At 39.4% G+C, this 71,829-nt stretch overlaps 2 protein-coding genes across 2 annotated transcripts in view; both read right to left on the bottom strand.

Moving 5' to 3' along the window:
- Window positions 1-13,220: 13,220 nt before the first annotated feature.
- On the bottom strand, window positions 13,221-42,240 carry MYH8 (myosin heavy chain 8). Its single transcript, XM_057714004.1, has 38 exons — window positions 42,031-42,240; window positions 41,170-41,313; window positions 40,928-41,084; window positions 38,381-38,408; window positions 38,172-38,280; window positions 37,997-38,089; window positions 37,799-37,862; window positions 37,032-37,130; window positions 36,837-36,940; window positions 36,542-36,680; window positions 35,319-35,437; window positions 35,092-35,241; window positions 33,821-33,991; window positions 32,517-32,826; window positions 32,341-32,408; window positions 30,863-30,950; window positions 30,660-30,777; window positions 30,177-30,300; window positions 29,942-30,078; window positions 28,180-28,435; window positions 22,922-23,164; window positions 22,653-22,829; window positions 22,432-22,577; window positions 22,257-22,347; window positions 21,783-22,172; window positions 21,237-21,363; window positions 20,798-20,916; window positions 20,475-20,671; window positions 19,182-19,365; window positions 18,932-19,097; window positions 18,712-18,836; window positions 17,495-17,803; window positions 16,619-16,822; window positions 15,518-15,643; window positions 15,268-15,438; window positions 14,992-15,096; window positions 14,337-14,432; window positions 13,221-13,442 (listed from the first exon to the last, which is right to left on the bottom strand). The coding sequence occupies exons 1-38, from the start codon at window positions 42,238-42,240 to the stop codon at window positions 13,293-13,295; spliced, it is 5,814 nt and encodes a 1,937-aa protein (XP_057569987.1). The 3' UTR covers window positions 13,221-13,292.
- A 25,964-nt stretch (window positions 42,241-68,204) lies between these two features.
- The window catches only part of LOC130839710 (myosin-4), a 20,085-nt gene continuing 16,460 nt past the window's right edge, over window positions 68,205-71,829 (bottom strand). Inside the window, exons 33-38 of the mRNA XM_057714005.1 lie at window positions 71,498-71,701; window positions 69,818-69,943; window positions 69,557-69,727; window positions 69,368-69,472; window positions 69,169-69,264; window positions 68,205-68,372 (exon numbers count right to left, since the gene is read on the bottom strand). Coding sequence (XP_057569988.1) covers window positions 68,220-68,372; window positions 69,169-69,264; window positions 69,368-69,472; window positions 69,557-69,727; window positions 69,818-69,943; window positions 71,498-71,701 — 855 coding nt within the window. The 3' untranslated portion in view covers window positions 68,205-68,219. The remainder of the gene's footprint in view (window positions 68,373-69,168; window positions 69,265-69,367; window positions 69,473-69,556; window positions 69,728-69,817; window positions 69,944-71,497; window positions 71,702-71,829) is intronic.

Genomic DNA, 71,829 nt, shown 5'->3' with positions numbered 1-71,829 from the left:
GCAGAAAAAAAAAATGGAATCAGACTCAGTCTCACTTGATGATAATAGTTTATATTTATTAAGAACTCACCACGCGCCAGGCTTTATCCTTTTTGGCTCACTTAAGCGTCATAATACTTTTGTGGGGTAGGTGCTCACGTCATTCCCATTTTATGGCTGAAGAAATTGGGTCACTGAGAGTTTAGGTATCCTGCCCAAGGCCACACAACTAGCAAGTGGCAGAAATGGGAGTCAAATCCTCTCTGGCTCTAGAGCCAATGCCTATAACCTTTCACTTTTGTGAGCACATCACTTTTCAGTGCTGGCAATGGGGAAAGGAGATATGAAACAGGGACACTGCTCCCAAGGAGGTGATAATGAACATGGGAAGAGAAAACATAGACATGAAAAGCATAAATTACTTTTCCAAGGTTAATATAAGTACACCATGAATAGGATGCACAGTGGACTAGATGTATGCGTGAGGTATTTAAAATCCATAAGGCGTGTTGTGTATGTAAAATATCCTCAGAATTGTTATTAATGATAATGACACTGCTTTGAAGGAGAGAAGGGGAGGGTGACTGTGGAGATGATATAATAAAAATAATAATACTTTTTGTAGTTCTTTCCAGTCTACATAGCATTTTTGTATATTTTCTTACGCTTATTTTTCTCTGAAAGCCTTAGGGGGTTATACTACTTATATTCTTATTATTTCTACTGTCCACATGGGGAATTGAGGCCTAAGGGGGTTAAGTGATTGACCAAAAGGCCCCGCAGCTGGTGGGCAATGAAGCCAGAATAGGCATCCCAGTTTGCTGATTCCAAAGCCTCACCTTTTCCTCTATCTTCTAGTCTCTCTTAAAAGGAGGAAGATTTGAAAAGCACAGGGAGGAGTTTCCAGGCTTAGGGCACTTAGGGATTGTGGTTAGAAACAAGACTTCCCAGGTGTGTTTCCAGAAGGTGGACTGGGCAAGCCTGGACAGAAGGGTTGGGGGTAACATGGAGATGAGGCTGGAGAAGTGGGCTGGACTTGTCTGTGACGGGCTCCCAGTGCCCATGGAAGCAGTCAGGACATTATTCTGAGATCACTGGGGAACCTTTCAAGGTTTTTAAGCAGAAAAGTGAACGTGTGTGTGTGTGTGTGTATGTGTAGACACACACACATATATCTGAAGCTTAATACAGAACTGATGTAGGATATAAAGGGAAAGGGAGAACCTGGGGTCCTAGGACCACTTAGCAACTATTTAGAAAATCTTGGTGTACAACCAGCCAAGATGATTATACAGGCTCTGATAGAGTTTATGGGAGTAGGTGGGCAGTTAGTTAGAATTAACCCCTGGATGACCCCATGAATTCAGATACGTGTTAAAACTCTCCAAGCACCAGAGGGCGGGCTTTCACAGTGGTTGTACCCTGGTGTCTCTGTGTCCATCCCGCAGATTCAAGAAGTATATCATGTGGACTTGAAGTCATCTGCCTCACTGTCCTATTTAGGCCTGGCAAAAGAAGGGAACCCTAGGAAGTGAAAGGAATACTTTGAGCTCATTTAAGACCTCTCTGAGCTCTAGATTTTTTTTTTAAATATTCATTTATTTATTTTGGCTGTTCTGGGTCTTAGTTGCGGCAGGCGGGATCTTTGCTATGGCATGCAGGCTCCTAGTTGCGACCCACGGGCTTCTTAGTTGAGGCATGCATGCAGGATCTAGTTCCCTGACCAGGAACTGAACCTGGGCCGCCTGCATTGCAGTGTGGAATCTTACCCGCTGGACCACTGGGATGTCCTCTAGACTTATTTTTTGAGGCCCTACCCCACATTATATTAATATCTTAAAATCCACTCAGTATATATGAAACATGCAAGTGATATCTATTTGTATTGAATATAAAGAAATCATGGTATAAAATGAAGAGGGCCTTGATTAAGCAGTACAAAAATAAGGTGTAAAAGGAAAGAGAAAACCCTAGGGATACCCTGAAGGCAGGATGCACAGGATCTTGATGATGCTGAGTTTGAGGAGGGAAGAGGAATCAGAGAATCCTGCCTTTTGTCCAGCCCTCACTTCAGCCTAGAAATCTAGGGGCATGACACCAGCCCAGGAGAAATACTGAAGGGAGAAAAATGAATTTAGATTTTGGGCAGATTGAGATGAGGGTGATGTCCAGCTAGGTAGGTAGAAATAAGGGTTCAGAGTTTGCAGGAGGCGTCAAGACTGAAGATATAGGTCTGTGAGTGTGGGGGTGTCACCTGTATGAAGTTGATAGTTGAAAATTTCTTTTTTTTGGCTGCGCCATGCAGCTTGTGGGATCTCAGTTCCCCAACCAGGGATTGAATCTGGGTCCTCATCAGTGAAAGCACTGAATCCTAACCACTGGACTGCCAGGGAATTCCTGATAATTGAACTTACTAAGGAGGTTGAGTTCTCACAGAAAGGCTACGTGTTGAGCAGGTGAGAGGAGGAAATGAAGACAAAAAGAGTGAAAATAAAGGTCATTCTTCAGGTAAACAAATACCTGAGTGAGATCTTGTTGGAGTCAAAAGAGCCACATGGATGCATATTTTACTTCTGTCACTTACTGACTGTGCAAGTCCCATCATCTCTCTTTGTGACTGTGATGTTTTCACCTTCTGTTGCAAAATCAGAAACATAATTCTGTTTCAGTGCAAGTCATGAGGATAGTGCAGGGATCAAATGAGATACTGTATGGATGTGGCTGTCTCCGCATGCAGTCTGTTTCCAGCCCATGCCAAACAGTGTGTTTTGACCTGTGTCAACTTTGACAGAGACCTTGGCAAATAATCCACTAGCACAAAGTGAGGAATGTGGACTTTACTGAAGATTTTGTAGAGGAGACTAGAAGAGGATTATATGACATACCCTAGAGTAAAGCATTCAAAGTTTCCATCAGAAATAACTTCCACGAAGTCCATGTTCCTTCACACTGACGCAGGTGGCCGATTTCCTTTCTTCCCCTGAGGCGTCTCCCCCGCCCCTATAGGTACTCGGTTGTTCCCACGCTATGTGGGGCCATCTAGCTCGGCCACTGACCTGCATTCCCACTCATCTGCTTACTCAACAAAAGTCCTCAAGTAAAGAAGACCACTTTCATCCTTAGAAAGATTGGTGATCACCTATTTTTTTTTTAAAGCTCTTTATTGGAATATAATTGCTTTACACTCTTGTGCCAGTTTTTGAGGTACACCAAAGTGAATCAGCTGTGTTTATACATATATCCCCATTTCCCCTCCCTCCCGCCACTCCCTCCCACCCTCCCTATCCTGGCCCTCTAGGTCATCACCCATCATCAAGTTGATCTCCCTATGCTATGCAGCAACTTCCCACTAGCTATCTATTTTACATTTGGTAGTGTATATATGTCAATGCTACTCTCTCACTTCATTCCAGCTTCCCCTTCACAGCCCCTCAACCCCGTATCCTCAAGTCCATTCTCTACATCTGCATCTTTGATCACCTATTTTTACTCACATATTCTCTCTTGGGAACCTCATCGTCATCCCACCACTATGCCCTGTAGTCCATAGCTCACACCCCACACCATCATTCCATCTCTCCCAGTTCGCAGAGGAGGTCTGTCAATGAGGGTTTTCTCCAGTCTTGTTACAGAATCATTTTGTCAACTCAAAAGTGATGGGAGCTTTATTATTAGTGTCAGAAGAAGTCAAGGGAGGTGGTATTTTCAAGAGAGAGGATATAATACAAAGCTCTACAGAGAAGATGGAAAAAGGAGGACCACAAAAAGGGCACTGGGTTGGTTAGAGAGATGATCCTGACATTAATGTCAGCAGGATGGTGGGGGTGGAAGCTTTGAAGGCAAGGATTAAGGAGTGACAGGTGTCAAGGAGGAGGAAGAAGTTTTCCTGATTTCCCTGGGAGCAAATGTCTCCACCAATCGCAATATGAGGTACATTCAGAGGAAACACAGATTTGGATGAAGAAAGCAGTGGCAGGCCAAATAGAGAGGCCCAGGAGACAAGTGTCATGAAGGTCATTCCGCAGAGGGCTACTTGAGAAGAAAGGGCAATTAATTGTGCTGATAGGAGGATCATCCCTTACCCCACACGACTATCTGAGAGCTTATGTAACAGATGAAATTTCGAAAAACAGCAAGAAGTTCCCTAGCCAGGAACAAAAATTTCTGGGCAAAAGTCATAGGACTGGTACATTAGTAAATGATACAAATTTATATTTAATCGCCTAATTAAAAACAATGAGTGAGAATATCAGATTCCAGAACTAGAGGGGGCCTTGAATATTACCTAATCTAACCCTGACATTACAGAATCAGAATTTGAGGTTCTGGATAGGTTACTTAATTAATGCTAATTAATTAGACAGACCCCTTCCCATTCTGCTCTCAGACCCAAGAGCACTCGTTCAAAACTCTTTCAAGTGCAATATATAACCTTCTGCCCTGTTAGCATTTATACACTAAAATTTTGCAAAGCGAAAAGTTGATAGGAGATTATCCAGAGAATTATTTAAACTGATTTTCCTTCAATCAATGAGGACATAGATTTATCAGTTTTACGGGGCAGGGGTGGGGGGTGGGGAACTGAGGCTTGGCAAGATTAAGTGACTAGTCATACAGCTAGTAAGCGGCAGAATGGGAGCTAGAACAAGTCCGGTTTGACTCCAAGTCCAGTTTGTGTTGTCACTACAAGACAGCTGCTTCTGGCTTTGCAAGATCCTGTAAGACACTAACTCTCTCAGAATTACACACAAACTAGGCATCCTTCTCTGAAAACATCATTCAGAGAGTGTGTGCATGGCCTGGGAACATTGTGTTTGGAGAAGAAATTCTACCAGTTAGGTCTGTTCAGTAAACTGGAGACTTTCTTATCTGGCCTCATAACCTTGACTGATGCCTGTGAAAGTTAGGGTCTCTGTCATTTGCTCTTTTTTGTCTAGTAGTTGTGTTTTGGTTTCTTCAGTTGCTTAAAGCCTCATTACAATTAAGAAAAGCATCATCAATTACTTTTAATTTCAACTGTTGGGGTCTGAAACTACATACCCTTAAAAAAGAGAGAGAGATTTTATGCCCTTGGCTAGACATAGCCCAAATGTATAGTTACATTGTTAAAATCTTCATGATAATGTAGTGACTAAGAGGGAACTTTGAGAGTCAGAATACTGGGGTTCAAATCCAGACTTCATCATTTGAACTCTGTGAATTTCGGCTTATTCCACTTTTTTGACCCTCAGTTTCTTCATCTGTAAAATGGGGATAATAACTATACCTAACTCATGGGATTCTTGTGACAACTGAGTTAATAAGCACATGATAGGCTACTTTTTGAAAGTGACATGGAGTGGGTGAGGCCATGTCAACAGGAGAGCCTGAGACTTAGAAGCCAGGAGCTTTCTCTAGAGAATGTACCAACCACTGCCAGTGCCAGAGGGCTCTGGAAGCCAGGACAATGTCTTCTATATTGTTCTTTCTTGTCCTTTTTGTTGCTGTTTGGTAAGGCCCACCACCTCTGTGCAGCATGCAGGATCTCAGTTCCCTGATCAGGGATCGAACCAGTGCTCCCTTCAGTGGAAGTGCGGAATCCTAACCACTGGACTGCCAGGGAAGTCCCCCAGAACACTCTTAAGTCATTCCCCCCCCCCCCCGCCCCCATCAACAACACACACTCACAACAATAAATCAAAAGAAGGAAGATGGAGCCTGGATACCTCCAAGCAGGGTGACGCAGCTCCCTAATTTGCTTGGAATTGAAGAGATTCCTGAGACTTTCAGTTTTAAAATCAGTACAGTGCTGAGCAAACCCGGATAAATTTATCACCCTACCCAAAAGATTTTTCGGGGTATGATGGCAAAGATGAGGCTAGATGGAACCCGCTTGAGATCTCTTACCAAGTCAAGATGATGATGAAATTCACATGTGAAATTGATCATTTTGAAGCTGTAGTGCGCAGAGCCGGTAACAGTGAGCAGGCACTCATTCTGTCGTTTATTCACCAAACGTTCACTGAGGGCTTACTACATTCTGGGAAGATTTTCAGTGCTAGGGAGAAGAATAGACAAAGTCTCTGCCCTCGTGGAAATTCTAGTGTGTATGTGGGGACAGACAACAAACATACAGATATCAAATGTCAATCAGTGATCAATCCTCTGAAGGAAAGGAAAATTGGATAAGGAAACAGTGGCTGTGTGCTGTCTAAATAGATCGATCAGGGAAAGTTTGTTCAGAGAGGGGATCTTTGAGCACCTAATGAGGGAGCAAGCCAGAAGAATATCAACGGGGAACAGTATCGCAGGCAGAGGGAAAAACATGCAAAGGCTCTGGGAGGGGAACGTGCCCACACAGAGCAGAATAAAGGCCAGGAGGGCAGGGATGAAAGGAGCCAGGGATACAGTGGTAAGGGATGCAGTGGCGGAAGCGGCCAGGGGCCAAATGCTTAGGTAAAAGGTAAAGATTTAGGGTTTTAAATCCCAGCTCTTATTATAAAGGTAACTTTATTCTTCCTTAGTGTCTGCTGAGGGTTGGCTCTATTATCTGCTCTTTCTCTCCTCGGCTTTGCTTCCTCCCTTCAAACAAAAAAAATTTAGCATCTACTCTTCGCTTAACAAATGGCTCATAAAGACATTGGTCCAGGCATTGGGGATTAGTAGTTGGTTCTCTCAAACTGGATGGAGCACAGGATTGAAAACACGTGAGAAAAATCAGCAGCCACCCCCACCCCAACCCCCGGCTTCGAGGGAAACACCCAGCAATTACCCAGAAGACACCGGGTTTCAATTTCCCCGCGAGGTGAGACGTCACTTCCGGTGCGCTCCAGGGCATCCTGGGAAGGGGCGGGGGAGGAAAGGCCGGGAGAGCCAGCCAAGGTTGGGACCAGCCTAGGTTGGGACCAGCCTGGAGCCGCTGAGGGGATATGGGCCGTGAGTGTACGTTTGCGAATTTGTGAGAGAGGGAGGCCTCGGTCGTTCCGGAACATGGCTGCGAGTGGTGGGAGGGTGTGAAGCCGGAAGTGGTGAGGATAGGCCGACGCCCGGCTCCTGACTTGACTGGGCCGCGAGGGAATTTTTGGAAAATTCTTAGGCCACCAAGTCGCGTTTGCAGTTTTGCAGTGCAAGTGTAGGCGTGGTGTCACGTTGAGTATGTAGTATATTGGGGCTAGGTCCATTCTGGGGTACTAAAACCTGTGGGTATTGGTCAAATCGTTTTTCAGAATATTCTGGAAAAAATGATGAACCTGTTGTTCAGAAGGTACCGCTTTTCCCATCCACGCTCTTAACAGCACTGCTCATAACTTGAGGGCTGGCACTGTGTGGTGCCTCGGTTTCCCCGAGGGCGAGCCGGAAGCCGTAGTGTCTGTGAGGAGCTGAGGAAACTGCCCGCCCCCTTGGGGAGGGCAGGCTACCGAAATGTAAGAAAAAGCCGCGTTTTGGATGTGTTCGCCAAGAGGAGTGTTCTTCTCCTCCATCAGCGAAGAGGCTTTCTTTTTCTCTCGTGGGCCCCGGAAGCAGCCTCTTGGTGGCACGTGGAGCCGGGACGGAGGAGTCAGGCCGGTAAATTCCATCCTTAAGTAAGGTTCTTTCCATCCGCGCACGGCTGATCCTGATGCTTCCCGCTTAGGAGAATGTGAGCCACTGAGTCTGCAGTGAAGGTGCCTGGGGACATCGGTGTGTGTAACATGTGCCCAGACCTCTGTGGCAGCCAGGAGGCAGGATTTACGTTTGTTCAGTGACAGCTGCCCTGTCAGCCCTGGAATGTTAATCCTCACCGAAAGCTGGGCTGAAAGGCAGCAGCTTTTAGCGGTTGTGCTAACTAACGGTCTCATGCATCACATGACCCTCTCTCCTCTTCACCTGTCGCTTGTCAGTGATACCCAGGTCTTTGATGAGAAGTGGATATGAATTCCTCTTAAGAAGCAGGTTCCTTTTATTTATTGTATTTGAAACATATGAGCCTTTAAAAAAAATTACAAAAGTAAGGTGCATGTTGTAGAAAGGTTGAAAAATATAATCAGACATTCTGAAGGAAAAATTTAAATCACTCCTAAGATTTTAGTGTAGAGGTAATCTCTACCTAAATTTGGATTAAGTCCTTTTACACCTTTTTTTTTTTCATGTTTATAAACACTTCCACAGTTTTTTGTTTTCTGTTTGTTTTTAATATGTGTTTTAAAGAAATACACAATTAGGGTATCAGCCTGTGAGCATAGTTTTGTGTTCTGTCTTTACAGCTTAACAGATTATGGACATTTTTATCATGACATTAACTCTTCTACATCATGATTTTTAATAGTTTACGTATCGTTCCATCCTGTGAATGTACCATAATTTATTTCATGAGTTTTCTATTTTGGGGCATTTAGGGTGCTCTATTTTTTTTCTTTTAAATATTCTAGTAAACGTGTGCATGTGTTTATGCATGTCGTTATGAAATTTATAGAATAGACTTTCTGGACAAGTTGGCTGTGGATGTTTTAAGGTTTGCAGTAGTAGAATGCCAGTTACTAGAGTCTCCACAGTAATGATACGGCATAGGGGAACAAAAAGTATTCTCTAATGATTATTACCAAGCCCAAGTACATATTGCTTGCCACACAACAGGTCAGTAAATCGAGAGACGAGTTGTTGGGGCAAGGAATAGTGATTTTATTTGGAGAGCCAGCAGACCAAGAAAATGGTGGACTAGTGTCTGAAAGAACCATCTTACCCAAAGGTAGAATTCAGGCTTTTGTTTTTAATACTAAGAGGGGAGGGAATGTAGTTGGTTGTTGCAAATTTGGTGTTGGAATCCTTTGTTCTTGCAGCTGTCCATGTAGGTCAGGTTATGATGTTCTTGTAAACCTCCAACAAGACAAATGTTGTTCTCTGTTGTGCAACTTTTTATCTCTCTATGAATGGAAAAGTGTTATACCTTAAAGGCCAGAGCCTTGAGAATGGGCTATCCTGTACATTTCAGGCTATAGGCAATATTCTTAACTTGTAGCAGAATCAATAGAATGCAAAGCTTAAAGTAAAAGAAACAGATCTAATATGGAGTCAGTTTCATTATTCCCTAGTATATGAGCATGCTGAGCATCCGGTGTTGTAAATATGCAATAGTCAGTGCAATGTGACAGCAAAATAAAATGACAAATACTGCAAAGCTTGCAGAATTTAATGAAGTTGAGGAAAGTGGTATTAGAAATCTGCTTGAATTTTGCAAAGCCATTGGCCAGTGTATTGCAGCAGCATTGAGCTAGTTAATCATTACAGATATGAACGTGGTCAGTGATGATGACCATGTGAGTAAGTGTTTCAAGAGAGTGAGTTCAGAATCAAAGGATTAGGAAGACCCTTAAAATATCAATGAAGGCATCATACAGTTTTTGCAAAAAATGGCATTCTTTATGATTGCATTGCAAAAGTTAAACATGAAAGGTGCCACATCATACAAGACTGTGAGAACTATGTCCCTTTCCTCCCAACTCCAACGGTGATTCATTCCTTGTTCTCAGAATTAGCAGAGATGCAGTTATAATGTAAATCTTGTGATGTATAAGAGAAAAATAAATTTATTTCAATACTTCTGGCTTGATTTTTAAGATAAAATCCCAATCAGACCTTTCCCCCATAATTTACTAGGTAATTTTGGACTTCATTTTAATTAATTTAGATTCACTTTAAGTGGTTGTTTTTGGAGGTACATGATTGTCTATGTAAAAAATCCCTCAGAATTTCCCCCCAAGCTCAGAACTATGAAGTGAGTTCAGTAGGGTTTCAGGGTATAAGATAAACATACAAAAATCAGTTGTATTTCTTTATGTTATATGCTAGAAGTGAACATGTGGACACCAAAATTAGAAATACAATGCCATTTGCAATTGCTTAAAAACAAAAAGAAAGAAAACAGGACTTGTATGCTGGAAGCTGTAAAAGAAGGAAGAAAGAAATCAAAGAAGATCTGAATAAATGGAAAAACATACCTTATTCATGAATTGGAAGAATCAACATAGTAAATAAGCTAATTTTCCCCAAACTGGTAAATAGATTTGATGTAATTCCTATCAAAAATTATAACTCTGGCTTTAAAGTTTGACATACAGTATCCTAATTATTATTTTCCCAAAGCACTATAGTTGTAATATTCCCCCCAATGAAAAATTTTAAACAGCTTTATGGGGGTATAATTGATGTATAACAGACTGTACATATTTAAAGAGTTTCGACATATGTATATACTGTGACACCATCGTCTGAATCAAGGTAATGAACACGTCCATCACCCCCCAAATTTCCTCCTGGTCCTTTGTAATATGTCCTACTGTCCTGTGCCTTCCACAGATCCTATCTCCCTATCCCTAGGCAACCACTGATCAGCTTTCAGTCACTATAGATTCATTTTTATTTTCTAGAATTTTATATAAATGGAATAATAGAGTCTACACTTTTTTAGTCTGACTGCCTTCACTCAGCATTATTATTTTGAGATCCATCCATGTTTTTGTGTGTGTTAATAATTCATTTTTATCATTTTGTACTATTACATTATATGGATTTACCACAATGTGTTTATCCATTCACCTGTTGGTGGCCATTTGGGTTGTTTTCAGTTTGGGGCTGTTACAAATAAATATGCTGTGAATATTTGTGTTCAAATGTTTGCATGGACATATGTTTTCATTTATGTTGAGTAAATACCCAGAAGTGTAATGACTGGAACAAATGGATAGTTTCTTAACTTTTTAAGAGGCTGCAAAACTGTTTTCCAAATGGTTGTGCTGTTTTACATGATCATTAGCAGGTGTGAGAGGTCCAGTTCCTCCACCACTTGGCCAACACTTGGACTTTTAGCCATTGTAATGGGTGTGTTGTGATATCTCATTATGTTTTAATTATTCTCCTAATGACTTATGATGTTGAGCATTTTTCATATGCCTGTTTGCTCTCTGTATCTCTTCTTTGGTGAAATATCTGTTTAAATCTTTTGGCTGTTAAAAATTGAGTGATTTGTTTTCTTTTTAGTGAAGATATAGATTTCTTTATGTATTCTGGACACAAGTCCTTTATCGGGTATAATTTGCAGATACTTTTTCTCACTTGGTGGCTTGTCTTTTCATTCTCTTTAACAGTGTTTTTCAAAGTGCAGAAACTGAATTTTGATGAAATCCAGTTTATCAGTTTTTTCTTTCATGGCTTGTGCTTTTGGTGTTGGCATCTAAGAAATCTTTGCGTAAACCAAGGTCACAAAGATTGACTCACATTTACTTCTAGAAGTTTTTACGATTATACTTTTGGTTTCCTCTTTGAGCCAAAATTTTATTTAGGAGAGTATTTTGAATTTTGTTTTAAACTGTTATTAATTTTAGACATTTTTGAGATTGAGGCCTTGCAGTTTATACTGTAAAGGAGTGAGGCTGATAGGGGTTGGGAGGCAGGGGAGTGTGGATGGTAGAAGGTGGAAGAGGTACAGGAGTGCATAAAGTACAGTTCTTGTCTGGATTGCATTTTTGTTCTACTGCCACCTCTCTTTCTAGAGACCAAACTCCTCATGTTTGTACTGCAGTAAATCTTTCTTGTCTTATTCTTCCTCTTTTCATAAGTTATTTCTCTCTCTCTCTGATCCACTTATCCATCCAACCTATCAGAAAACCCTATGTGTGCTACCTTCATGATACATCCAGAATCGATCCACTTCACATCATCTCCCAGTGCTATCTCTGTGGTCTAAGCCCCTATCATTTTATTTTTTTAAAACTTTTATTTACTTATTTTTATTTTTGGCTGCGTTTGGTCTTCATTGCTGTGTGCAAGCTTTCTTTAGTTGTGGTGAGCTGGGGCTACTCTTCGTTGCGGTGCGTGGGCTTCTCATTGTGGTGGGTTCTCTTGTGGAACACGGGCTCTTAGACATGTGGGCTTCAGTAGTTGTGGCTCTCAGACTCTAGAGCGCAGGCTCAGTGGTTGTGGTGCATGGGCTTAGTTGCTCTGTGGCACGTGGGATCTTCCTGGACGAGGGATCAAACCCACGTCCCCTGCATTGGCCGGCAGATTCTTAACCACTATGCCACCAGGGATATCCTGCCACTGTCAATTTTTTGTCTTTTATTTTTCAGTAGGCTTCTAACTGGTCTCCCAGTTTCTACCTCTGCCCTCTTCAGTCTATTCTCAACATAGCAGTCAGAGTGATTCTTTTAAAATGTGTGTTAATATCACTTCTCTGCTCAAAACACTCCAAAGATTTCTCATCTCAGTTTGTGTGAAAACAAAAGTCCTCAGGTGGCCCTGAGGCCCTCCATGATCTCTGGGCTCCCAGGTTCCTTTCTTTATCTTCCTCATTCTCCTCTAGCCCTGCTGGCCTCCTTCCTGTCCCTGGGACAAGGCAAGCTGCCCCTGCCTCAGGGCCTTTGCATTTTCTTTTGTTCCCTCTGCCTGGAATACTCTTGCTTCCTTCAGGTCTCAGTTCAAGTGTCTTCTTATTAGAAAGGGCTTTCTTGACTCCTCTCTACAAAGTACTAACTGCCTCCCTCTTTATTTCTCATGAGCACTTATCTGACACATTACACAGCCTCTTATTTTTTTTTTTTGTAGGTCTTTTTTTTCCTTAATTTTTATTTTAAATTGGAGTATAGTTGATTAACAATGATGTGTTAGTTACAGGTGTACCACAAAGTGATTCAGTTATACCTATACAAGTATCCATTCTTTTTCAAATTCTTTTCCCATTTAGGTTATTGCAGAATATAGAGCCTAGTTGCCTGTGCTATACAGTAGGTCCTGGTTGATTATTTTAAATATAGTAGTCACAGCTTCTTATTTGTTGACTGCCTTTCTCTCCTTGTAGAATGTAAGCTCCTGGAGGGCGGGAACTATGCTTTATTCACTGCTATTCCCGTAGAACTGAGAGCAGTGCCCGGCACATAATATAGATGCTCAGTAACCATTTGCAGAGTGGGTGCATGAGTGGGTCCTGTCTGAAGGGGTAGCCTCAGGAAGTGTTTTCCTTAGTAATTTGTAACAATCTAGAGAGATTTAATAAAATCAAGTCCATCAAAAAGCAGTTGTGTGTCTTTGGGTGTCGTGGTGGTGGAGATGGGAAAGGGGATGCTGGGTGGTAAAGGAGGTACAAATATTGAATGTTCTGCAAAGCCATGTATAATATTAAAAAAAATATAGCTAGGTGAGAACTATGAGAATTAATAATTTTGGAAATAAAAAATAAGTCTGGTATAAGTTCATTGTAATTTTTATTTATTCAACATTAAGAGAAAAACATCACAAAGCAAGTGGCCTAAGATAGCACATTATGTGCATTTCTTCAGCCCCTTGGCAGCATCAGGCAGATGTATTTACTCTGCACTGACTTTTGTGTGAATCTCCCGGCTCTTCACCCGCAGCTTGTTGACCTGGGACTCGGCAATGTCAGCCCGTTCCTCGGCTTCCTCCAGCTCGTGCTGGAGCTTGCGGAATTTGGCAAGGTTAGCATTGGATTGTTCCTCCTAAGAATAAAGTTGTGAGAATTAGACTTTGTGGTTCTTACTGCACTTGTCACCAAACAGGATTATTTCCTCAACTCAGATATTTCCTTCTTATGGTCTGTTTGCCATATCTGACTTCAAATCCAGACAGAACTTGTAACTTCAGTTAGATTTTTTTCCTCTAAAGAATGAAAGAAGAAACAGTTTTGAAATGGAAGAGAGAAGGTCATTATGTCAAACTCTTATATATGTGAAATCTGTTTACGATGTACGGACTGGGTGGAAAGGAGGAGGAGACCCGTGTACATTCACAGAGGTTAGAAACTAAACGTAAGGTCAAATTATAACTTTGGGAAGATCCCATTAAATTTTTTTTTTTTTTTTGGGCCATGTATTTTGCCTCTGGTATACCAGCGGTGGGAAAAATATGGGGTTAGGAAGAAAGTATGCTTTTGTTGGTTGGACTTATTACCATTTGTGCCTCTGTCTTTCATATTCCCTTTCCTTACCTCCTACCTAGTATGCTGTGTCTGAAAGAAAGGCAAACAGCTAAGAAAAGTGAAGCTGTAGAATCTTCCAACACGTCCTAATTTGCTACAGCAAATGTGCAGGGATAAGCCCCTGCTGATGGCACTGGTGGTGTATGAAGGAGTCAGCTGGGGTAAAAGATTTTTGTTTGGCTTTTGGGAACGCTTGATTGTGTGCATTTCTAGAGGGAGAGGAATATTTATCATGGTGTTAGATTTTCTACTAGATAATAGGATTTGGGGGTAAATTCATATTTATATCATCTCTCTTAAAATAAGAATGGTATATTCTTACTTTGTCTTTCTTTCTCATTAACGCATTCTCTTAATACACTTTTTTACCCCCAGAGAAGTTTTCTTCTTCCCTCAAGGACTTAAAGATACTTACAGCCTCCTCAGCTTGTCTCTTATATGATTTCACCTTCGCCTGTAATTTATCTACCAAGTCCTGCAGCCTGAGAACATTCTTGCGGTCTTCCTCAGTCTGGAGATTTGAAAAAATGGTCTGCATTCAATCCAGTGAAATAAACACACTATAGGTGGTGAAGTAAACCACTTTGGTATGATGGTAGATGGGTCTGGGGTAAATGTGGTCAACTCTGAGGCTTCCTTCATAGTATTAACAGTAGCCACTCTTGTTAAATGTCCACTGTGTGCAGGCGCTATATTGGAGAGTTATACATGTCTCTAATCCTTACCTTCCTACTCTGGTGAGTAAATGTTTTTATTCTATTTTACACATGATGAATTAAGGTTTAGAGTGTTAGGTAACCTATTCAAGTTCAAAAGTAAGAGAGGCCAAACCAGGACTAATACCAGTTTATCTGGCTTTGAAACCTGTATTCTTTCCTCAGTTATGTTATTTTCTAAAGGCCTTCCTGATTTTCCTAGCTTAGGAAAGGTCTGTGATAGGTGATTGTGTCATTTGCTCCTTATATATATGAAGTCAATGTGTAGCTATTTGTGAGTACCAGGTAGTCACTAGGTTTTCAATTTCCCTTAGCACAGGAAGTCTGGATATTCTAGAAAGCTATTCCCCTTACCTGGTAGGTGAGTTCCTTTACTCTTCTCTCCTGTTTCCGCAAACCTTTAACAGCCTCAGCATTACGTTTCTGCTCACTTTCAACCTCTCCTTCAAGCTCACGTACCTACAATCAAGACAGATATATAGTCAGCCTTGGGGGATATTAATTAACTCAGGACCTACTGAAGATATTGGGTGGATGTCCCCAGCCCCAGGATAAGGATGGGAGTCAATATATAAGAAGAGAGAAGGATGGGGGGAGTGCCCTTTTCCCTTCCTGGATTGAGAGACCCACCCTGGCCTCCAGCTTCTGGATCTGTTTCTTCCCACCCTTCAGGGCCAGCTGCTCAGCCTCGTCCAGGCGGTGCTGCAGGTCCTTCACTGTCTGCTCCAGGTTCTTCTTCATCCGCTCCAGGTGGGCACTGGTGTCCTGCTCCTTCTTCAGCTCCTCAGCCATCATGGCTGCCTAATTAGTAAATAAATCCATGTAATAAACCTGGTAATGGCAGGTAACAGTATCATTAAACAAATGCTCATCTGCTCACATCTGTGATGGCCTTCTTGGCCTTCTCTTCTGCATTGCGCGATTCTTGAATTACTTCTTCCACTTCACTCTGGAGTTGTGAAACATCATTTTCCAATTTCTTCTTGGTGTTGATCAGGCTGGTGTTCTATTAAAAGTAGTGGAAATTTACAAGACTTGCAGTTTGCACACTTGGGATTTTACAAATGTCTTACTTGTTGGCTCCTGCAGGGGACCTAATGGCAACATTTCACTAAACTTTAAATATTTGTTCAATGCAAAATGTTAATCATTTGCAAGGTTAGTTCCTCCCCCACCCCCACACACTTCCCCAGTGTCCTTCTGATTTATGCATAAGGACTTGGAGGTTCAAGAATGCCGACATTAATTAATTGCTCTTTCAATTATATGTCAACCAGACATCACTAGTATTCTATCCTTAAAAGGTTGGAAATATTAGAAAAGAATAGATTCTTTTTGTGAGAGTGTGGTGCTGAGAGTTTCTCAATTAGAAGGAATCTATTCTCTGTTAACTTGAATGGGTTGCTCCCTTGGGGAATATTGAATTACTCTTATGAAAACATTTTCTTAAAATTTCAACCCAGTGGTTCTTAAGGGAAGCAATACCACCTTAATGGGTATTTGGAAAGGTATGGGGGTGTGTATTTTTGGTTGTCAAAATAACTAAGGTGGGTTACTGCATTTCATGCCCGGGCAGGTCATTGATGCTACATGTCCTGCAAGGCACAGGGACCGTAAACACAGCAATGCTGAAGTGCTCCTGATGAGAAACACTGGGTGGGACATTTTCAGATTTTAGAATCAACAGATATCTTTATTCAAGTTTATTCCACATCATGGTTTTCAAAACAATCTAGACTCAAATCTTATTATTTTCTTTAAGGTAATACCCCTGCCTCTTTTTGGTAGAAAATCTAAAAAAGAACACACACACAAAATCATCTATAATCCCATCACTTCAGGATAATTGTACTTAATATTTTAAAATATCCCCCCATCCTTTTAAATATACACATATTTATAAAAATGGAGTATTTCTGTATTATAATTCTGATTCATCACTTCACAGTACACCAGCATTTGTTTGATGTGAGGCTCTCACCTGGGTGTGCAGCAGCTGTACCCGCTCGCTGGCGTCCAGGAGCTCCTGCTCTGCAATCTTCCTGCTCCGCTCTGTCTGCTCCAGGGTGGCCCGCAGCTCCTCGATCTCAGCCTGCAGCAGGTTGGCTCTGCGCTCCATGATGGCCAGCTGCTCCTTCAGGTCCTCCTGGCCCCGGAGAGCATCATCCAGGTGGAGCTGGGTATCCTGTTAAGTTAATAAAAATGCCTTAGACACTCTTAGACACTCTGAAGAGAATGTGAACATCCCAGGAGATGAACTGGAAGAATGGGTTGGTGCCAGGAACAGGAAAATGACAGACCTGACCTTTGAATAAGCATGAAAACGGTGATGTCACCCGCTTAGGTGAGAGAAGATTCTTGTGTTTTATGCCATCAGCTGGTTATTTTTTATGTGCGAGTCACCAGTATCTATCATTTATGGAGCATTTTCCATATGCTCTACCCAGCACTTGACATCTGCTTTCTCACTTCATCCTCACAAGTAACCCTATGAGGTGGATAGTTTCATTCTTGCTTTGTAGAAGAAACAGAGGTTCTGAGAGGTTAAATAACTTGCCTAAAATTAGGCAGCTAGTAAGTGATAAAACTAAGACTCAAACCTCAGGCCTATTGGTGCCAAAGTCTTATAATTTCTTTCATATCATAGCTTATCTCTGGGCTTCTATTTGTTCTTTTACATAATGTTTCTTTAAAGGTGATATATTCTTTGTGTATTTATTTTAGCTACCTCCATACTATGAACTGCATAATTTGTTAAAAGAAAAAAAAAAGGATGGTGTAACAAGAAGGTGCTGTGATAAATGCGAGACAGGTCACTTCCCTGACTTGTCTGGGCTGTTAAGGTGGACCCGTCTACCTTCAGGACCCCTTGGGTGTTCCTGTAGTTCCTCAGGCTCTCTGCTGCCAAGCGGTTGGCATGATTCAGCTGGATTTCCATTTCATTCAGATCTCCTTCCATCTTCTTCTTGACTCTCAGGGCATCATTTCTGCTCCGGATCTCAGCATCCAGCGTGCTCTGCATGGTCTCCACGACTCTAATGTGGTTCCTCTTCAGCTGGTCAATTTCCTCATCCTTTTCAGCGATTTTCCTGTCAACCTCAGACTTGACTTGGTTCAACTCCAGCTGGATGCGCAGGATCTTTCCCTCTTCATGTTCAAGAGATGCCTTAACAAAACAGTGATCAATTAATAATGGAAAATGAATTGAATATTTGGAGGATATTCCCTTGTGAGCCAAACTCTTACTAATATCAGTTTGTCTAATTTTACAGAGTACAGTGCAACAGCTCTAGGACCCTACTAGGTAAATCATCTTTTAATTTGTTCAGTCATGGACTTTATAGGGCAGCTCATAATAATGGTGCTTTGTAAAGTATAAAGTGCTACACAAATATATGAGTATTAACAAAAATTATATGATCAAATTTATGTGTAGTAAACAAATTCTCTCGTTTTATAAATTACAGTGTTCACATGTAATGTACTAATTCCTGTTGTAGAAATTCTCAGTTTAAACACATATATATTGTTCTGATTACAAAATATATGTTCACTCTAGAATGTAGGGGTACTTTATAAAAAAAAAAGAATAATTTCCTATTGTGCCTCCACGCAGAGGCACAATTTTAATGTGGTACATTTTTCTAATTTTTTTCCTATATATATATATTTATACATGATAAAGTTATATTGTGTATGCAAATATCTTGCTTTAAAACTTACCCTCTACCATAAATATTTCCCCATATTAATTACATTTAGTGGCTGTAGAAAATTGCATCATATGGATAGTTTGCTTCACCTTGTGTTTGGGTTGGATATCTTTTGTTTAAACTTTGCCCCACTTAAGATAATTTTCTTGGGATAGAGTCTTAGAAATAGAACTGATAGGTCATAGTATTACATTTTTCAGACTTTTGGTAACTGTTGCCAAATTGCCCTTCATAAAGGTTATGTGAGTTCACATTTGCACCTACTCTGTAATAATGGATTCATCTCATGTACCATTGCCCAACGAGTGTTTTTCACCAATGTTGATCTTTGATTTACCCCCCACAACATCATAATACATACCTCTGCTTCCTCTAAGGCAGCCTGAATTTCACATTTCTCTTGTTCCACTTGCTTCTTTATTTTTTCCAGTTCATGGATTTGCTTCCCTCCCTCAGCAATCTGCTCAGTGAGGTCAGAAATCTCCTCTGTGGGTGAACAGAAGGGGGAAGTGTTCAGACTAGTATAACATGGAAAGGTCCTGCCAGAGCCACATAGGGTAGGGAAGTTCAAGAGCACTCACGCTGCAAATTCTTATTTTCTCTCCTTAGGGTTTCAAGTTGGTCCAGGGATTCCTCATAGGCATTCTTGACCTTGAATAGCTCAGTGCTAAGAGAACGGGATTCCTTCTGGGAGGCCTCAAGTTCAGCCTGAGTTTCCTCATACTTCTGTTTCCACTCTGATAGGACCTGAAAAGCGGTAAATTGTTAGCTGGTGGAAGGAGAAAGGGAAATTAAGTAAAACATCTATGGAGTTTAAGCAGGCTGAGCCACCTTGTCAAAGTTCCTTTGCTTCTTATCAAGAGCTGCACAGGCAGCGTTAGACCTCTCCACATCGAGCATGAGGTCCTCCACTTCATTCTGGAGCCGCTGCTTGGTCTTCTCAAGGGAAGCGCATTTGGCGTTCACGGCTTCTACGTGTTCCTCAGCTTCCTGCAGACGCTGGGCCAACTTCTTCCTGAAAAGTTAGCCAGGCAGTTAAGGAGAGAGGTTAGGAACAGAGGCAAGCGCTGAGCTCCTCGGCTCCCTTTCATAGTCCTATTTCTACAATGTCAAGTAGCATGATTTTCAAAACTGTGGCAACCAGAACTGCTTTCTAGATGGATAAACTATGAAAAGGTCCAAAGTGGTGAACAGTTGGACTCAAGTCCTTTTCATTTTTGAATTGTTAGAGGCCATCGTTGGAGCTGACGTTGTACGTTATCTTACTGCGTATAATTTCAGGATTTTCAGGGCTTCTGATTGAGTATGGTATGGAGAATGATTAGCCAGGGCAATTCTATTGATTGATTTATATCTCATCTCATTCCGAAAAGGATTTGAGACTCACTAGATATTTTATTGGGCACAGATATACTGGGCATATTCTTTCACTTTCTCAGACTTTCCATTTTATTTTACATACTTTTTTCCTAGAGAAAAATAGCAAGTTTCTTCTAATCTGGTGGATAGTCTCACCAGGGAAAGAAATAGATAAATAAATCAGGACAATTCATGGAGTTTAAGCAAAGGCAGGTTTTTTTTTTTTCCTTTTGAAGTGTTTACTTTCTTTCTTTGCGTGTCAAACATACATGACTAATATACACAAACTTCTAGCCCTAATGCTCTAGAAGATCTACTTGAAGGTCTCCTTTGGTCTATACCCAGTCTAAGGCTTTACTTAATTCACTCTAACCCTGGACATTACGCACAGTTTGGGTGGCCTCCAACATGAGCTTTAAGAGCTCTGTCTTTGTACTTCAATACTTCAGAAGATGGTCTCTGGCACCAGAATGTACTATTTATTAATCATATGCTCTTGTGTTAGTTGGTTAGACCCTCACAGCCTCAATTTCCTCATCTGTAAAATAGGGATATGAATACTAATGCAATGTAATGTTGCTATGAAAACTAAATGAGTTAATATAGAATAGTATTTGACATGTAGTATGCACTCAGTAAATGTTAGCTTCTGCTACTGTTATGTTATCATCCTCATCATCATCACAGCTGTTTCTGGAAGCTGCTGAAACCATGGGCAGCTAGGAATCCATGTCATTTTCCTCTTCCAGAGTTCACAGTACACACTTGGCCTCCTCTAGCTCCTCTGTGCGCTGGATGGCGTCCGTCTCGTATTTGGTCCTCCACTGGGCCACCTCGCTGTTGGCCTTGGACAGCACCCTCTGCAGCTCAGCCTTGGCTTCCTGCTCCTCCTCATACTGTTCCCGCAGCAGGTCACAGTCGTGGCGGGAGGACTGCAGGGCGTGGGCCAGGGCGTTCTTGGCCTATGGGAGTGTCAGTCCATGACTTGAATTCATTTCTTCAGTGATATTTAATTTATACACTTAAAGTAGAACCTAGCTGAACATGTTTAGGTTTGATTAGCCAAGAAGACCTTTGGTAAAACTTACTTTGGTTTCTTCCTCTAGCTGACGTTTCAGCTCCTCAATCTGCTGAGTAGATGCTTGTTTGGTCCTTGAAAGCTGAGAGACTAAGGCATCTTTCTCATCCAGTTGTCGGGAATATTCACCTAAGAATTATAGAAGTAAAGGAATTTGTTAATGGCATAAACAAATAAGCCTAAAGTTTGTATATATAATTATATGACAGATACATACTTTATCTAATTATAAATGTTGTTACAGAACTGGCTGGAGTAAAAGGCAGTGTTGTTATCATAGTGTAACAAGTAACTAGTCTGCTGATTCTTGCCTTTTTTTTTTTTCTGACACGCTCAGCACATTCTGAATGTTTCATTGCCTCTCTCTAATATGGGAGTATTGCTGTTAATTCAGAACCCCTGGAATGGCTTTTCCAGTACGTAGTTGTGGGACACAGGGAAATCTCTACCTGCTTCTGTCTGAAGGCGTGCTCTCTGAGCCGTCAGGTCATTGATCAGCCGCTGCTGCTCTTCCTCCTTAGTCTTAAGTTCACTCACTTGATCTTCTAGAGCGCGGCACATCTTTTCAAGGTTTCCCTACGTAGCCATGAAAGATGGGACATTGAATGTAGTACAAAAAAAAAAGTTAACACTTGATTCTTAAAATATTTTCGGAGTGAATAAGTGTATGTCAAGTGTGAGTAGAAACCTATAGCACCAACTCTATGGAACATACTAGGATTCAAGCATGACGGGTGCATAATGTCCCTAAAGTGGTCATTGTTGGAGCTCATTCATTTATCCCAATGATACTTGACACTGACACTTAAAGTAGATTTTGAAAAAATCTTGAATCATATTCAAGCATTTAAAAAAATGATATAGAATGGAATATATTAGAATAGAACATTTTAGATCTGTGCCATAAACTGCCTGCAAACAATATTTAATGCCAGAGAACAATGAAGGTTCTTACAGGTTATTAATTACCCACTTTTAAAGAGAGTATTCGGTACCTTGGCTTTGGAAATGGTCTCTGCGTTACTGCTAAGGTCATCGATCTCCATCTTCAGCTCACTCTTCTCCTTCTCCAGCTTCTGCTTGACCCGCTGCAGATTGTCAATCTGCTCCCCCAGCTCGGCCACACTGTCTGCGTGCTTCTTCCGAAGAGCAGCTGCTGTGGCCTCGTGCTGCAGGGTGGCCTCTTCCAGGTCCCGGCGCATTTTCTGGAACTCGGCCTCCCGCTTCTTGTTCATCTCAATCTGGGCCGAAGTGGCCCCGCCGGCTTCTTCCAGCCGCTCGCTGATCTCCTCCAGTTCCCGGGAGAGGTCCGAGCGCTGCTTCTCTGCTTTGGCGCGGGAGGCCCGCTCTGCCTCGATCTCCTCTTCCAGCTCCTCGATGCGGGCCTGGCAGTGGGGAAAAGCTCACATCAGCCTTTTTATGTTATAATGGTGCCTCTTTGAGCCAGACTGATGGAAATATGAACTCACTTGCAGCTCTTTGATCTTCTTCTGTAGTTGAATTTCTACTGCCTGCTCGTCTTCAATTTTGCTTAGTAGGTTGCTGATTTCAAATTCTTTCCTTTAGACAGAGGAACAAGACATGTTAGTACCCATACTGATTGAAAGATGATGTCACATAGAATTTGTTTTCTGGAGTTCCTACTTTTTGAGTTTCTCATCAAGTTGCTGCTTATCATTTTCTATGTCCATTGTGGACTCCTGGGCCAATTTTAGGTCACCCTCCAGTTTCCTCTTGGCTCTTTCTAGATCCATTCGAAGTTTCTTTTCTTGTTCCAGCGACCCTTCAAGCTAATGACAAAATAAACTTTGTTAAAAACTGAAAGTAATTGAAATTTTTTTTTCAGATATTAAAAACACACTTACGTCATCCACTTGCTGCTCTAGCTTGGCTTTAGCTTTGTTCAGGGTGTTGACTTTGTCTTCTTCTGCCTGCAGGTCATCCAGGGTCTGCTGGTGGGCCTCTTGGAGGGCCTTCTTCTCCTTGGTCAGCTTAGCTATGACTTCGTCCAGGGCTGCCATCTCTTCTGTGAGGTTTTTAACCTAGAAAAGTTAAAAAAGACGAGATCTCTGCAGTGAAGCAGCTTAGTTGGATGGCAGAGTCTCTGCATGGTATAGGAGAATATGATTCATACTTTATTTTCTGTGGCATGTTTCTCCTTTTCAACCTTGGCCAGTGTCAGCTCAAGGTCATCTATGTCTTTCTTCAGTTCTGAACATTCGTCCTCCAGTTTCCTCTTCTTGGCCGTCAGCTCAGCATTGATCTCTTCCTCATCCTCTGCTCTCTCAGTCACCTCCTTGATCTTAGCCTCCAGCTGGATTTTGTTTTTAATCAGTTGTTCACACCTTTCCTCTGCATCTGCCAAGGCATCAGCTTCCTGTGGAGAGATTCATTGAGCTATTTAGAGAATTTGTTACTTATTTTGAACTTGTTCTTTGCACAAAATAGTAGTGCTTACTGAATGCTAATCAAGTTTTCAGTATGAGTATAAATTAAACTTAATTGAACATTATTCCATTGTTTGGAGAAATGTAGCTAATTGGATATGGGATTATAGATTTAGAATTAGAAGCAAATTAGTCTGAAAAATGACTGGATTGAAGCAACTGACTATTTTTAAAAGTAGTGTATAGAAGAGTGGAAGATCCAAAGGAAGCTTGGGTTCTTGTCCCAAATTTACCTCCACATGTATGACCTGGGGCAAATTGCTTTATTCCTTTTTCTCCATTCTCTCATGTAATTAAGAGGGTTGGAGTAAGTGATTGCTAAGAGCATTTCAACTATATTATTCAAGGATTTTGACTTAGTCACGTTGGTTAGTTTTGGTTTTGGTCATTCCTTACTTGCCTCAAACAACTTGTTGCTAGGTTGAATTTTAAAAAGAAAAAAGAAAATGTGAATAATATTATGCCTATAAATACATTTCCATGAAGCACTTTTTGTACACTCTAAACCTCCCTGATAGGCCATAACGGTGCTGTAATTGTCCAAGGATTCCATTTCCATTTTAAGAATTACCTTAGTCTCAAATTGGATAACCTGGAAGAAATGGATACATTCTTAGAAAAATACAATCTTCCAAGACTGAACCAGGAAGAAATAGAAACCATGAACAGACTAATCACAAGTACGGAAATTGAGGCAGTGATTAAAAATCTCCCAACTCACAAAAGCCCAGGACCAGATGGGTTCATGGGCGAATTCTCTCAAACATTTCGAGAAGAGCTAACACCTATCCTTCTCAAACTCTTCCAAAATATTGCAGAAGGCGGAACACTCCCAAACTCATTCTATGAGGCTACCATCGCCCTGATACCAAAACCAGGCAAAGATGTCACAAAAAAAGAAAACTACAGACCAATATCCCTGATGAATATAGATGCAAAAATCCTCAACAAAATACTAGCTAACAGACTCCAACAACACATTAAAAAAATCATACACCATGATCAAGTGGGGTTTATCCCTGGGATGCAAGGATTCTTCAATATATGCAAATCAATCAACGTGATACATCATATCAACAAATTGAAGGATAAAAACCATATGATCATCTCAGTAGATGCAGAAAAAGCTTTTGACAAAGTTCAACATCCATTTATGATAAAAGCTCTCCAGAAAATGGGCCTAGAAGGAAATTACCTCAACATAATAAAAGCCATATATGAAAAACCAAAAGCCAACATTGTTCTCAATGGGGAAAAACTGGAAGAATTCCCTCTAAGAACAGGAACAAGACAAGGGTGTCCACTCTCACCACTATTATTCAACATAGTTTTGGAAGTTTTAGCCACAGCCATCAGAGAAGAAAAAGAAATAAAAGGAATCCAAATTGGAAAAGAAGAAGTAAAATTGTCACTCTTTGCAGATGACATGATATTATATATAGAAAACCCTAAAGATGCTACCAGAAAACTGCTAGCACTAATTGATGAGTTCAGTAAAGTAGCAGGACACAAAATTAATGCACAGAAATCTCTTGCATTCCTATACACTAACAACGGAAGAGCAGAAAGAGAAATTAAGGAAACTCTCCCATTCACCATTGCAACAAAAAGAATAAAATACCTAGGAATAAACCTGCCTAAGGAGGCAAAAGATATGTATGCAGAAAACTTTAAGACATTGATGAAAGAAATCAAAGATGACACAAACAGATGGAAGGACATACCATGTTCCTGGATTGGAAGAATCAACATCGTGAAAATGACTGTACTGCCCAAAGCAATTCACAGATTCAATGCAATCCCGATCAAATTACCAATGGCATTTTTCACAGAACTAGAGCAAGAAATCTTACGATTTGTATGGAAACGCAAAAGACCCCGAATAGCCAAAGCAATCTTGAGAAGGAAAAATAGAGTTGGTGGAATCAGGCTTCCTGACTTCAAACTATACTACAAGGCCATAGTGATCAAGACAGTATGGTACTGGCACAAAAATAGAAAGGAAGATCAATGGAATAGAATAGAGAACTCAGAAGTAAGCCCAAACACATATGGGCACCTTATCTTTGACAAAGGAGGCACGAGTATACAATGGAAAAAAGACAGCCTCTTCAATAAGTGGTGCTGGGAAAATTGGACAGCTACATGTAAAAGAATGAAATTAGAACACTTCCTAACACCATACACAAAAATAAACTCCAAATGGATTAAAGACCTACATATAAGGCCAGACACTATAAAACTCCTAGAGGAAAACATACGAAGAACACTCTATGACATCCATCAAAGCAAGATCCTTTTTGACCCACCTCCTAGAATCATGGAAATAAAATCAATAAACAAATGGGACCTCATGAAACTTAAAAGCTTTTGCACAGCGAAAGAAACCATAAACAAGACTAAAAGGCAACCCTTAGAATGGGAAAAAATAATTGCCTATGAAACAACGGACAAAGGATTAACCTCCAAAATATACAAGCAGCTCATGCAGCTTAATACCAAAAAAGCAAATAACCCAATCCACAAATGGGCAGAAGACCTAAATAGACATTTCTCCAAAGAAGACATACAGATGGCCAACAAACACATGAAAAGATGCTCAACATCACTAATCATCAGAGAAATGCAAGTCAAAGTCACAATGAGGTATCACCTCACACCGATCAGAATGGCCATCATCACAAAATCTGGAAACAGCAAATGTTGGAGAGGGTGTGGAGAAAAGGGAACTCTCCTGCACTGTTGGTGGGAATGTAAGTTGGTACAGCCACTATGGAAAACAATTTGGAGGTTCCTTAAAAAACTACAAATAGAACTACCATATGATCCAGTCATCCCACTCCTGGGCATATACCCAAAGAAAACCATAATCCCAAAAGAAACTTGTACCATAATGTTTACTGCAGCACTATTTACAATAGCCAGGACATGGAAGCAACCTAAATGCCCATCAACAAATGAATGGATACAGAAGATGTGGCATATATATACAATGGAATATTACTCAGCTATAGAAAGGGATGAGATGGAGCTATATGTAATGAGGTGGATAGAACTACAATCTGTCATACAGAGTGAAGTAAGTCAGAAAGAGAAGGACAAATATTGTATGCTAACTCACATATACGGAATCTAAAAATGGTACTGATGAACTCAGTGACAAGAACAAGGACGCAGATACAGAGAATGGACTGGAGAACTCGAGGTATGGGAGGGGGCGGGGGGTGAAGGGGAAACTGAGACGAAGCGAGAGAGTAGCACAGACATATGTATACTACCAACTGTAAAATAGATAGTGGGAAGTTGTTGTATAACAAAGGGAGTCCAACTCGAGGATGGAAGATGCCTTAGAGGACTGGGGCGGGGAGGGTGGGGGGGACTCGAGGTGGGGGGGAGTCAAGGGAGGGAGGGAATACGCGGATATGTGTATAAAAACAGATGATTGAACTTGGTGTACCCCCAAAAAAATAATTAAAAAAAATTACCTTAGTCTCAAAATGAATTTTATAATATATATATAAGAACTTGTAATTTTCAGAAACTACATAACTCAGTAAGGTCTTTATAAATGACTGAAGGACTCATAAAAATCAGTTCAGCCACTAACTTATTAGATTACTCTGGCCTGGGGAATTTCTTTAACTTCTCAGTGTTTGTTTATATCTTACATTTTTAAAATGCTTAAATGGATGATAATTGGGACTTCTCAGGGTTCCTTTGCTTTTATTTATTTATTTTTTAATAAATTATTTATTTATTTATTTATTTATTTAATTGGCTGTGTTGGGTCTTTTTTGCTGTGCGCGGGTTTTCTTTTTAGTTGCTGTGAGTGGGGGCTACTCTTTGTTTTGGTGCGCGGGCTCATTGCCATGGCTTCTCTTGTTACGGAGCTCGGGCTCTAGGTGCTTGGGCTTCAGTAGTTGCAGCACATGGGCTCAATAGTTGTGGCTCACGGGCTCTAAAGCGCAGGCTCAGTAGTTGTGGCACATGGGCTTAGTTGTTCCACGACATCTGGGAATCTTCCTGGAGCAGGGATCGAACCTGTGTACCCTGCGTTGGCAGGCGGATTCTTAACTGCGCCACCTAGGGAGCCCCTTTTGCTTTTATTTTTAATAGTGATGCACTTAGTAAATATTTACTCACTGACTAATGATAATACCTAATGAAAAGAGGTTAAAATGGAGAGGCTGTGATACTGTGCTTTGGGAAAATGTAACCTTCATATAAGTGAGTTTATCAGAAGGAAAAGTTGAAAATAGCTTAAATTTTTAAAGAAAACTATCCTTTTTACAGATTTCTTTACGATATTGTTGGGCTTGTTGGACCAAGGAAATAGGAGGTTGTATTTGGTCAGAGTGTTGGTGCCAAACCTACCCCCACTCTAATTACAACTTCTTTAACCAATAAACAGAGGCCTTAAGAACTCAGGATTTGTGTCAGAGGAAGACTCACAGAGGTCACTAGCTCTGCCTTCCACCCTGGTAGTTCAGTTCAAGTTACAGCAAATAAATTTATTGAGATAATCCTGGAGGTTGGGGGAAGAGATACAGAGAGAAATAAGAATAACTGTCCCTTTTGAGTTCTACTACAATCTCATGCACTTGAATTCAGGAAACAGAGCTATACTTTTAAGGCTGGGATGAAGCAGGCAAGGCAGGTGAGTAAAGTGACTGAGATTTGCGGGCTTTGCCTCTAAACTGCTTCCTTCATGGCTGTTAAGTTTGTGATATTGTTAAGTCAATTCTTCAATCTCCCATTTTCCATTTGCAATTTGGAAGTAGTTGGTGCCTTACTTCTTCACAGGGATATTGAAAGTTAAGTCAAATACTGAAAAGAGCAACTGGAAATTTCCTTTTTCAAGAAAAGGCCATTTGTAAATCCAAAGTGTATGTGAATTCCAGAAAAACTTGCATGACATGGTGAATTCAGCACACAGAGTACTCACAGATTGAACCTGGAGCTGCAGGTCATTTTTCTCTTTCAAGAGAGTCACCATTTTTTCCTCCAGTTCCTTTCTTTTTGCCTCTGACTTGGCGAGTTCATCTTTGGTTTTCTGGAACTCTTCCTTCATGGTGGCCATCTCCTTCTCGGTCTCCGCACTCTTGAGGAGGGGCTTGATTTTGAAAAAGAGTTTCATCCAGGGCCAGTGCTTGACATTCATGAAGGCACGTACATTATACTGGATGCAGAAAAGGGCTTCTCTGAAATAACCGAGAAGTATAAGTGTAGATTGATCCATTAGAGACAGTTATTGTTATTATTATTTTTTTACGTACAAACTCTCCTTTTAATGATCCCACAACACATAAATGATATGTCAAATTCTGTATATTTTGTATGCAGGTGATACACACACACACACACACACACACACACACACGCCTTCACACTCACACTTAGAGTGGTGCTCAGTATGACCACTTTGCTAATGTGCACTGCTCATACTGAACAGTTCTGTGTTCTCAAGTCCCTGTCACACTAGCGTAGAAGCTGACTTTAGAGGAGGAATACTTTGTATGAGCAACATGTACCATTTTAAGAACATCTGAGAAATCAGTGTTAGTGATTTGGGAGTGGGTGTGGCAGTTGTCAGTTGATTGTGCTACTTGGCCATCGGCACACCGATGAGAACTGTGAAAGGGCATCGCTTGCTTTCTGAATTGCTCCACCTAAATTGAACTTATGATTTATCATGTCTTCCTTGAAGCCTATCCTCTTATTTTAATCACCCTTGAATTACCTACTCTATAAACTTTTTTATTAGCTTCTTCACATAATATACTGGCTTTTCTCACATCCTTTCAAATGCTTCATTCTTACCGGCTCAGATAGATTTTTAATATCTGCAGGGCATTTGCTTGGATGGAGCTCCAAATTTTGTTTTATTTAAATAACATTTTAAAATAGTAATAATAGATATCCCTTCTGCATACTATAGCAGTAGACCGGCAAGGTTTGACTGCCTTGTAGAAGCATGTTTGCCTCTTCCAGTTTGTTAAAATGGAAATTCTCTTTCTACAGGTCTAATTTATAGGAACTGTAACTGTGAGAAGGCAGATATCATGACGTAAACCATAATGCTGACACGTGGAGAAGACTTGGGAGCACTTATAACACGGAAGTGAATAAGCATAGATGAGCGAAGTGCGTGGAAACATGCTTGTAAGGACAGGGAATGCAGGGGTACAGGCTGGATGGGTTTAGGTGAGGCTCATTAGAGGAAGGGAAAATGGAAGTTTTGAATTGGTGAAGAGATAAATTAAGCTGAGAGGGGAGGGCTTGTGCAAACATGAGAGTAGGAAATAAGCAAATTGCTTAGCCTGCCTGGAAAAAGCTGTACAGTGGGAAATGATAGATGAGGTAGGGAATAGAGGGGGGCCTTGACAGACACACAGGCTACTTGGATTTGACATGGGAGACCATGGGGAACTGTACACTGAGATACGGCATGATGAAAGTAGTGCTCACTGCAAATGATTCCTGCAGCTTATGTGAGATGAATGAAAGGGAGAAGTTGAGGGAGGAGAGATGTTCTGAAGGGAATCCAGGTGTGAGGGGTTAAGCAAAGGCTGATGTGCTGTAGGAGTGAGTTTGGAACTGGGTGAGAAATGCATATTCACTGCAAAATGAAAGCGTTAATGAATGAGGAAGAGTGACATAAAGTCCTTGAGGGACCTTACAGTCCTTATCCTCTGCATGGTTGTTACCTCCTTTGCAACATCTTCTGATATTCTACCCTCATTAGGAATCCCCTACAGACGGCTTGAGTTCTTGTTATAATCTGGGCTAACTTTTCATCTCTCATTTCTTCCAGAAGACCCAGCAGGCCAGCTTTGAAGAAGACCTGGAGAGAGGGAAAGTTACAAATCATCCCCAGACTGCAGGAGGTACAGAATACAGCAGAAGGTGCTTGGATCAGGTGTAAGTAAATAATAGCTATACCTTTGTATGTCCAAATTTATACTGTGTGTGATCAATGTCAATAGAGGCAAGCAGTTTCTCAGAAGCCTTCTTGCTGTCAATGAACTGTCCATCTGGAATAGCACTTGCATTTAAAACTTTGTATCTGTTCAGTCCAAGAAAGTAAGAATGATTAGGAAGGTGTGATCATATATGAAAATCAAATGACACCAACAAGAAACATCAGTGAAAAGAGAAAAAGCAAAAGTAGAAAATCCAACTGTCCTTTAGGTTCAGATAGTAAAACTGTGTGATTTTTCCACGAGCTAATTCATGCTGTCTTCCTGTTTTTAAGAAATGCCACTTTTCTCTAGCCTGTATTCTGTTCTACCACCAGAAGACTATATTATTTGACTTAATTTCATAATATTTACTAAGTAGGATATGTAAAATACAATGAACAGAGGACAACAATGAAAATGATTAGTCATAGTATTCAGTGAAACACGACAGAGGGAGACTGGCCTTTGTTTAAAATCCCCGTATAAGATCCTGCTGGGGAAGCCCTTCCTGCAGATGCGGATGCCCTCCAGCACGCCGTTACACCGCAGCTGGTGCAGGACCAGCTCGTGCTCCATGGCTCCTGAGAATATATCAGAGTACTTACTACTGGGCACTGAATTTTCAAACTTGTGCCTGCTTGATTGTTTCACGCTCTTAGATCTTACCTGGAGTTTTGGTTTCATTGGGAATGATACACCGTACGAAGTGAGGGTGTGTGCTCCTCAGATTGGTCATCAGTTTATTTAAATTTTCCTAGAAAACCAGGTAAAAAGGACTTGATGAGAAAGTTCTATTTCAGCTTGCCTTTTTTTTTTCTTTTCTTTCTTAACTATTAGGTATAAGCCTATGAGGTTTCAGTTGCTCTGTGTTTTGAGGGTCTCAAGAGTTGTAACCTGCCAAATAACTGAAAGGCCAAAGTGCTGGGGAGACATGCAGCTCTCCATGGTATTCATTTATGACACCTAGGATCTATCCTGTAAACAAACTGCAAATTTAGTAGCCTTGATGCACAGAATCTTACGGAAATCAGAAGACAAAAGACAGCAGTCTTGCTTTGCCACTAATGAGCTGCTTGACTCTATAAATCCCTTTTCTTCCTCTGGGCCTCATCTGAAAATAGTTGAGATTACCTCTAAAGCTTTTTCACCTCTCTCGGTGCTAATAATTTTCACAGTAGTAGTTTATAGTGGTAACCTAGGTTAGCCACTGTCCCAGTGTTTGCCATTCTTTCCTTGAGTTTATTATTCCCTGGGACCTGTAACCTCTTGTTTTTTGTTTTGTTTTGTTTTTTGAAGAGTCTAAAATCATGTATGACTATACTCATATAGTCGCATGTGACTGTATGACCTTGTGTGAGTGGATCTTGGGTACCTGAGAGGAATTCACAATCTGAAGCATATGTGGAGAGTTATTCCAAAATAGAGTAACTGATTATGACAGACAGTGGTGTTTTACTCAACCATAGAAAACTAACATATAGATATTTCTCAGTATTTCTTAGGTATATTCATTGACAAGGCAGAGTTGCTTTGTTTTCCCTGCCTTAGTTAACCATTAGGAAATTAATGTGAGTTTCTACCCTTGAAAATATGTACAAGGATAAGTTGATGAAATAAGAGCATATTTGGTGAAATAATGCAAATCAGTAGTGAGAAAAAAAGAACAGGGCTGTTTTCTTGTTTAGGTCATATGTTGTTATCTGCATTTTAGCTTTAAAAGGAACAAGACTTAGCCATAGAAATCCTGACAAAGCAGCCATTAGACCAGGTGCTCCATACCTTCCCCTTTAGAAAAGCCAGTTTTTAAGCCATCCAAGAGAATCATATTATTTGTAGTAATGTTATTATTACTGTTATTTTATTCTTAAGAGATATTTTTCTGTCTTAATTATCCATATAAATCACTAGGTTTGGCTTTAGATAATTTTCAGCCATTACAAAAAATTAAATCCACCTCATAGGACAAAGATGTGTTTTGGTGGAAGGATGTCCTAAAGGGTGTGTCTTTGGCTATACCCTGATGAGAAGGAATATTTGAAGTAATTCCTATTAACATTCCATTCTCTCCTAATTTATTCTAAATCCTATAATTATGACAAGTCATAGAAACTGAATAGATTTTTCAAATTAAATTTGTACTTTACCCTGAAAAGGGCTGACACAGTCTGGAAAGAAGAGCCCTTCTTCTTAGCACCTTTCTTTGCGCCGCTGTCTAAGGTGAAAAGAAAACCTATCAATGAAAGTAGAATTCAAGAGGCTGGAATGGGGTGTGAACATTTTGTGGGAATAGGTTAATTTAGATCAGGGGCAGAGGAAGTACCGGCTTCAGCACTGGCATATGTGGAAAAGAGACCAGCCAGAGTCTTCATTGCAGATTTCTGGTACAGTCCAACCACAGTGTCATTCAGGGGGTCCTTGTTCTTGTCCAGCCAGCCAGCAATGTTGTAGTCCACGGTGCCCGCGTAGTGAATCAGCGAGAAGTGGGCCTCGGCCCTGCCCTTGACCACTTTGGGCTTCTGGAAGTTGGCAGACTTGCCCAGGTGCTGGTCATACAGCTTGTTCTTGAAGGAGGTGTCTGTGGCCTTGGGGAACATGCACTCCTCTTCTAGGATGGAGAAGATGCCTAGTGGCTGAATTCAGAAAAGTAGACATTGGTATCAAACCTATCTTGTCTCAAAAGATATAGACATAGTGGCTGTCATTTGATCAAATTATGAGCACTCCTAATTAAATACATTTATAAAGTAAACCAGGGTCATAGCTCAAAGAAGTCATTTTGTTATCACTAGAGTGACTTTTCCACCATTCTTCCTCACATTCAATCCATAGCATTATTTTCAATTAAAAGAACAGCTGGATACAAACTCCAAAGGTCAACACTGCATAAGTGGGACTGACTTATTAAAATGTTCTGTATTTGGTAGCCCCCGCTATCTGCAACTACAGAAAGCCCACGCGCAGCAGCGAAGACCCAATGCAGCCAATAAATAAAAAATAAAATAAATTAATTAAAAAAATTTTTTAAAATGTTCTCTGTTTATCACATTTTCCTGTTTGGTGAATTAATCTATTGTCAAAGTTTTATTTTTCTATAAAAAGGACTTACTGACTTAGAATAATGTTTATATGCAATAATTTAATGGTATAAATAACCCAAACCTTATTTAAGACATTTTGTGCATTTAATCTCCTTAAAGATAGATTATGAAGAAGCATAGCAATTTGACTTCTTGAGTTCCAAACAGATTACCTCTGATATAAGCCCAAGCTGTGTTACCTGTGCATTGATTTTGATTTAGAATATTTCTATTGCTGACATCTTGGATCATAATGGAGATAGACTTAGAACAAATGAGGTAGTTCTTCTACTGAAGCAGACCATTTCAATAGAGATGCTTCTTTAAAATTGGATCTGAGTCAGTTAGAACAGAACTAGTTAGGATAAAATGAAACTAAATACTCTCTGATTCTTCTTATGTAAAAGGGAAAGTCATTTCTAAAGAAATTTTCTAACTTGTTCTGATATCAGTCTGTTTAAGATTAGAGTAATACTTTCTGGAGCGGCTTATGACACTTGGGGAAGTTATCCTTACAGTTTGGGTTTCCCTTAGTGGTCAAACAGACCTTCTCGATGAGCTCAATGCAGGCTGCCAGGTCCATCCCGAAGTCTATGAATGTCCACTCGATGCCTTCCTTCTTGTACTCCTCCTGCTCCAGCACAAACATGTGGTGGTTGAAAAACTGTTGCAGTTTCTCGTTGGTGAAGTTGATGCACAGCTGCTCCAGGCTGTTGAACTGCACAAAACCAAATTTCTGACGTTAAATAGATTTTTATAGCAGTGGAATTTGTTACTGAAAAACCTTGTATTGAAAATACGTGGAATACAGTAATGAAATAAAATTTTAACTGATTGTTGTTTCTTCAGAAATCCCAGGGGAAAAATGATCATTTTTGACATGAACGTTTTTCATGATTTCTGGGCATTATTTAAAGGCACAGCTGTCAATCACACAGCAAGAGTTCTGGTAGAATCTACCTCCTTCCACCTCTAAGATTTCATGGGTAATAATGTGCATAAAAAGTACAACCAAGATTCTATGAGTTATGGTTCAGATTTAAGGGTGACAGTAATTAGCTGCAAAGCCTCACTTCTTTTACTATCCCCATTCTCTAATTCAGTCAAATTCACATCTTCACTTTTGGCATCACATTATTAAGGAAAGCTTTTCTGAAGACCTTTAGTTGATGTGCAGAGTGAAGTTATTAGGCTAATTGCTCTTCTATTCATATCAAACATTTGGTAAATCCTCATTGGCAGGTCTGTGAAAGTGGTGACCTGATGTGGTATAGAAGTTGATCTGATGGAGTCGTTATAATAATTGACACCCTCATTGTTTGGATGAAAAAGCTGATGCCGCAGAGGGGGAGTGGCATGTGTCAAGATGAATCTGTCACCATGCTTCTACCTTCAGGCCCTTTCTCCTCCCTGGGAGGTGCCTTATGTATGGACCAAACACTGCATATCCAGGTTCCTATCATAGCTTTGCCTTACATGGCTGGAGGATCTTTAGCAAGTGTTTCGATTTTCTTGCATCTGTTTCTCCACATGTAATTAGAAGTGTAATATTAGTTACTCCTTCATAGGTTGTTGTGAAGATTAAATAAGGTAACATTTTGAAGTGCTTAGTAGAGTGCCAGAAATAGATTTCTTGATAAATGTTAGCTATTATTATTACTACTATTATTATCCAGTCACCTCCTAGCCATTTTGTTCTAAATGCCTTGTTGGAGAAACCAGTGTAGACACTACAAATGTAAATGAATAGTAATACCCAGTGTATCAAAACCCAAATTGCCTTTCTCCCACCTTTTATTAATATGAAGATAAACTCACATCGAAGATCTCAAAGCCAGCGATGTCCAAGACGCCAATGAAGTACTGCCTGGGCTGCTTGGTGTCCAGCTGCTGGTTGATGCGGGCGACCATCCACAGGAACATCTTCTCGTAGACGGCTTTGGCCAGGGCACCCACCGCATTGTACACCTTCGAGGACAAATTAATGTTTGTTGGCGCTATTAAAGACCTGGGATGTGTGTGATTCATTGAGGTTGTGCACTTACCTGCTGCACGGTCTGGCCTTTGGTGACGTACTCATTGCCAACCTTGACCCTGGGGTAGCAGAGGGCTTTGAGCAGGTCAGCAGAGTTCAAACTCTGGAGATAGGCAGCCTTGTCAGCAACTGCAGAGACACAATTCAAGAAATGTTTTTAATGGCAAATACTTCTTTAAGGTAGTCTTTCCATTTTCCTCCATCCATTTTTGTTATTATTTAAATAAAAAGCTTTAAATAATTCTATAGAAGATCAGGTGAGGCGCTCTCTGTACATTAGAGCATGTACTTTCTAATAAATGGTCAGTTGGTTACACTGGCCTTTGGTGATTTGTTGCAAACAACTTTTGAGAAATCTAACAACAATAAGCATTCATCCAGTGTTTATGGAAATACTTTATATAAGACAAAAGCCAGAGTCCCCGCTCTTAAGACACAGTAGGTGTGGGTGGAAGGTAAGATAAATGCATCTTATCTCAATTTTGCTCCTCCCAGTTTAACCTCAATGAATTACTTTCTTTATCTGAAAATGTGGGGATTAAATTTCAGTGCATGGTCTCTACAGAGTCCCCTTCTAAAGTTTTGTCAGTGACTGTGATGTAAATGAGAGAGACAGAATGTTGAGCTAGAGTGGTCAGGAAAGGCTTCAAAGGAGCAGATAACTTTAGCTTCCGTGGTAGATCCTCTAAGTTCCATGTTCCTTCCATACATAGAGTATATGATTTTTCTTTCTCAGTTTCTTTTTTATCTTACTTGCTGTGTAGATTGTCTGCAGATTTACATGTAGACAGCACACACACACGTGCAGAGATGTCCTCCACCCCCAGCTCTGTGTTTGGGCAGACCCTGTATCCCTCCCCTAGGTTTACCTGCTGGGGCTGAAATAGACCAATATGCCAAGTTATCCTGTATACCTTCTCACCGTTGCTAAGGCAAAGCAAGCACACGGTTCCGTCTCATTCTCCTCTACTGATCTGGCCCCAGGTTGTGCTTTTTAGATATATCCTTACAAGTGGCTATTAGGGTTCATTTTAACTCATTTGGGCTGCGTAGAAATGATGGAGACATGGAGATGCGAGGAGGGAAAGGGGGGTGATGAAAGCATGCTATGTGTATAAATGTGTATATGCCCTTCAGAAGTCCAGCTACAAAGAAGACATGAGTTTAGAATAACCTTTTTTTTTTTCTTGCTGTATCCTCTAATTTAAACCCAGATGGAGGTTCATTTGGTACCTTCAGTGCCATCTGGCTCTGCTTGCTCCTCACGCTGCTTTTGCTTGAATTTCATGTTCCCATAATGCATCACAGCCCCAGTGAGCTTGTAGATGGACACTTTCTCCTCGGGAGTAAAGCCCAGGATGTCAATGGCACTCTGCCAGGAGAAATGACAGGACAAAGGTTAGGGCAGAAGAGACTAACATGTTGTGGAGAATTTACACGCTATTCTAAGGTAACCATGCTTACAGCGCGATTGCTATTGTCATTCCCATACATAATAGATTTTTTAAAAAGTGAGTGTGTGTCTTACATCAGTGGCCATCAGCTCTTCTTGGTCATCAATACTAGGGACTGTGATCTCCCCTTGACTGACGAAGGCGTAATCATATGGGTTGGTGGTGATCAGGAGCATTTCTGGGTACATGGAATTCAGGGTGGGTGTTTTACATTAGAAGTTGTTAACAGAAATATGAACTTTTGTCTGTGAATTTAAGCTCATTCTTACCAATCAGATCTGGCTTCTTATTGGAAGTGATCTGATAAAAAATATGGTAGCTTCTTTCTGCCTTTAGCTGGAAAGTAACTCTAGACTTTTCTAGAAGATCTGGAAAGAGAGAGAAATAGACACTGAATTAGAAAAAAAATAATGCTGCTGAGATATTAAATGAACCACAGTATCTGGCTAAAATTGAGGACATTACATTAGGCTCCATTGAGATTTCAACTTGACATTGATCTTCTTGGTACTGCATGTAAGAATTCCAAATACATATGGCAATTACCCAAGGTTCCCACCATCTGAGAGCAGAGGGTAAAGTATGCATGCTGTAGTAAAAATCAACTTTTCGTATGGATGACCTGCAACCTCTGTATTATAAATGATCCTTAATATTCCTGCCTTCCTCAGATCACCTTAGATTCTTTGGTGAGGGGCTACCTTGGAAACACCTACCAAAGCTCAAGCTCAAGCTCAAGAGCAAATCACAGAAATGTATTGTAAACCTATAGATAACTCATAGGAGCCCATAAGTAGTCCTACTGTTTGTCCTGGAAAAAATGTCATAGTTGCTTCTGAGGGAGGAGTTCCAGAATGTGTTACAGAGCCATCAGTCTGAGACTGAGGTAAACAGAGCACAGCGATTATGGATGAGTCTGGCATTAGCTCATGGGCAACACTGCCAGCAGGCTCAGCGCTCAACAAGTGTTGCAAAATATCCCTGCAAATGACATCACTTGTTTCTCTGTTTGATTTTCAATGGTCCTGTTACTCACATGTTTCAATATCAGCAGAAGCCAGTTTCCCCGTGGTACCAAAGTGGATCCTGATGAATTTACCCTTGCAAGTGAAGAAGACGATGTTATACACAAAACTGGAAATGCATGAGTAAGAAGAGATTGAAATGATGACTGAGACATGCCTTTTGGGGCATTTAAGGCCTGAGAAAACCCTTCTATGACCCAGAGACTCACAAAGCGAGAGGAGTTGTCATTCCTCACGGTCTTGGCGTTGCCAAAGGCCTCCAGCAGAGGGTTGGCACTGATGATTTGATCTTCCAGAGTCCCCTGCAAAGGCAAGAGCAGACTCACATCTGGGGCTTCCTGAGCACCCTGTCGGTCTTGATTCTGACACGCCAGTCAGCCCCACCTGCATTTTGCCAGTTTCGTCCTTCTTCTTCTCTCCAGTAACTGCAATTGTTGCAAAGTACTGGATGACACGCTTCGTGTTCACAGTCTTTCCTGCCCCAGATTCTCCACTGTCAAAAAGAAGCCAGGCAAGAGATCAGAACTACAGCTCACATTGTCGACATCTAAGACAATCACCACAAACCAGAGAAGAAGAAAAAATTCACGTACGTAATCAGGATGGACTGGTTCTCACGATCTATGAAAAAGAAATAAAGACCATCAGTTTTTAAAAATAGTACACATTTAATATGAAGATTATTGACTCTGTTCAGATTAAACACAGTTTATTCTCTTTAACATTTTGAAGATGTTGCCTGTGATCTTGGTTTTGTGTGTAGCTCCCAGATACTACTTGCCTCTTAGAGTAAAATTTGTGAAAATGAGAGGCAAAGAATCATCTGTTTCTTTTAAAAATGTTATTAATTTGAAAACTTATGGGAAATTTCAAACATATAATGTAAAGAGTTCCTATGTACCTACCATACAGTTTCAACAGTTATTTTTTGGTCAGTTTTATATAATCTATACTCCCATCCTAAACTCACTCGGTTATTTTAAAGAAAATTCCAGGTATCATATAGTTTCATCTGTAACTACTTTAGTAAGAATCATACAATCCTGAAGTTTCATTTAACAGATGAAGAAAAAAACCAGAGAGAAATAAGTGACTTTCCTAATGGTTACATAGCTTGTCAAGATACTTAGATCTGTTTGACTTCCAGTTTACGTATGTTTTTGCTGCCTGGCCTCCTCCTGGTTCTTGTTATTAGTTTGACTGCTGGTGATACTAAAAAACGAAGGGATCTGGAATTGTAAATGTTGGTGTTCATTTACTTTTATTTTCCTTTTTTATTTTACACACATTTCTAAGTAACAAAAATAAAAATTGTCACAAGTTTTATGACTGATATGTTGGATTTATGCCAGTTTTCTAATTTGTTAAATCTTTAATTCTGTACTGAAAGATTATAGATTTTAGAGCATTCTCAAGTCTAAAAAAACTATTCAGAGACATATTTAGATGTGGATATAGATAGACTTTAGAGAACTTTAAAGCTCTATTCAGGGAAGTAGAGACAAATTTTGGAACATATTCAGATTGATTTCTGTTTCCAACAGAAGAAAAATCATGAAAGATCATATCACATCTAGTGGAAGCATATATAAGAAAACAATGTTCTAGTCTCTAACCTGGTCAAATGCCACAGTTTGCGTGCTTTTATACAAAAATCATGTGTGGATATAAGTAATCTTGAATTTGGAGCAGCTCCAAAACTTGGGGGAGTGGGGACCTCTGTAGGGCTGGTGGTGTACATAGTAATGTAAATGCAACTGCTGAGTGTTAAAGCCTCTAGAATGAGCCCACATTTGGATAATTTCTGGAAGGTAGCTAGCTTCTGTTGACAACCAAAGAACAATTTACTGGCATGAAATCCTTGTAGAAGTGCTGGCCAGTTTGTAATGGAAGATTCCTATTTTATCCCTTTCTCTTCTCTCTTCTCCTTTAAAAGACAATTTAAAAGCAGTGCAAGAAAACAATCAAAAAAACAAAAAGGAAAAAATACAAAAACAAACAAAAAAACAAAAAGGAACAAAGTCTTCTCCAGTTTCTGATATCTCATGGAACAACAGGAAACTCAGGAATTTAGAATATTTCCAAAGGCAACACATTTGGTGTGTGCCGATAAAAGGTTTTCATGCTGTATTTGGGCCTACAATTCGTATTAAAGCCATTTGGTTATGCTCGATAAGACAGGAATAATAGACTTTGATATAATTTTTAAAAAATATTTTCGGGACTTCCCTGGTGGTCCAGTGGTTAAAACTTTGCCTACCAATGCAGGGGGTGCTGGTTTGCTCTCTGGTCAGGGAGCTAAGATCCCATATGCCTCATGGCCAAAAAACCAAAACATAAAACAAAAGCAATATTGTAACAAATTCAATAAAGACTCAAAAAAAAATGGACCACATAAAAAAAAATCTTAAAAAAATATTTTCAAAGAGGGATTTTTATTTTCGTCTAGTCTTATAGGAAAATGCTTCAAAATCTTTGGGAGGAAAGTCATAGCTCTTTCTTTACTCATGTTGTACAGCAAAGCCTGGTGATATTAGCTGTGTCTATTAAAGATAAACAATTCACTATAGAAAAATGGTACAAATCAACCGGTTTGTAAGGCAGAAATGGAGACACAGATGTAGAAAACAAACATATGCACACCAAGTGGGGAAAGCAGTGGGGCGGGGCAGGGGGGGATAAGGGGGGAATGAACTGGGAGATTGGGATTGCCATATATACATTACTAATAAGAAAAAAAATATCAAACTGTACACTTTAAATATATGCAGTTTTTTCCTTGATTGCTGTGGATGTGGATATTTTTAAAAAATCTACTTGAACTTTTTTTTTCTGTCCAAAGCAGAAAGTAAAAAGTATGAGAAAGCAACAAATATGTTTACAAAGGTCTACTAATTATTTCAGTGAGGCTTCTGGCTACGAGCTGGCTTAGCATGGGCAGGTCAGTGGACTCAGCGTCACTTTACTCACCTGTAGAATGGCTGCTGGAGAGAATATGTGACATTGCAGCTCTGAAAGTTTCCTAAAAACAGGAAGCCCTGTATGGCTGCAAAGTATTATTGTAATCAAAGCCCACAGTCTGCTTGTTTGTTAAAAATTCTATTTCCACATTTCTGTAAATAGATACATCACTCACTCACCAGTCAGCATGAACTGATAGGCATTGTCAGAGATGGAGAAGATGTGGGGCGGGGCTTCTTGGCGCTTTTTGCCCCGGTAGGCAGCTACCACCTCGGGGTTGTACACCGGCAGCCACTTGTAGGGGTTGACGGTGACACAGAAGAGGCCCGAGTAGGTCTGAGAAAATCAGAATATTCAACATGTGGGATTTGTTTTTACTCGGAGAGATAGGTGGAATAAAGAGATGTTGAAGGGTGCTCACGTAGATCATCCAGGCTGCATAGCGCTCCTTGAGGTTGTACAGCACTCCTGGCTCGTGCAGGTGGGTCATCATGGCCATGTCCTCGATCTTGTCATATTTGGGAGGGTTCATGGGGAAGACTTGGTCTTCTCTGACAGTTAGTGTCTGGCAAGTAAAGTAGGAGACAAGGTTGTGTTAATGGTCGGAGGTAGGATTTATGTTTATTTGCTTTGGTTATAAGACTATAATTGTGGACAGTTATATCATATATGGATAATTATATATTTCCATTATATCATTCAGTGTCCTTTAAATAAAGGCATGAAAATATATTCATCTAAGAGTTTGATAGTAAGAAAATGTGTTTCCTCTGATGAGCTAGAATACGTACTACTCTTTAAAAAAATACTTTTTTCCTCCCACATTTCCCTGTCCCAGGTTTATATATCAGTTTATATTTTACTTTAATGGGTTTAATTTTTCATTTTTTTTGGGTCATTTATTACAAGAAACTTCAATTTGGGGGGAAGTAATGGGGATATTAATAATTATTTATCTAAATAGATAGTAATTCTTTTGATAGGAGAAGCTAGTTTTTATTTCTCCCAAGTTTGGGGATTTCGACTGGGAAGTGAGGAATTGAAGGGAAATGCTGGAGGCCAAGCCGAGTGGCTTTGAAGTCCTTTGAGTAGTTGGGAAAGGGAGAAATGAGGTTACTGCTGCAAATTTCTTTTACCTTCCAGATCTCATGTCTGTTAACGGACTGGAAGGGTGTCTGTATTGGCAATAGGCTTAGAGATTCTGAGCAAGGAAGGCTTCAACTTGAAGTGAGGAGGTGGAGAAATAAAACGGGGAGTATTTTCTCCTTATGTTTTTACTTACTGCTCCACGTTCTGTCTTTACAGTTACTTTCCCTCCTTCCTTGCTTTGTATGATGCTCTTCACATAGGATTCCTTGGGCTCTGCCACAAAGACTGATGTTTTAGCATCGAAGGGCTTGTTTTGGGCTTCAATCCGCTCCTTTTCCGATTTTCGAAGGTAGGGAGCAGCTTCGCCAAAAACAGCCATCTCAGCGTCTGAACTCGCACTCATGGCTGCAGTTTATTTAGAGAGAATTTTGCCTTGGTGAAAAAATGGGGAGAGGAGAAATAGAAACCGGAAGTTATACATGTGAGCTAGGATTTGAAATGAAAGAAATGTTGAGGCTCCATCGCCTGCCTGTGCTGTAATATCCTTCCAGGATGCTGTTGACCAGTGTTCTCACACAGTAGGCCTAGCACGGGGCTGGTTTGGAATGAGACTGCAATTTGAAGCTTCATTTTTGGGGCTTTGAAAATTTCCTTCCCAGATGGCATATCTTGATCTTCAGGGCTAGGGTGCCTACAACCAAGTGAGAATGGAATCCTTGCATGTTTTAATCTCTAAACTGTAACAGTATCTATAGCTAAGACTGCTGTTGATGGATTGTTTTATAGCAACTGTCATTCTTTAATCCCCACTTTTCCTTCTGCATAATGTTTGCATCTTCCATTTGCTAGGACAATCATAGAGTTAGGAGGGAAAGTTTGTCTTATGCAAATGAAGGTTTATATTTTCCAAGCTATCAAAAACATCTTTGCCTTTTAGGTGGCCATTTTTTCTCTTATTAGCCAAATAATTATTTTTAACATCTACTTTATGTTAATATTTGGTATTATATCTCTTGGTGGGTCATTAAAAAAAACCTCATAATAAATTTTTATCACTCTAGGTTTTTTTTTCTTTTTTTTTTTTTAGCATTTGGCTTATTACCAAGAGACTTAGCATTGCCTTAATTCCAAAATCTCTTAACTTTCTCCTTTTGCCATGAGAGATTTCAACTGTCAGTTAACAGATCTAACCACAGAGAAATGAGAGCTTCAGCATGAAGAAGGTTCTTCATCCCACATAAATTCCACAGGCTTCTTTTCTTTCCATCCAGAAAGAGAAAAGAGACAAAAATTTAAGAGTTCATCACATGCACGTGAGCCATTGTCCTCAGTTGATAGACATGTCCCTCAGCGTTGGCATGTTACTTTGGTTCGGTCTTTCTTTTACTTTCAGGCAGTTACCTGGGGGACGGGCCAGGATCTCTTCTAAATTAGGTGTAATATTTAGCACTCTGTGGGCATAATACTTGTGATTTTTTAAACAAACAATAATAAGTCTTTGTAAAAACTACCGTGAATCATGAAAAAGTAGCTAAAACACTGTGGTTTTAACAAGATGTTTGTTTTTGTTTACATTTTTAGATTAAGAATTTTTCTGGGTATTTAAAAAATGTTGGTAAAATGTGTAAGCATTCAGTGCTTGTCAGTAGAGGAAGGTTGGCATGGACTAGTCCATTACCCCTGCGTAGTTCTAAGTGTAGCTGAGAACTCACTGTCAAAATTCATTCTTTCCTAAATGGTCCTTTAATCCTGGAACTCAGATGAGGGTGGTCTCTGAGAATAAGACATTCTGGAAAGATTTTTTCCCAGCATTTATAAGCAGACATTTGGAAGCACAATCTATTTACATAGCTGCAAAGATATGGAAATGGTGTATAGTGAAGAGCTGTCCCCAGCTTCATTAGACTAAATCCCTTCTGTCATCAATAAATGAATAAAGCAGAGTCTTACCTCTGGATTCCAGATGAAGGTGAAGGTTCAGAAGTGTCGAACACTATAAAACAACAAGTTTCTTATTAGTGAAGCTCTGAAGTTTTAATTATGGGATTAAAATTTCCCTGGTCTAAAGCTTGGCTGTGTGAAAATAAAGTCAAAGTTGGGAGAAACAGTTTCCTGCTCAGAGATGGGGTAAGCTGTTTCTGCTCCCCAGAGTCCCTCAGGTCCTAAGGCCCCCATCACTTACCTCTGGGTTCTTGGTGGAGATGAAGCAGGAGCGCTCCGTCGTGCTTATATATGAGCCAATGTGCTGATGCTGCAGCTACCTCCTCTTTGTTAGGGCAAGACGCTTGGCAGCATGAACCCTTAGAATCATTTGTACTGACATTTGTCATGTTTGGTTATAATTAGAAGTATTCATACCATTTCAAGTATGTGAACCAATCTCCTATAAATAATTTGACAGGGACCAGTCTGCCGGCAGAGAATGCTTTCTAGTGTGCTGGGAAGGTAATTTTTGACAGTGCCTGGTGGGGCCTCAAAGTAAGTTCCTGAGAGCTATATTCGTTTTGGCAAACTCTCTCACACATGCCTGTGGTAACCTAGTGATCACATACTCAGCAACACATTGCTTTCAGGGCCCTAACCACTTTTCCTTCTTTGTTACCATAGGAACCCCTACCTCCTTCACTCCCTTGGGTCACTGCCAAGGCTCGTCCTTGAAGTCTGAGCTTGGGCAGCAGTGCCAAGGTGAGAGGAGATTCTATACTGAGTCTCTACTGTTGGGTCAGTGCCCATCCACCCAACATTGAAGAAAATTATTATTTGTTACAAAATAATATGTTTTCATTGTAGGAAAAGATACAGATAATCAAAGAGAAAAAATGTCTATAATCCCAATATGCAGAGATAAAATAAGATATAGATGTATAAGTGGGATCATACTATACACACATATATAGTACATATATGTCTTACAACCTGCTTTAAAAATTATAGGTAATTTTCATACCACTAATAAAATTTACACCCTTATTCTTTAAATAAATTATATTATGATCATTCTTTTAAAATTAGAATCTTTTCTTTTTTTAATGGCTAGGGATATTGAGGTATAATTTATATATAGCAGAATTTCACTCTCTTTAGGTGACAGTTACATGAGAATTTTTTGCTGCTATTTAAAAAAAATTTTTAATTTACAATAAAATTCACTTGTTTTATAGTTCTATGAGTTTTTGCATGTGCACTCTTTCTTATAACCACTACCATAGACAGGATGCAGAACTTCATTTCTATGAGTTTTGATAGACGTGCTTTTGTGTAACCACTTCTGTTCTAATTATATGAAAAATTAAAGCCTTGTAGATTGGACTAAAATTAGTTGGATTGCATCTAATGTTTCATCAAATATGATATTCGATGTGTATTTTATATCTGGTTTTCTAATAACTTTAATCATAAATGTGAATTAAACTGTTTCATTCCTAGATATAGGGCCAACAGAATTGAAAACATATGCTTAAGAAAGCTTGCACATAAATGTTCATAAGAGCATTATCCATAATAGCTAGAAGTAGAGACAACCCACATGTCCATCAACAGACAAGTGGATAAATAAAATGTGGTATATCCACACAGCGGAATATTATTCAGCCATAAAAAGGAATGAATTCTGATACATGTTACATCATGGATGAACCTTGAAAACACTGTGCTAAGTAAAAGAAGCTGGATGCAATGTGTTCATACTTGAATACCAAGAACAGGCAAATCCACAGAGACAAAAAGCAGATTAGAGGTTGCCAGACATGGTCTGGAGAGGAGAGATTGGGGAGTGACTGCTAATAGGGTTTCTTTTTGAGGTGATGGAAATGTTTTGGAAGTAGGTAGTGGTTATAGTTGCATAACTTTGTGACTCTACTGAAACCACTGAATTGTTCATTCAGATGGTGAATTTTATAGTATGTGAATTATATCGAAAAAATGCATTGGATTTTATCAGTTTTTTTCTGCATCTATTGAAATTATATTTTTTTTCTTCTCTCACTGGTTAATGTAGTGAATTGTGTTAGATTTCCTCACTTTTACTATTCTAGAATTCATGAAATAAAACCTATTGATGTAATATTGTTTAATTTCCTGTTGGTTTAAGTTTACACTTTTTTTTTTTTAATGTGGAATTTCTGCATCTGAGTTCATATGGGACTAGGCCATAGTTGTCTTTTCTTGTGCTCTCCTTTTCTAGTTTTAATATAGGATCACACTAGTTGTGTAAAATGAGTGCTTCACATTTGTTTCTATTTTCTTCAACAGTGTGTTTAGGTTGTGAATAATCTGTTCCATGAGGGCTTGGAACACTTCCTTCATGGAACTCTTTGCCTGCAGCCTCTTTGGAGGAGAAATCTTTCACTCTAATTTAAGGTTTTTCATGACTATTAATTAGTCTGTTCACAGTTTCTACCTTTTTTTTTTTTTTTTTTTGCCCATTTGGAGAATTTATATATTCCTAGAAAATTGCTCATTTCATGTGAGTTTTTAGAATTTTTTTTGTGCATATCTTTTTATAGTTAAAAACTCCTGTGTAGTCATCTATTCCTTTTTATTTTTTAACATTTTAATTTTGTTCTTTTTTTATTTCAAATCATATTTGCCAAATTTTTGTCTTTTGTGTTGGTCTTTTTAATTTAGACTTACCAAATAAGCTTTTTTTCCTATTTTATTATTTTCTGCTTCTAATCTTATTGCTTATTTCTTTAGGTTTAATTTATTAGTCTTTAGCATCTTGAACTGAAAGCTTGCTTCATTTATTTTCATTCTTTCTTATGATTTTGCATGTTTATTTATGGTTATAAATTTTTCTTTGGTTATTACTTTGGCTAAATCCCATGGGTTGTTATGTAGTACCCTTGTATGATTGTCCTTCAGTTATAATTATTTTAAAGTTTCTATTTCCATTTCAACTCCCAAATTATCTGTGTTCTTTTTTTTTTTTAATTCCCAGATGTATAATTTGGGCTCTGGGGGGCGGATTCTCTTTCAGCTGCTAGTTCTTTTTAGCGTGTGTGTGTGTGTATGCAGTGTATTTTCTAGTAGGTCCAATAGGAATGAGGGACCTCATGTGTTTGTGCATGAAAGTAATAAAACAATTCAGATAGCATCCAGATCAGATTATCAGCACTCCATAAGCCTCTCTTGATCCTCCTCATTATAACTCTTATTTCCCTCTCCTAAAGATAACTGTGATTTTTACTTTGTGGTAATAGTTTCTCTGCTTTTCTTTATGGTTCATTCTCTGTGCACCCATAAACAGGGCGTGTACATTTTCCTCGACCCCGCCCCATGCATATACACTTTTATCTGTTTTTAAACTTCATATGAGGACAACTTTATTCTTTAGTATCTTGCTGCTTTTGCCCAACATTATTGTGAGACTTTTCCCCATGAATTTACATGTAAGTGTATTTTATTTTCATTACTGTACAGTATTACATTGTGTGGTAATATAATTTATTTACTCATTCTACTATAGACAAAATTTGGGATTGTTCCCAGTTTTTTCCGTAGTTTTAAATTTTATTTACGTTTTGCAAGATGAATAGTGACTGTCATGTCTGTGATATCTTGTTATAGAAATAGTTGATACTTCTTTTGTGGCTTTGTACATGGGTCAGTTGTTGTTCTTCCTCTTCCTCCTCCTCCTCCTCCTCTTCTTCTTCTTAACAGCTTTATTCAGGTAGAATTTTATATACCTTAAAAGTCATCCATTTTAAGTATGTAGTTCAATGAGTGTTAATAAATTCATGCAGCTGTGCAGCCATAACCACAGTCCAGTTTTGTAACACTTTCACCAACTGGAAAAGGTCCCTGTGCCCATTTACAGTGATTCACATGCCCAGACTCCAGGCAACAACTGCTATGCTTTCTGTCTCTATAGTTTTGCCTTTTCTAGAAGTTTCATATAAATGGAATCCTACAGCATGTAGTCTTTTGTGTCTGGCTTCTCTCCCTTCGCATGCTTTTTGAGGTCATCCATGTTGTTGCATGTATCAGTAGTTCATTCATTTTGTTGCAAAGTAGTAGTCTATTGTATAGATGTGCCATGCTTTCTTTACGCATTCAAGTTGATGAATATTTGAATTATTACTAGTTTTGGCTACTATGCCTAATAATGTTGATAGTATTCCATAGAAGTCATTGTGTGGACATTTGTTTTCATTTTTCTTGGGTAGATAACTAGCAGTTAAGTTGCTAGCTTGTTTATGACTAACTTTTTAAGAAACTGCCAAATTCTTTCCCACAGTGGCTGTACCAGTTTACATTTCCACCAATAATGTGAGGTTTCCAGTTTTTTTACATTCTCATCTACACTTGCATTGTTCTTTTTTGGTTATAGCCATCCTAGTGAGTGTAAGTGGTATCTTACTGTGGTTTTAATTTATATTTCCTCAATGAATAATGATTTTGATTACTTTTCATGTGCTCATTTGCCATTCATATTTTTCTTTAGGTGAAGAGCCTATCCAGATCTTTAGCCCATTTAAAAAAAATTGGATCATTTTCTTATTTACTTATTAGAGGTCTTTATACATACATACATACATACATACATACATGTAGGTTTTGATATAAGTCCTTTGTCAGATATGTGATTAACAAATATTTTCTTTTAGCCTGTGGCTTGTCGTTTCATGTTCTTAATGGTGCCTTTTGAAGAGCAAAAGTTTTAAATTTTGATGAAGTCCAATTTATCAATTTTTTTTATAGATTATGCTTTTAGTGTCATATCTTACAAATATTTCCTAATTCAGAGTCACAGACATTTTTCTTATATGTTCTTTTGTAAGTATTTTATATTAATAGCTGTTGCATTTAGGTTTCTGTACCATTTCAAGCTAATTTTTGTGGAGTGAAGTAAGGGTCTAGGTCTTTTAGGTATAGATATCCAGTTGTTTTCGTACCATCTGTTGAAAGACTATCCTTTCCCTACTAAATTACCTTAATACCTTTGCTGACAATCTTTAACAATTCTTCTTGTTTTAAAATGGAAACTATTTAGTGTGAGAAAACTATTGAGTTTTCCTCCCCAGAATCCAACAACAGTTATCAGATTCTTGTGTGCCCTTAAGGAGTATTTTATGTATTTATAAGCAAATATATATATATTCTTTTTTTCCCCCTACATGACTCAATTTTAGGAATGTTTTAGATCAGTATTTTTAACCTTTTTGTTTTTTCACAACTGCCCATTGAAGAGAAAAATTAAATTCATTGTTTAATTTCTCCTTAAGAAATAAATACTAAGTAGTGAGATTTTAATTAAATGGATTTAAATTTAATTTCTCTGTAACAAAAGAGATTAAACAATAACGTTTTTTTTGGATAGGGTCGAGCTTTTTTTTTTTTTTTTTTCTGGGAGGAGGGGAGGCACAAATGATTGTAATACCTAAGATTTTTTGCTCCCTTAAGAACTAATTTTTACTTCCTAAGGAGTGATATCACCTCCATTGAAAATGTCTATATTAGATGTTTGAAAAGCATTTATGTTCCCTCAGCTACAAAATTTTATTTATCTTTACAGCTCAGCTTATTATTTGTTTTTTCTTTTCAAATCAGCTATGTTTTTAGTTTTGTCTACTTGATCTGTGATTTTTTAGTAGGTTTAAGTTAAAATACTCCACTGATTATTCTCAGATTGTTCAGGTTTTTGTTTGTGTAATTCAAAGATAGTTGCCAACTCCATAGAAGTATATGATCATTTTATCTTTCTGGTAGATTGTATCTTTTAAAAATGAAATATGAACTGTCCCTGCTCTTTTAGTATTGTTTTGCTTTGAGCTGTATTTTTGCTAATATTTTGTTATACTGTGTTGCTTTTATTTTTGGGCAGCATATATATGGACTATCTTTTCCCATACCTTTATTTGCAACCTTTCTGAGTATTTTATTTTACATCTAACTTTAAAAAATCAAGTAGCTACTTTAAAAATTCATTATGTGAACTTCCTTTAATAGGTAAGTTTTAGAGGCAGAAAACTGGCTGGTGTGCATTTTATGGTGTGCACAGTGTTTTAAATATCCATGTAACTAGCCACATGTTATTTTGTATGATTTTAGTCAAGTCACCTAACTTATGTAAGCTTCAGTTCACCTGTTAAAGGAAAATTATAATAATTTCCCACCACCTCACAGGATTAATGAGAAATATAATTCTCACAGGATCACTGAGAAATATATGTAAAGCATCTAGCACAGTATCCGGCAATGTAGAAAGTATTTGATAAATATTGGCTATTATCATCCTATTTTAAAACCATGTAAACGATACGGCTCTATCACCGTGGGTCATGGGATATCACTGGAGTCTTTTAAACAAGGAACTGATGTTATAAGATTTGCATTTTAAACACAATTATGGTAGCGTCATGGAATATGGATTGAGGGAGTGCAACAGAGATAAAGAACCTACTTAAGCAGTTGTTGTACTATTTTAGGAAAGAGTTGAGAACCTAAACTAAGCCAGTAGCTCTTGGAAAAGAAGAGAGGCAGAGGGTGGGGAATTGTAGGCTTGACTGTGCTTGCTGCTGGTGAAATATAAATAATTTTAGGTGTTTAGGAATTATTTAAATTTATCCTACCCCAAGACAGCGAAAACTAAACTGAATTTCCTGAGATTAGGGTAATGTTTCTCAATGGAAATGGAACAGACTTGGAGGTAATAGACAAAAGAGAGAGCTATGATTCAACGGCGAGTTGCAATATTAAAGTTTGTAGTAAAAGAATGAAAGTTTCTGTGAATAATAAACTTTTACCAGACAATGAAGTAACAAGCCACTCTACCTGACATTAAACATATTTTAGAAATGTGGTGATGCAAACAGTATGAAGTTAGTGTAGGTGAAGACAAGTAGTTCAGTAGAACATAATACAGTTATTAGAAAATGGGCTCTTGCATGTATAGAAATTTAGTATATGAAAAGGTGGCATTTCAAATCACCTGGGGGGAAAGAAAGGACTGTTCAATAAATGGCATTGAAACTTATTTTAAAAAATTAAATTAGGTCCTTGCCTAAAAATTTATAAACTAAATTCTCAATGAATTGAAGTCTTAAGCATTAAAACAAAGCAAAACTATAAAACTCAAGAGGAAAAGGAGATAAAAACAAATAGAAAAAATAACCAAAAGGTACAAACAGACAGTTAATGGAAGAGGCAATACAAGTGGTCAATAACTTGAAAATACTCAACTTCAGGAGGTGTAAGACCAAATAACAGCTGGTATACTTCACCTATCAGGTTGATCAAAATTAAAACCAAAATCAAAAACCGTTAACCAAAATTTCAGAAATGGAGACTTAATTGAAATAAAGAGGCGTTTATTTGGGGTTTACTAGGACTGTAGCCTGGGAGACACAAATTCAAGAAGCACTTGAATTGTGTTCTGCTAAACTACAAAATGAGGCAGGCTTCTATTGGCGAAACCCTCACAAGGTTGCATAAATTATTTGTCAGGAGGTAAGTTTGGAGCAGGTAAGAAGTAAGGTGCTTGTTAAGCAAGGATTGGTTGGGGTCTGAAATGATTACGTTGGTGGGGAGAGTGCTTTGAAACTCTGAGGTTGTAGCTAGCAGCTGCTAGCAGATATTGTTTTGAAAATGGCTGTTGGTGTCCTTGAGTTTGATACAGTTCTGAGAAAATTCAAGTTCTTATGCAGGAACGTGTCTGAAACCACATCCACAATGTCCACCTGGCTCCATTTTGGATGCCTGAACCATGGTTACTCCATTTTGGTTTTTAAATGATTTTAAATATGTCATCAGAATTGATAGTAGCAAGTGGTGGTGTGGGGGAGTAGATGCTGTCATATGCTGTGGATAAGGGTGTAAAATTCCAGGACAATTTGTTACATCTTTTGAAATTTAAAATTGCAATAAATTTCTCTCTTACTCTCTTTCCTGTAGAAGCACAGGGGGACCAGAGGTATGCCAAGGTTGTGCATTTAGCATTTCTTCTAATAGCAAAACTTTAGAAACAACTTCAATGTCCTTTCAGTTACTTTGTCTGTAATTAAGTGGCCACCTGTTAAGTGGTGGTGCTCTGGTTATGTGGTGAGTGGTTGAAACCTAACACTTACTTTAATCTGAGATTAGGATCAACATAATGCATTTTCCACTTCTTTTCTTTGAGATGCAGCCTTGAAAATGGGAAACCTTATTTAAAATGACCAACAATGAAGTAAAGAGTTTTAATGGGCAATATATAAGAGAGCTAAACTAGGAGCTATATTTTGCTAAAGCTTATTTGTTAGTATATGCCAGTCTTTCTCCAATGCAGATATTATTTACACAATTCTTGTGTGACAACTCATTTTTTTTAACTTAGAGTAAAAGCTCTTCCAAGGTCTGGCTTACATTCCTTGTCCTTGCTCTTCTCGCTGGTATCTGCTTACAATTAAGCCCAGAGCCAGCATTAGGTTACCATATCTAATGATCCTTCTGCTCTAAGAGTCCTTGCCAAAAATTAGCTTACAATTCCTAAGACTCTCTTTGCTCTAAGGATTTCTCTATTTTCTCTCAAGTGAGGAAAAGCAGAGGAGTTACAGCAACTTAAGGCATCTCTACCTTTTATGATATGAGACTGTAGTTATCTCATCTTCAACCAAAGTAAACAGCTGCTCTCTTTTCATGACTCGTGACAAAGAGGAATGTTGTTTAGGTACATGTGTGTTCTTCCATGTAGTTCTTTTCTTTTTACTGGTGAGTGGTTTTTCATTGTGAGGATTTACCATATTCTTTTCATCTATTCTCTTGATGATGGATACTCTTTCTTTTTGTGGACATATCTTATTTCTTTTGGTTAAATCCAAGGAGTGGAATAGCTCTATCAAAATGTGTAAATGTATATATTTAATTTATAAGAAATGGCCAAACAATTAAAAAATAGTTGAACCATTTTACATCCTCACTAGCAATATATGAGCAATGTCGTTGCTCAGCATCCTTGCCAATATTTGTCATCGTCAGTCTTTATAATTTTAGCGGTCCTTATGGATGTGTAGTGGAAGCTCTTTGTGGTTTTAATCTGTACCCTCTAGACCAGTGATATTGAGCATCTTTTAATTTGGTTATTGGGCCTTCACATATCTTCTTTTTGAAAGTGTCTGTGAAAGTCTTTTGCCCATTTTTATTGGATTGTTTGCTTTTTTATTGGTTTATAACATTATATAAGTTTTATGTGTACAATATTACATTTCAACTTCTGTATGCACTATGGTGCGCTTGCCACCAAAGGTTTAGTTTCTATCTAGTCACCATATAGTTGACCCCCTTTATCCATTTCCCCACCCCCACCCCCAACCCCCTTCTCCTCTGGTAACCACTACTCTACTCTGTTCTCTGTATCTGTGTGTTTCCTTTTGTTTGTTTTGTTTTCTTTGTTTAGTCCAGTGTGAGTGAAATCACACAGTATTCATCTTTTTCCATATGATTTATTTCATTTAACACAATACCCTCAAAGTCCACCCATGTTGTTGTATATGACAAGATTTCACCTTTTTTATGTCTGAGTAGTAGTGTTTTTTTTAAAGCTCTTTATTGGAATATATTTGCTTTACACTCTTGTACCAGTTTCTCAGGTACACCAAAGTGAATCAGCTGAATTTTACATATATCCCCATATCTCCTCCCTCCCGTGACTCCCTCCCCCTCTCCCTGTCCTGGCCCTCTAAGGCATCACCCATCATCAAGTTGATCTCCTTTTGTCATACAGCAAATTCCCACTAGTTATCTGTTTTACAGTTGGTAGTGTAAATATGTCTATGCTACTCTCTCACTTCGTCCCAGCTTCCCCTTTGCCCCCCACCCCAGCCCTGTGTCCTCAAGTCCATTCTCTACATCTGTATCTCCACTCTTGCTCTGTCACTGGGTTCATCAGTACCATTTCTTCAGATTGCATATATATGAGTTAGCATATAGTATTTGTTTTTCTGGCTTACATCACTCTGTATGACAGTCTCTAGGTCTATCCACCTCATTACATATAGTTCAGTTTCATTCCTTCTTATGGCTGAGTAATATTCCATTGTATATATGTGCCACTTCTTTATCCATTCATCTGTTGATGGGCATTTAGGTGGCTTCCATGTCCTGGCTATTGTAAATAGTGCTGCAATGAACATTACGGTACATGTTTCTTTTGGGATTATGGTTTTCTCTGGGTATATGCCCAGGAGTGGGATTACTGGGTCATATGGTACTTCCATTTTTAGTTTTTTAAGGCATCTCCAAACTGTTTTCTGTAGTGGCTGTACCAGCTTACATTCCCACCAACAGTGCAGGAGCGTTCCCTTTTCTCCACACCCTCTCCAACATTTATTGTCTCTAGATTTTTTGATGATGGCCATTCTGACTGGTGTGAGGTGATACCTCATTGTGGCTTTGACTTGCATTTCTCTAATGATTAGTGATGTTGAGCATCTTTTCATGTGTGTGTTAGCCACCTGCATGTCTCCTTTGGAGAAATGTCTATTTAGGTCTTCCACCCATTTGTGGATTGGGTTATTTGCTTTTTTGGTATTAAGCTGCATGAGCTGCTTATATATTTTGGGGATTAAGCCTTTGTCCGTTGCTTCGTTGGCAAGTATTTTCTCCCATTCTGAGGGTTGCCTTCTAGTCTTGTTTATGGTTTCTTTCACTGTGCAAAAGCTTTTAAGTTTCATGAGGTCCCATTTGTTTATTCTTGATTTTATTTCCGTGATTCTAGGAGGTGGGTCAAAAAGGATCTTGCTTTGATGGATGTCATAGAGTGTTCTGCCTATGTTTTCCTCTAGGAGTTTTATAATGTCTGGCCTTATATGTAGGTCTTTAATCCATTTGGAGTTTATTTTTGTGTATGGTGTTAGGAAGTGTTCTAATTTCATTCTTTTACATGTAGCTGTCCAATTTTCCCAGTACCACTTATTGAAGAGGCTGTCTTTTTTCCATTGTATATTTTTGCCTCCTTTGTCAAAGATAAGCTGCCCATATGTGCTTGGGTTTATCTCTGAGTTCTCTATTCTATTCCATTGATCTACCTTTCTGTTTTTGTGCCAGTAGCATACCGTCCTGTTCACTGTGGCCTTATAGTATAGTTTGAAGTCAGGAAGCCTAATTCCACCAACTCCATCTTCCCTTCTCAAGATTGCTCTGGCTATTTGGGGTCTTTTGCGTTTCCATACAAATCATAAGATTTCTTGTTCTAGTTCTGTGAAAAATGCTGTTGGTAATTTGATAGGGATTGCATTGAATCTGTAAATTGCTTTGGGTAAGATAGTCATCTTCACCATATTGATTCTTTCAATCCAAGAACATGGTATGTTCCTCCATGTGTTTGTATTGTCTTTGATTTCTTTCCTCTGTGTCTTATAGTTTTCTGCATACAGGTCTTTTGCCTCCTTAGGCAGATTTATTCCTAGGTATTTTATTCTTTTTGTTGTAATGGTAAATGGGAGAGTTTCCTTAATTTCTCTTTCTGTTCTTTCATTGTTAGTGTATAGGAATGCAAGAGATTTCTGCACATTAATTTTGTATCCTGCTACTTTACTAAATTCCTTGATTAGTGCTAGCAGTTTTCTGGTAGCGTCTTTCGGGTTTTCTATGTATAATATCATGTCATCTGTGAAGAGTGACAGTTTTACTTCTTCTTTTCCAATCTGGATTCCTTTTATTTCATTTTCTTCCCTGATTGCTGTGGCTAACACTTCCAAAACTGTGTTGAATAATAATGGTGAGAGTGGACACCCCTGTCTTGTTCCTGACCTTAGAGAGAAGGGTTTCAGTTTTTCACCATTTAGCACCATGTTGGCTGTTGGTTTGTCATATATGGCTTTTATTATGTTGAGGTAATTTCCTTCTATGCCCATTTTCTGGAGAGCTTTTATCATAAATGGATGTTGAACTTTGTCAAAAGCTTTTTCTGCATCTATTGAGATTATCATGTGGTTTTTATCCTTCAGTTTGTTAATATGGTGTATCACATTGATTGATTTGCATATATTGAAGAATTCTTGCATCCCACGGATAAACCCCACTTGATCATGGTGTATGATATTTTTAAGGTGCTGTTGGATTCTGTTAGCTAGTATTTTGTTGAGGATTTTTGCATCTATATTCATCAGTGATATTGGCCTGTAATTTTCTTTTTTTTGTGACATCTTTGCCTGGTTTTGGTATCAGGGTGATGGTGGCCTCGTAGAATGCATTTGGGAGTGTTCCTCCTTCTGCTATAATTTGGAAGAGTTTGAGAAGGATAGGTGTTGGCTCTTCTCTAAATGTTTGAGAGAATTCGCCTGTGAAGCCATCTGGCCCTGGGCTTTTGTTTGTTGGGAGATTTTTAATCACAGTCTCAATTTCCGTACTTGTGATTGATCAGTTCATATTTTCTATTTCTTCCTGGTTCAGTCTTGGAGGATTGTACTTTTCTAAGAATTTATCCATTTCTTCCAGGTTATCCAATTTATTGGCATATAGTTGTTTGCAGTAGTCTCTCATGATCTTTTGTATTTCTGTGGTGTCAGTTGTTTCTTCTCCTTTTTCATTTCTAATTCTGTTGATTTGCATCTTCTCCCTTTTTTTCCTGATAAGTTTGGCTAATGGTTTATCAATTTTGCTTATCTTCTCAAAGAACCAGCTTTTAGTTTTATTGATCTTTGCTATTGTTTCCTTGATTTCTTGTTCATTTATTTCTGATCTGATCTTTATGATTTCTTTCCTTCTGCTCACTTTGGGGTTTTTTTGTTCTTCTTTCTCTAGTTGTTTTAGGTGTAAGTTTAGGTTGTTTATTCAATATTTTTCTTGTTTCTTGAGGTAGGACTGTATTGCTATAAACTTCCCTCTTAGAACTGCTTTTGCTGCATCCCATAGGTTTTGGGTTGTTGTGTTCTCAATGTTATTTGTTTCTAGGTATTTTTTGATTTCCTCTTTTATTTCTTCAGTGATTTCTTGGTTGTTTAATAGCGTATTGTTTAGTCTCCATGTGGTTGTATTTTTTTACAGTTTTTTTCCTGTAATTGATATCTAGTCTCATGGCATGGTCAGAGAAGATGCTTGATACGATTTCAATTTTTTTGAATTTACCGAGCTTGATTTGCGACCTAAGATGTGATCTATCCTGGAGAATGTTCCATGTACACTTGAGAAGAAAGTGTATTCTGTAGTTTTTGGATGGAATGTCCTATAAATATCAATTAAGTCAAGATGGTCTAATGTGTCATTTAAAGCTTGTGTGTCCTTATTTATTTCCTGTTTGGATGATCTGTCCATTGATGTAAGTTGGCTGTTAAAGTCTCCTACAATTATTGTGTTACTGTCTATGTCCCCTTTTATGGCTGTTAGCATTAGCCTTATGTATTGAGGTGCTCCTATGTTGGGTGCATAGATATTTACAATTGTTATATGTTCTTCTTGGATGGATCCCTTGATCATTATGTAGTGACCTTCCTTGTCTCTTTTAATAGTCTTTACTTTCAAGTCTAATTTGTCTGATATGAGTATTGCTACTCCAGCTTTCTTTTGACTTCCATTTGCATGGAATATCTTTTTCCATCCCTTCACTTTCAGTCTATATGTATCCCTTGGTTTGAAGTGGGTTTCTTATAGACAGCATATGTAAGGGTCTTGTTTTTGTATTCATTCAGCCAGTCTGTGTCTTTTGGTTGGAGCATTTAATCCATTTACATTTAAGGTGATTATTGACATGTATGTTCCTATTACCATTTTCTTAATTGTTTTGGGTTTGTTTTTGTAGGTCTTTTCCTTCTCTTGTGTTTCCTACTTAGAAAAGTTCCTTTAGCACTTGTTGGAAGGCTGGTTTGGTGATGCTGAATTCTCTTAACTTTTGCTTGTCTGTAAAGCTTTTGATTTCTCCATCGAATCTGAATGAGATTCTTGCTGGGTAGAGTATTCTTGGCTGTAGGTTTTTCTCTTTCAGGACTTTCAGTATATCCTGCCACTGCCTTCTGGCCTGCAGAGTTTCTGCAAAAAGATCAGCTGTTATCCTTATGGTTTTCCCTTATATGTTATTTGTTTCTTTTCTCTTGCTGCTTTAAAAATTTTTTCTTTGTGTTTAATTGTCGTTAGTTTGATTAATATGTGTCTTGGTGTATTTCTCCTTGGGTTTATTCTGTATGGGACTCTCTGCGCTTCTTGGACTTGATTAATTATTTCCTTTTCCATATTGGGGAGGTTTTTCACTATAACCTCTTGAAATATTTTCTCAGACCCTTTCTTTTTCTCTTCTTCTTCTGGGATGCCTATGATTCAAATTTTGGTGCATTAATATTGTCACCAAGGTCTCTGAGACCTTTTTCCATTCTTTTTATTCTTTTTTCTCTTTCCTGCTCTGTGGCAGTTATTTGCCCCGTTCTATCTTCCAACTCACTTATTCTTTCTTCTGCCTCAGTCATTCTGCTATTTATAGCATCTAGAGTATTTTTAATTTCTGTTATTTTGTTATCACTGTTTGTTTGCACTTTAGTTCTTCTGAGTCCTTATTAACTGTTTCTTTTATTTTCTGTATTTTCTTATCGAGATTTTGAATCATGTTTACTATCATTACTCTGAATTCTCTTTCAGGCAATTTTCCTATTTCCTCTTCATTTATTTGGTCTTGTGTATTTTTACCTTGTTCCTTCATCTGTGATATATCTTTTTGTCATCTCATTTTCCCCCCACTTTGGTTGGGTGGGATTGTGTTCCTATCCCACTGGGTGTTTGGTCTGAGGTTTCAAGCACTGGAGTTTGTAGGCTGTTGAGTATAGCTGGGTCTTGGTGTTGAGTTGAGAACCTCTGGGAGACCTCTCTGTAAAGAATATTTCCTGGGTACTGGGTTTCCCTGTTAGTCCAATATTTTGGACTCAGAGCTCCCACCTCAGGAGCTCAGACCTGACACTGGGCTTGTTTATCAAGATCCCACAAGCTGTGTGGAGCAGGGAAAACAAAAAAAATTTTTTTTTAAAGTAGGAGAACAGTAGAACAATAGCAAGATAAAAAATACGGTAATACGAAACTAACAGACGTGTTAGAAAAAATTAAAAAAAAAGATGGAGCAACAACTGGAAGGTAAAACAACTGCAATAGCCTAAGTGAGGAGGTGGCGAGAAAAAGAGAAAGGAAAAAAAAAGCCAGAAAAGGCCTTGGCTGTGGGGACAGGGCTTAGACAGGGGGGTGGGGGGGGGGTGGGTTGGTTAGTGAGCGGGGCCTATGCTTAGTAAAGGCCCTGGGGGTGGTGGGGAATGGGGCTTAGGCCCAATGAGGCAGAGGGGCCCAGGAATGCCTCTGGTCCTGGGAGCAAAGGACCAGGTCAAGGTACCCAGTGAGCCCCCTGGGCCCAAGCTGGTGGGAGAGATGCTAGGCAGCTCCCCTAGTCCTCCAGTCTTGGAGGGTCCCTCCGCCTTGGGTTCTCTTCTTTCTCACCCCCTCTCCCCTATTACCCTAGAAGCCTCACAACTGCAGGGGGCACTGAAAGGTCTGAGACCAGACTCTGATGCCCAACAGGCTTCCCAGGGCCAACTGGGCTAGGGTAATGCCTGCAGCACTTCCCCAGATCTCCCAGTCTGGTAGGGTCCCTGTCTGCCTCTCTTCCTGTCCCCCAGCCCCCACTCACCTAGGTTCCAAGCAGCTGGAGGGGGTCTGGAGAGTGAAGGACCAGGTTTGGGAGCCCAGTCGGCCTCCCTGTCCAAGAGGGCAGGCAAAATGCCCTCTTGCCTCCCCGTCCCCCAATCTCAAAGCCTTCACCTGCTCCTGTCCACCTCTCCACCTCCTTGCCCCTCCTCCCTCCTTCCTACACCCCCAGGACCCAGGCAGCCTGGAGGGGGCCCTGAAGGGTGGAGGACCCTGCTGGGGACCCCAGCAGGCCCCCAAGCCCGGGAGCTCAGCAGGCCTCCTGGGCTCCTGGGCGGGAGAAACCCAGTTGCGGTTTCTCTGATCTCCCCAGCCCCCAACGGTCCTTCCAGGTGGGAACCTCCCCCCTCCCCCAGCCACCCCCCAGGGGTGCCGGTCCCTTGGGCTTCCCCTTCCCCACCCCCTTGACTTCCCCCAGGTCCTGCCTGGTTGCTCCAGGGTTCCTGCGGTCTTTTTGGGCCTCAGGTCCCCTGCCGGCCTCTGGCAACTGTTTTTTTTGTGGGGAGACATGATCTCTGCATCTTCCCACGCTGCCATCTTGACTCCACCCCAAGTAGTATTCTATATATACCCACATCTTATTTATCCATTCATACATTGTGAACACTTAGGTTGTTTTCATATCTTGGCTGTTGTAAATACTGCTGTGATGAACATAGGAGTGCATATATCTTTTTTTTTTTTAATTGACTTCCTGATTTCCCAGGATACACAGGAACTTTTAAAAAAATTATTAAATTAAATTTATTTGTTTGTTTATTGGCTGTGTTGGGTCTTTGTTGCTGTGCGCAGGCTTTCTCTAGTTGTGGAGAGTGGGGTCAGGGGCTACTCTTCATTGCAGTGTGTGGGCTTCTCATTGTGGTGGCTTCTCTTGTGGCAGAGCACGGGCTCTAGGTGCGTGGGCCTCAGTAGTTGTGGCACGTGGGCTTAGCTGCTCCATGGCATGTGGGATCTTCCTGGACTAGGGATTGAACCAATGTCGCCTGCATTGGTAGGCGGATTCTTAACCACTGTGCCACCAGGGAGGTCCCTGCATATATCTTTTTAAATTAATGTTTTCATAATCTCTAGATAGGTACTCAGAATTGGGATAGCTGGGTAGTTCTTAATTTTTTGAGGAATCTCTATATTTTCCATAGTGGCTACACCAATTTACATTCCTGTCAGCAGTGCATGAGGGTTCCCTTTTCTTCACATCTTCACCAACACTCGTTATTCCTTACCTTTTTGATAATAGCCATTCTAACAGGTGTAAGGTGACATCTCTTTGTGGTTTTGATTTGCATTTCCCTGATAATTAGTGATGTTCAACACCTTTTCATGTGCCCGTTGGCCATCTGTGTACATCATCTTTGGAAAAAGTGTCTAGTTAACTCCTCTGCCCATTTTTTAATCAGGTTGTTTATTTTTTGGTTGTTGAGTTGTATGAGTTTTTTATGTATTTTGGATATTAACCCATTAATGGATATATGATTTGCAAATATCTTCTTCCATTTGTTAGGTTGTCTTTTTCTCTTTCCTCTCTTTCTGGTACTCCCATTACACTGGTGTGTTTAATGGTTTTTCATGTTTTTCTGAGGTTCTCTGCCTGTCTGTCTGTCTCTCTCTCTTTTTTTTTTTTTCTTTTTTTCCCCTCTGTTCTTTGGCTTGCATAATCTATATCACTCTGTCTTCAAGGTTACTTATTCTTTCTTTCCATTCAAATATACTGTTAAGCCCCTCTAATGATTTTTTTTATTTCAGTTACTGTGCTTTTCAATTCCAGGATTCCATTTGGTTCCTTTAAAGTAATTTCTACCTTTAAAAAATATTTAATTTTTATTTTGGCTGCACTGGGGGTTTTAGTTGTGGCATGTGGGCTTATTAGTTGTGGTGTGCGGATTCTTAGTTGCGGCATACACGTGGGATCTAGTTCCCTGATTAGGGACCAAACCTAGGCTCCCTGCATTGAGAGCGTGGAGTCGTATCAACTGGACCACCAGGGAAGTCTTAATAATTTCTGTCTTTTTATCAATAGTTTCTATTTGATGTGAAATTGTCATCATGCCTTTCTTTACTTCTTTCATCACGATTTCTTTTATTTCTGTGAACATATTTATAATTGCTACTTTGTCTTTTTATGTTAAATCCAACATCTGGTTACAGTCACTGGCAGTTTCTGTCGCTTTCTTTTTTCAGTGTACAGGTCATAATCATTTCTTTGTATGTCTCACAATTTCTTGTTGGAAATCAGACAGTTTGGATAATATGTTGTAGCAACTCTGGGTACTGTCACTGTTCTCAGGGCTTGTTAGTTTTATTTGCTTACTTATTTGTTTTTAATTGGCTGCCTTATTTTAGTGAAGTTTATTTCCTACCCACGGGCTTAAATCTCTGATGTTACTCCCTTTGGAAGTGCAATTTTGGTGTGCCTGTAGTCACCTTTGGGTGGCAATGGTTTTGATAAAGCTTTTTTTCTCTCTTTTCCTGACCATATCTAATAGCTGTTAAACTCCACTAATTTCTGGCCAATTACTTTATTGTTTTTAATAATGCCCTTGGGCATAGATTGTTCTACAAATTAATTCAATAAAAATCTGGCTCCTTTAAAAAAAATAGTTTCTGAGGTCAGCTTTTGATATTTTTTCTTACCCCAGTAGGGCTCACCCGAACTATGGTATTCCAGGTTTCTCCTGAATGCTAGCCAGCCTATTGGTTAACTTGTATCATGGCATCTTTCCCGGTTTCCTTTCACAACTTCTGCTGTCCTTGAGAGTGTAGTTAGGCTTGAACTTCTCTGCCCTCTTTTGCAAATGAAATCAGTTCCTTTGGGTAAATATTAGGAGCTCTCTGTTTTATGATCTGCTTCCCCCTCCTGCCTGCCCCATGCAGAGTCTCTGAGCTAGGGCTTTGGAGCTGGTGTTATGCACAATTGTAAACTTCTCTCCTAGTGACACACCTACTCTAGGAGCTGGTGCCTGAGGTCCTCTTGGCTTATCCCTCTTGGAGTGGAACCACTACCTTAGAAACCAAATGGAGGTTTAATCAGGGCCTCAATGCTCTAAGCACACTGTATCCATGAAAGTTTTCCATGAGTTGATGGCTGGGAAGAAGAAAGCCCCCACCTCATGACTACAGTTTCCAAGGACTTAGCCTCAGAAACAGGTAGCTGGAGGGAGAATGAGAAATATTGATGTCTTGTCCTTCCTGGTAGGAAGCACAAGGTACACTGTCTGGGAGCAGCCTATGTTCTTGGTTTTAGTAATTGGGAGTGGAGTCCCTGTTTCTCTGAGCTGGGAAGCTGGGAGAGAGGAAGTGATCTTGATTCAAATATCACAGACCCTTAGGGACTTCCCTGGAGGTCCAGTGGTTAAGACTGCATGCCTCCAATGTAGGGATTGGGGAACTAGGATCCTATATGCTGCGTGGCCAAAAAAAAAAAAAAAAATTTACAGACCGTTATCTTTCTTACAGAATCTTTATAGATTTTCTTCATAGATATTTCTTCATTTGCTGTTTTCCCTTACGACCATTTCCAAAAGCTTTCAATAGTGTTGTTTTTAAAGTAATTTTCACCAGTTTTACTGGACAAAGCATTGGTGGGACTCCTCAGGCAGTCTTGCCAGAAGTTGATCCTTCCTCTAGAGTGTGTGTGTGTGTGTGTGTGTGTATTTCTTTTTTTTTTTTTAATTTTATTTATTTATTTATTATTTTTTTGGGGGTACACCAAGTTCAATCATCTGTTTTTATACACATATCCCCATATTCCCTCCCTTCCTTGACTCCCCCCCCTTGAGTCCCCCCCACCCTCCCCGCCCCAGTCTTCTAAGGCATCTTCCATCCTCGAGTTGGACTCCCTTTGTTATACAACAACTTCCCACTGACTATCTATTTTACACTTGGTAGTATATATATGTTTGTGCTACTCTCTCGCTTCATCTCAGCTTCCCCTTCACCCCCTGCCCCCTCCCAAACCTCGAGTTCTCCAGTCCATTCTCTGTATCTGTGTCCTGGTTCTTGTCACTGAGTTCATCAGTACCATTTTTAGATTCCGTATACGTGAGTTAGCTGTATTTCTTGGCATGTCATTTTTGTAGTTGCTGTAGGTACGTACATAGAAAACTTACCATTGTCGTCTTCTGTTGTTGTTTTCAGTTCAAGTGAAATATAGAAACTTTGCTTTCCTATAAGTCCCTTTACTCTCCCCCTTTTTATATGTAATTCTTAAATATGTCCTCTTATACACATTTATAACCACGTTAAGCAGTGATATAATTTTTGCTTCAATCATTAAACATAATTTAGAAAACTTGAGAAGAGAAAGCCTGTTGTATCTACTGCTAGTTTTGATTCCTGTGTTCTTTGCTTTTTGATGTATCAAGTTTTCTTCCTTTATTGTTTCCTTTCTATTTAGAGGACTTCCTTTAGCCATTCTTTTAGGGTAGGTATGCTGATGATAATTTTCTTAGTTTTCACCCATCTGAGAATGTCTTGATTTTCCTTTCATTCCTGAAGCATTTTGGGGGGGGTGGGGGGGGCACAAGATTCTGGGTTGACAGTTCTTTTCTTTCAGCACCTGAAAAATAGCCTACCCCTTCTTTCCAGCCTCCCTGGTTTCTGGTAAGAAATTCTTGATCATGTGAATAAATGGTATCTCTGGCTGCTTCCAAAATATTTTTCTTTGCTTTTAGTATTCAGAAATTTATGATATGTCTTGCTGCAGGTTATGTCTCTTGCCAGATTTACAACTTTTTAGCCATTATTTCTTTGAGTACTTTTGCACTGTCTTCCTTCTCTTTATCTAGGACTCTGATAACGTGAATGTTAGATTTTTTTGTTATAGAGCCACAGAGCCCTCAGGCTCTGTACATCTTTCCTATCCATTTTCTTTCAGTTGTTCAGATTGGGTTATTTCTGCTTTATATTCCAGTTCAGTGATCCTTTCCTCTGTCCCCTCCATTTTTCCATTGAACCCGTCTATTGAGTTTTAATAATTTGTTCTTGTATTTTTTGTTTCTAAAATTTCCATTTGTTACTGTTAGATCTTCTGTTTCTTTGCTGAGACTTTATGTTTTTACATGTTTCAAGCAGGTTCATAGTTGCTCCTTGAAGCATTTTTATTGTAGATGCTTTAAAATCTTTGTCAGATAATTCTGATATCTCTTATCATCTTGATTTTGGCTTTTTCCATTCATATATCCTTTTTCATTCAGTGTGAGATCTTCTTGAACAGTGAGTGATCTTTAGCTGAAGCCTGGACATTTTTGTATTATATTCTGAGATTCTGGGTACTATTTAAACCTTTTATCTGGCTTCTTGTGACATTGTTCTGTCAAGAGAAGGGGAGTAGTGCCACTTCATTACTGCCAGGTGGAGGGAGGTACAAGTCCAGGTTTCCTTCTGTTGACACCTGAGAGGGAAGTCTCCTTATTACTCCTGGGTGGGGATGGATGGCTCCCATGTGTTCTCTGACACCACAGTTGGGGGCTGGTGGCCTCATTACCACTGGGCAATTGTGAAAATGCTGACTTTCTACTAGGCCTCCTCGGACAGTGAGAAGGACGAGAGGTGCCTTGTTATTGCCCAGTGGTTGAGAGTCAAGGATCTCCCCGTGTCATCTCTGCTGACAACATTTGTAGGGTCCCATTACTGGCTAGCAAGCCCGAAAGTCTCATCTTCCTTGAATGCTGTGAAACTAACTTCCTCAGTGCTCTTCTGGGTCTTTCTTCATACCAGTATTGGAACCCTGCTTTCATTCTGCATCCTTATTAATTTCTGTCATTGTCTGTCATCTCTGATGTGGGGCTGTAGTACCTCATATTTAATTCCTTTGTGAAATATTTGATCATAATATAGAGCTGTGATTTTCAGAATGTCGTCCCTGGACTAGCAGCATCAGCGTCACCTGGAACTTGTTAGAAATGCAAATTCTTGGGCCCCAACATAGACCTCCTGAATGAGGACCTCTGGAAGTGGGACCCGACAATCTGTGTTTTAACAAGCCCTCCAGATGATTCTGATGCATGCTACATTTGAGCACCACCAATGTGGAGGTTCACCTAATCCCCTGACTCATGAGGAAGGATGCTGGAAGTCTTAATGCTCAGAGTCCGTCCTCAGCAAAATTGTTCGTAAATGGCCTTTGTTTTCTTGTCTCCTCCTTGCCCTCCCTTAGGATTGCCTTCCTTCAGGCACATCTCAAGAGACTTCTTTCTTTAGATACTTTCTTAGTTGGTTAGTCAATAATTCTCGCTAGGGTATTCGTTGAAATTGGTATATTTTCAATTGAATAAGAGATTAAAGTGAACATCTTCCAAGATGCCAAATATTCAGTCTCTAATAGTAGGCTATTTAGATATAAGATTGATAGAAGGGGAGGTAATGTTTTGGAGTAATGTTTGGAGGTAACGTTTGGGAATTCTTCTGTTCTTGGTATCTCTTGGTTATGTGAAGACATATGAATTGAGTCGAGGGAAAAAGATTTATGGTATTCCCAAGTATCAATATATCACTGGTCCCAGATTTTGCTTTCAGTGACCATGGTCTTTAAGTCTTCAGAACATAGAGTGGTAAAGAAACTGGCCTTAGTACAAATTCTTAGGAGATTTTATTAGTGTAATGATGCCTGGCTGAATGCCAAAAGCACTAGGGCATGGTTGTCGCTGCCTAGTTCCCTATGCGTATATTTTAAATAGGTTCATCTATAAGTTAGAGAAAACGTCCGTTACCCTTTGAAGCATTTCACAGTCTCAGTTCCTTTCCAGTACAGTTAGTCTCAGTGCTACTTATTAGGGAGGAATCAGACTTAAACTACCTCCATTTTTCCTGATTTAAAGTTGGTCTTGGAGACAGCCCCCTGCTTTCTCCTTGCTTGCATCCTGTTTGGATTCTCTTATCCAGTGTCAATAGTTTAGAAACAGTTCCCAAATCTCAATGATCCCTCATATCATTTAAAGAAGATACAAAAAGTATTATCATAAGCATTTACAGATGATCATGTGTGATTTTGTTGTAAGACATAAGGAATAAGTCTATGAATCACTTAATCTGTGAGGAAGATGAAGAACACTAGCTAGCATAGCTGTGACTCTAAATACTTGCTGCTTTAATCAGGGACCCCAGAGTAATTGACCCCTAGATAATGAAATCCACTCTCAACTGTCTACATAAGCAATTATTTCAATAGTTAGGAGGCAGAATAATAAAGCAGTTGCCCAGTGCTTTTGAGGTCAATAGGTTAACTCTACAAAGTTTAATTAAAATTTGATAATAAATGCCTACTCTAGGCAGGATATTTTATTAGTCTTCATTGTGGCCTAGGTAAAATATTCCTTATAATTATTTTCTACCCCTTTTAAATTCTCTTCTCATGAAGCAAGCTTCTTATTATAATTAGGATTCCCACACTGGGGAAAGAGATTCCCCAAAGCAGCCTCCTCATTAGAAAGCGACATCCACCACTGTAAAAGAATAAATTGGTATTCAAGTACCTTATTTTTTAAATGTCTACACAATGAAGCCAAATCGTAAGCTTTAGAAAAGTATCAACCCCCCCGCCCCCACCCCCACCCCACACACTCTGGCAATAGGTATGATAAAATTTCAGTCACATTCTTTTTGATATTAAGAAATTATTTTTCTGGCTCCTGCTTAAAATATGTATGGTACTGAGAAAATGCAGGTTCTGTGGTAAGCAGAATTAAATGTAGAAATTAGGTCAACAGGAAGATTTATCTAAAAAGTTCTGTCCTTTTTCTTGGAGAAGTAGGTGGTTCAGGGGAAAAGAATTTCCCCTAGAAGGAAAAAAAAAAATCTATAACCACAAAGTAACTGGGAGGTTTGAGTGCTGTCGAACTAACTTCCCCAGTGCTCTTCCAGGCCTTTCTTTATAACAGTGTTAGAACCCTGTTTTCATTCTGTGTTCTTGTTTGTTTCTGTCTCGGTCATCTCTAGTGTGTCTCATTTAAAAAGCCTCAATAGTCTTTCCAGGCTCTGGTCTTTCCTACCCTCCTCCATCCTCCACACTACTGCCAGAATTGTGTCAGCTCTTCTCCTCGTGAAATTTGACCAGTTAGATGCACGTCCTAATTCCTTAGCCCTGAGTGTGAGGCCGTACCTCTCACAGTCAGGTCTCATTGTCCACCTCTGGCCTTCTCAGATGCCCTTTGCTCATGGAGCCTCTGCTTCAACTACTCTGAAATCTCCTGCTTGTTATCTGTTCTTAGAATGACCATCTCCTTTTCTCTTTCACATGAGAGAACTATCTACTCATCTTTTAGGAGCTAACTCAGTCTCCTTTGAGAAGCCTTCCTGGATTCCCCAGGTTCACATCTTTATGTTATTACCACACTTTGTTTTCATGCTTCTCTCAGAGTACACATATCGTACCAGAATCTGTTTGAATTGTTATCACTTGCTGGCTTGAGGTCTTCAGAAGCAGGGATGGTTGTCATATCCTGGTGCCCATGTCGGTACAGACACGTTCTTGGTACTCAGTAAAACTGGTTGAATGGAATTAACCACCTTTGCATCCTCTCAAAGCACTTCTTTTCATTTGCTTTCTGTTAAAGCCGGTTCACTGACCACATTCATATTTTTGTCGTTGTCTCTAACTGCCACACAGTAGGAGTGTGACAAATGTTGAATAAATGAACTAGTCCTAATAGCACTATTGAGCTTGTAATTGAGACATGTATTTTTAGATTGCAAAATTCTCTGTAGATTTATTTCCTTGACATTACAATGACATATGACAGTGACAAAGAACTTCACATTTTGTGCATTTCTTTGGTCACCCTTCAGCATTAGAATGAATTACTCTTCACTTATGATTTTTGTGTGAACCTCCCGGCTCTTCACCCGCAGCTTGTTGACCTGGGACTCGGCGATGTCAGCCCGTTCCTCGGCCTCTTCCAGCTCGTGCTGGATCTTGCGGAATTTGGCAAGGTTGACATTGGATTGTTCCTCCTGAGAAAAGAAATGCATTTGAGAGAACAAGAAAATTTGACATTTTCTGATTCTTACTGCCTTTGTTACTAGGAGCAGCTACAGGATTTGCTTCAGGAGTGAGAAAGCAAAAGGTTCTCTTCTGTGGTAATGTGCCTATTCGGAGCAGTGCATCCCACACATTGGCCTCTGTGTTGGTGGGTTTACAACCGCCTGTTCATTCTCTCTCACTTGACTCTCTTCTTGGCAAACTTAAGATGCTACAGTGACAACAGGGAGATCAAAGTAGCAGGAATTTGAATCAACCTTGTTTCTGTGAAACAGACTTTAAAAAGTGGCACCGTGGTAGTATTGGGTACAGAGAACCTTAAGTAAGATTTTAGAATTAACAGGATGAGAAAGATAACTGCAGCCAAACGAGAAAGAAATGTTCTGAGGTGGATTCGTCATGAACTTAAATAAGGCTTAGACTTCAGAGCCCTCATATGCACAGCCCCTACAAGTGCTGGGAATTGCTGGGGGAGAGTGTTCTAGATAGGGAGGGAAGTAGGCTGTAACCAAGAAGCATTTCTATACTACCTTGTCTGGAAAATGGCTTAAAGGGGTCTCAGAAGGAATGAACCTGAATCTTTAAGGCTCCAGTAATTAGTGGTACGATTTTTTTCATTCTAAATAAATGTTCATTTTCAAACCTAATTTTGTATTCCCAATTTGCGTTCTTTGCCTTAATGAAAACCTCTTAAATTCTGTGAGCTTTAGACCCCACAAAACCTGGCCCTGCTCCTGAACCTTTCTCTCTCACTGGGGAGGTACTCACAGCCTCTTCAGCTTGTCTCTTGTAAGCTTTAACTTTGGTTTGTAATTTGTCCACCAAGTCCTGCAGCCTGAGGACATTCTTGCGGTCCTCCTCAGTCTGGAATGAAAGAGGTAGCAAATAGATAGTGTGATTATTTGAAAACAACTCATTTTTATTTTCTTGAAAGCTGTAGGCCTGAATCATATGGAAAGCTGGTCACCTGGTAAGTGAGTTCCTTCACTCTTCTCTCATGTTTCCTAAGACCCTTGACAGCCTCAACATTGCGCTTCTGTTCATTTTCAACCTCATTTTCAAGCTCCCTCACCTGGAAGAGGACAAAGGTGTTTAGCCACTTGGCTGTAACTAGCAGCATGAACAGGCTGGGAATAGAACAAGCTAGGAGACCCACCCTGGCCTCTAGCTTCTGGATCTGCTTCTTCCCGCCCTTCAGGGCCAGCTGCTCAGCCTCATCCAGGCGGTGCTGCAGGTCCTTCACCGTCTGCTCCATGTTCTTCTTCATCCGCTCCAGGTGAGCACTAGTGTCCTGTTCCTTCTTCAGCTCCTCCGCCATCATGGCCGCCTAATTAGCAGTAAAACAACACCAGTTGAGAGAGCTGAGAGAGCCCATGAAGATTCTAGCTTGAGCACCCCTGTGTGGCCCTCTGCTTACATCAGTGATGGCCTTCTTGGCCTTCTCTTCTGCGTTGCGAGCTTCCTGGAGAATGTCCTCCATCTCTCCCTGGATTTGGGAGATGTCTGTCTCCAGCTTCTTCTTGGTATTGATTAGGCTGGTGTTCTGTTTCAAATTAATAAAAAAGAAGAAAAGATCATTTAACTATGTTATAATTATTTACATTATCATTTTTACTAGGCATAAATTATTTTTCTTGAACCTTTATTGAGATACAGTTAACATACAATAAACTGCGTATATTTAGAGCGTACAATTTGGTATCCCAATCTCCCAATACACTCCCCACCCCCAACCCTCCCCGCTTTCCCCACTTAGTGTCCGTATGTTTGTTCTCTACATCTGTGTCTCTATTTCTAGGCATAAATTATTTATCATAAGAAATGTTCAGAATAAAAACCAAATCAAATGTAGATTCTAAGTTTGACCTCTCTTCTACCTACATCTGTTAATAAAAATTCTCTTAAATTCTTCCAGATGAAAATTAATTTTGGACCCCAAACATATTCGATTATTATCAGTGGCTACTTGTTAGTATAAAGCACAACTATTTCCCCAAGAAAAAATTTGAAGTGCTGTGGTAGCATCACACAGCTCATGACAAACGGATTATTAATTTTTAGTTGTTATTCACATTTGTTGGCTCTGTATGGATGAATAGCATCATTATTGGTATGAAAATGAACCAAGAATCTCTTATGTTTTTAGAAAGTTGGCAGTATTTTAAATATTCAATCAATTCAAGGATACTAAGGATGAGTAAGAAAAATGCTGCATTTTAACTTGATTTTAAAATTTTGTAGTATGTGTTTTTAACTTCTCGTGATGGCTATTTCTATATATTGCAACTTTTAAAAGTATACAATAATATATACTTATTGTAAAAAATAGTAGAACATACAAATTAGCAAAAAAGAGACAAAGAATAATTACTGTACTCTCACTACCCAGAGATAACCATTGATAACACTTTTGTTTATACTTCTGAATGTTCCCTGTGCATTTTTAATAAAAAGGATCATGCATTCTATATTATTATTTTTAATAAAAAGGATCATGCATTCTATATTATTATTATTTTTTATATTATTTTTAATAAAATATATTTTATTTTTAATAAAAAGGATCATGCATTCTATATTATTATTATTTTTATATTATTTTTAAGTTGCTTTTTAACTTACTATATTGTGAATATCTTTCTGTGGCACTAAATGCATGAATACTAGTGGCTGCCTAATAGCCATTGTAAGGATACATCACCACTGACTTGACAAATCCTTCTAAATGACGGATGCTGACTAGTGCTAATGATGACCCTCATGCATTTGATATGTTTCTCTCTTTGCAGCTTAGAGTTGCAAGACAAGATGGCTACCAATGTTGTAAATATGATTATTAGTAGGGTTTTTTTTGTGTGCTTTTTAAACAAAAGTTTCTAGAACTGTAAATTTTTTTCAGATCAACATGATTATGCCAGCCCATAAACATACTTGTGAATCAGCTGGGCCCCAGTGCATATTTACTGATGTACAGTTTTCTAGAACTCCTGGGAGGGACCCTTGTCAAGGTTGCTTGTTACTGTGTAACAAGCTTATCCTCTGCAATTGTCTTCAGCTGCAGGGAGTGCATTTGCTCAGCCATAGTCCCAAACCTCACCTGTGTGTGCAAGAGCTGCACACGCTCACTGGTGTCCAGAAGCTCTTGCTCTGCCACTCGCCTGCTCCGCTCTGTCTGCTCCAGTGATGCCCTCAGCTCTTCAGTCTCGGCCTGCATCAGGTTGGCTCTGCGCTCAACCATGGCCAGCTGCTCTTTAAGGTCATCCTGGCCTCTGAGGGCATCATCCAAGTGGAGCTGAGTGTCCTACTCGGAAGGAGAAAACGGCTGTTACTCATGCTCCAGTTAAAGCAACTACAAATTTAGGGTCACGTACACATGTTGATCTTAATAACTTAGCATATGATTAGATAGGAAAAATCTGCAAGTTCCTT

The sequence above is a fragment of the Hippopotamus amphibius genome, chromosome 17 (assembly GCF_030028045.1).
Source record: "Hippopotamus amphibius kiboko isolate mHipAmp2 chromosome 17, mHipAmp2.hap2, whole genome shotgun sequence".
Classification (NCBI taxonomy): Eukaryota; Metazoa; Chordata; class Mammalia; order Artiodactyla; family Hippopotamidae; genus Hippopotamus; species Hippopotamus amphibius.
This window is presented reverse-complemented; position numbering and strand designations above follow the sequence as displayed.

Bases quoted from the DNA above. Each gene is read 5' to 3' on its own strand.
- MYH8 (XM_057714004.1), bottom strand. From the start codon at position 42,240: ATGAGTGCGAGTTCAGACGCTGAGATGGCTGTTTTTGGCGAAGCTGCT. The intron at 35,438-36,541 runs GTACCAAATGAA...GTGTCTCTGCAG, and splicing joins AGAGCCAGATGGCACTGAAG to TTGCTGACAAGGCTGCCTAT. The intron at 16,823-17,494 runs GTAGACGGGTCC...TTAACTTAACAG, and splicing joins ACACCCAAGGGGTCCTGAAG to GATACCCAGCTCCACCTGGA.